The 71,217-nt window shown below is 45.5% G+C and overlaps 4 protein-coding genes across 9 annotated transcripts in view; all 4 read right to left on the bottom strand.

Annotated features, from left to right (window-relative positions):
* Positions 1-1,347, bottom strand: part of IVD (isovaleryl-CoA dehydrogenase) — a 7,567-nt gene extending 6,220 nt beyond the window's left edge. The window contains exons 1-2 of the mRNA XM_075613085.1: positions 1,146-1,347; positions 752-841 (exon numbers count right to left, since the gene is read on the bottom strand). Coding sequence (XP_075469200.1) covers positions 752-841; positions 1,146-1,295 — 240 coding nt within the window. The 5' untranslated portion in view covers positions 1,296-1,347. The remainder of the gene's footprint in view (positions 1-751; positions 842-1,145) is intronic.
* Positions 1,348-6,450: 5,103 nt separating this feature from the next.
* On the bottom strand, positions 6,451-21,461 carry KNSTRN (kinetochore localized astrin (SPAG5) binding protein). Of its 6 annotated transcripts, none has more exons than XM_075613398.1 (10): positions 21,278-21,461; positions 15,612-15,705; positions 15,068-15,197; positions 14,883-14,927; positions 13,395-13,494; positions 12,634-12,748; positions 11,991-12,052; positions 7,706-7,780; positions 7,422-7,589; positions 6,451-6,740 (listed from the first exon to the last, which is right to left on the bottom strand). In XM_075613398.1, the coding sequence occupies exons 1-9, from the start codon at positions 21,431-21,433 to the stop codon at positions 7,458-7,460; spliced, it is 909 nt and encodes a 302-aa protein (XP_075469513.1). In that variant the 5' UTR covers positions 21,434-21,461; the 3' UTR covers positions 6,451-6,740; positions 7,422-7,457. The 6 variants fall into 6 exon arrangements, with proteins under 6 accessions (XP_075469513.1, XP_075469514.1, XP_075469512.1 ...); XM_075613399.1 differs by having other exon boundaries at positions 7,433-7,589; XM_075613397.1 differs by having other exon boundaries at positions 6,451-7,589.
* Positions 21,462-23,456: 1,995 nt separating this feature from the next.
* On the bottom strand, positions 23,457-46,397 carry DISP2 (dispatched RND transporter family member 2). Its single transcript, XM_075613396.1, has 8 exons — positions 46,152-46,397; positions 38,126-38,566; positions 37,878-37,907; positions 36,826-36,949; positions 36,146-36,261; positions 34,696-34,817; positions 33,557-33,654; positions 23,457-31,956 (listed from the first exon to the last, which is right to left on the bottom strand). Exons 1-8 carry the CDS (start codon positions 46,223-46,225, stop codon positions 28,549-28,551), a joined length of 4,413 nt encoding a protein of 1,470 aa, XP_075469511.1. The 5' UTR covers positions 46,226-46,397; the 3' UTR covers positions 23,457-28,548.
* An 8,536-nt stretch (positions 46,398-54,933) lies between these two features.
* LOC142502425 (uncharacterized) lies at positions 54,934-61,893 on the bottom strand. Its single transcript, XM_075613395.1, has 5 exons — positions 61,843-61,893; positions 58,049-58,109; positions 57,888-57,904; positions 56,741-56,767; positions 54,934-56,066 (listed from the first exon to the last, which is right to left on the bottom strand). The coding sequence occupies exons 2-5, from the start codon at positions 58,056-58,058 to the stop codon at positions 55,056-55,058; spliced, it is 1,065 nt and encodes a 354-aa protein (XP_075469510.1). The 5' UTR covers positions 58,059-58,109; positions 61,843-61,893; the 3' UTR covers positions 54,934-55,055.
* Between the last annotated feature and the right edge of the window lie 9,324 nt (positions 61,894-71,217).

Raw genomic sequence — 71,217 nt, 5'->3', positions numbered from 1 at the left:
TCAATCAGCGCTTCCCCACGGCTGATTCCTTCCCCTGCATACTGTGGCGAATTTCCCAATAGGCCCAGTCCTACAGCGGCAAATTCCCCCCCCCCCCCCCCCCCTTAAATAAAAATAATTCGGCGCTGGTTATTTCACGTGTTGCGGGTGCCGGTTCTGCTGTTAGAGGCCCCGCTCTCTTCCCCACAACACTTAAACTGATTGCCGGAGGAGAGCGTGGGGCCTCTGTTAAAGGTCTCCTGCAGGGTTGCAGCGTCAAATGATGCTAAGTGGCGACGCATCGCCATGATAACTTGACATTGTGTCGTCATGGAAATGCGTCGGGTCACTGCAAGAGGAGGCGGCTCGACCGGAAAAAGGGCATCTATGGGGGCAGCAAAAATGTAAATCCGCCACTGCCTACATAATACATTTAGCCCTACATTCCTATTATAAGGTTACTGCCATGTCCCTATACAGAACTAGCTTTCTTTTGCACCAATTCGTAAAAAGAAAGGAGTTTTTAATACATAATTTTTGGCTTCTGTGGCAATTACCGGCACCCATTTTATTCTCTCAGAAACGCTCTATCTAGGCTTGTTATCTCATGAAGGGAAATAGCACAGAAATCATGGATCAGGACAGTAGGAGTGGCGATTTAAAAGGGCAACTGAAATAATATTGAGCCGAGTAATGTGGGTCGCTGTATCCCTCCCGGGTGAATTGGACACACGTGGTACCTTACCATGGGACACTCAAGTCAGATACTCACCCTCAAGTCCTTGAACTCATTTTGCTGATCTATCTCCTGTGCTTTAGGGGCAAGGTGCTCCTGGCAAAACTTGTGCAGAGTGTGCCGGAGCTAAATGAGGGGAGAGGAACATCTCTGTAATAGTGTGCGTGTGGTATATATGTATACACACATACACACGTGACATATGTACAATGTAATACACCATATAGTAGTATATAAATCATTAAATACAATATACAGTACAGATATATATTGTACCATCTTGCACATTATCCATACACTTTAAAGTTGCAGAATTGATCGTTACAATGTAGCAATGCTGTACATATTGTACATATACAGGTCACACCGCCAGGACTATATGGAGGTGAAAGTTCTGTGTATGTCCCTGGCGGGGGGGGAGGGGCTGCACCTGCTTCTGCTCATCGGTCAGTCCGTTCACCGTGTCATCCACCGGGACACCCCCGCTCCAGCACCCCCTGCTGCTGTGAGCCAGCACCGGCCACCTGCCGCGGCGGCGGCAGCCACCGATCACTCTGCGGAGCACCGCGGCCATGATCATCACAGACAGCCGGAGAGAGCCTGACCAATCAGCGCCCAGCTTGCACCACTCACAGGCTCAGTTGGTGGCATCTGGCCAATGAACTGCTTGGAAACAGGGGGTGGGACTGCGCGAGCCAATGTAAATCCTGCAACAGTCCCATAGCTCCCGCGTAGATGACGTAACAACCTCCAACCCCTTTTCTGCATGTACTTAAGTCACATGTGGTTCTCACCTTGAAGCTGTCCTGTGTTATTCATTAAGTTCTGTGTGAGTTGGACTGCTCTTGCTACAAAGGTTAATTAACGCTAATTTCAACTAGTGTGATAAACTGAATGACAATAATAATTGGCTATTTATCAGGTATTTAAACAATTAAGTGTTTTAACAACTTAAACCATGGAGCTTTCAATGATCTGGTCTGTCTCTCTGCCGCTCACACACAAAGCCTATTCTTTCCCCCCCCCCCTCTCCATTCTCGTTCCACTCTTCCCATTCTGTCTCTTCTCCCCCCCCCCCCCCCCCCTGCTGGCTGTGTCTCTCTTCTCCCCCCCCCCCCCTGTGTTGTCTGTCTCTTCTCCCCCTCCCCCTGCTGGCTGTGTCTCTCCACCCCCCATTCTGTGTGTTGTCTGTCTCTTCTCCCCCCCCCTCCCCCTGCTGGCTGTCTCTCTTTCCCTATGCTGTCTCCCCTCCCAATGCCTTGCGTGTCTCCCTATGAGGGCTGGTAGCAGACACCAGAGGTTCAGGCGGTGGTCCCAGTCATCACTGTGACACGCGCGCCCGGCAGGGGGGGCGGCGCGTGCACAGCGCTAAGGGGGCGGCCCCAGTCACTTCTACAGCGCACAGCTCGGCGTGCGCTGTGCTATCAAGCCCCGCCCCCCCAGTCCGGCCGGTCCCAGTCCCTACCTTGTCGCGCACCTTTCCCCAGCGGTGCGCGACAGGTTTTCAGGGAGGCGGGGGAATTTGAAATTAGAATCCGCGACGCCTCCGCCGGCGGTTCAGCCAATAAGGACGAACCAGCCGCGGGATGTCATGGCCACGCCCCCGCAAACCCACAGCCACGCCCCCTCCTGTCGTAAACCTTCCCTCAGACCGCCTATCGCGGTGCAGCGCTGTGCACTCGCCCCCCCCCCCCCCCCCCCCGCCGGGCGCGCGTGCCACAGTGAAGACTGGGGACTCAGCCAAACCGCGATCTTTCAGGAGAGGGAGCTTGAAGGGAGGCGGCGCGGTCAGGGATTTGCATGGGCGTGGCCATCACGTCACGCAGCTGGTTCGCCCTCATTGGGTGAGCTGCCGGCGGGGGCGTGTCCACACCTCCGTCGCAAGATCTAAACTCAATTTCATTCAGTTTAAAAAAAAAACCCTTGCAGTAAGGCGCAGCTGCACCTTCAGCGGGAAGGCGAGTACTGGGCCCAGCCCCATTGAGGGGCGGTACTTATACGCACAGCACATGCCGAGGCAGTTACTGGGACCGCAGCCTCAGTGCTGGGGCTCCGCTAACACTAACCCCGCCCCCACCCCCTGCAGCTCAGACCCGGCCTCCACTCTCCTCCTGCATTCTCGCTCTCTGCTGCCCCCCCTTCTCTGATGGCCAAAACCGGAACAGCCACAAAAAAAACAAAAAAAAAACGGCATCTTTTTTACTATATATTTCTGAAAGTGTCCTATGTTTCTGTGTCTGTATGTGTCTCCCTGTGTCCCTAGCGGCAATCTCATTGGACCTTGGGCCAGGCCAATGAGATTGCTCCCTTGGCCCGCCCGCCCCCGCACACCTCTCATTGGCCTGAGGCGGAGTGAGACACACACACACACACACCATCCCCAATGCTTCACTCACCTTGCCCCCCCTCCCCGATGCTCCACTCACCTCCCCCCCTCCCCGATGCTCCACTCACTTCCCCCCCTCCCTCCCCGATGCTCCACTCACCTCCCCCCCCCTCCCCGATGCTCCACTCACCTTCCCCCCCTCCCTCCCCGATGCTCCACTCACCTTCCCCCCCCTCCCCGATGCTCCACTCACCTTCCCCCCCCTCCCTCCCCGATGCTCCACTCACCTTCCCCCCTCCCTCCCCGATGCTCCACTCACCTTACCCCCTCCCCGATGCTCCACTCACCACCCCCCCCTCCCCGATGCTCCACTCACCTCCCCCCGATGCTGCACTCAACTCCCCCCCGATGCTCCACTCACCTTCCCCCCCTCCCTCCCCGATGCTCCACTCACCTTCCCCCCCCTCCCCGATGCTCCACTCACCTTCCCCCTCCCTCCCCGATGCTCCACTCACCTTCCCCCTCCCTCCCCGATGCTCCACTCACCTTCCCCCCCCTCCCCGATGCTCCACTCACCTTCCCCCTCCCTCCCCGATGCTCCACTCACCTCCCCCCGATGCTGCACTCACCTCCCCCCGATGCTCCACTCACCTTCCCCCCCTCCCTCCCCGATGCTCCACTCACCTTCCCCCCCCTCCCCGATGCTCCACTCACCTTCCCCCTCCCTCCCCGATGCTCCACTCACCTCCCCCCCTCCCTCCCCGATGCTCCACTCACCTCCCCCCCTCCCTCCCCGATGCTCCACTCACCTCCCCCCCCCCCTCCCCGATGCTCCACTCACCTTCCCACCCTCCCTCCCCGATGCTCCACTCACTTTCCCCCCCCCTCCCCGATGCTCCACTCACCTTCCCCTCCCTCCCTCCCCGATGCTCCACTCACCTTCCCCCCTCCCTCCCCGATGCTCCACTCACCTTCCCCCCTCCCCGATGCTCCACTCACCTTCCCCCCTCCCCGATGCTCCACTCACCACCCCCCCCTCCCCGATGCTCCACTCACCACCCCCCCCCTCCCCGATGCTCCACTCACCTCCCCCCGATGCTGCACTCACCTCCCCCCGATGCTCCACTCACCTTCCCCCCCTCCCTCCCCGATGCTCCACTCACCTTCCCCCCCTCCCTCCCCGATGCTCCACTCACCTTCCCCCCCCCCTCCCTCCCCGATGCTCCACTCACCCCCCCCCCAATGCTGCACTCACCCCCCCCTCCCTCCCCGATGCTCCACTCACCTTTCCCCCCCTCCCCGATGCTCCACTCACCTCCCCCCCGATGCTGCACTCACCCCCCCTCCATCCCCGATGCTCCATTCACCTTCCCCCCCCCTTCCTGGTGCTCCACTCACCTTCCCCCCTCCCTCCTCGATGCTCCACTCACCTTTCCCCCCCTCCCCGATGCTCCACTCACCTCCCCCCCGATGCTGCACTCACCCCCCCCCCTCCCTCCCCGATGCTCCACTCACCTTCCCCCCCCCTTCCTGGTGCTCCACTCACCTTCCCCCCCCTCCCTCCCCGATGCTCCACTCACCTTTCCCCCCCTCCCCGATGCTCCACTCACCTCCCCCCCGATGCTGCACTCACCCCCCCCCCTCCCTCCCCGATGCTCCACTCACCTTCCCCCCCCCTTCCCGGTGCTCCACTCACCTTCCCCCCCTCCCTCCCCGATGCTCCACTCACCTTTCCCCCCCCTCCCTCCCCGATGCGCCACTCACCTTCCCCCCCCGATGCTCCACTCACCTTCCCCCCCTCCCCGATGCTCCACTCACCTTCCCCCTCCCTCCCCGATGCTCCACTCACCTTCCCCCCCTCCCTCCCCGATGCTCCACTCACCTTCCCCCCCCCTCCCTCCCCGATGCTCCTCACCCCCTCCCTCCCCGATGCTCCTCACCTTCCCCCCTCCCCGATGCTCCACTCACCTTCCCACCCCCCCTCCCTCCCCGATGCTCCACTCACCTCCCTCCCCCGATGCTCCACTCACCTCCCCCCCCTCCCTCCCCGATGCTCCACTCACCTCCCCACCCCCCGATGCTCCACTCACCTCCCCCCCGGCGAGGTGACAGGCAGCGGACACGTGGCACCTAAGATGGCGGCGCACAGAAGGACCCCCTTCCTCCCTCGCGGAGTAACTAAGATGGCGGCGGCCGGAACGAGAGGTGACGTGTGTGACACTGTGTGTGTGAGACAGTGTGTGTGTGTGTGTGTCAGGCACTGTAGGGTGGGGACCGGAGCTACGGGGGGGTCAGGAGCATAGAGAGAGGGGGGAGCGGAGAAACATACAGGGGGAGTGGAGAGGAGGGACCCGGAAATTTTAAGCAACCCACCCCCCCTCCTGTCCACTGTCGTCCCTGTCCCCTCCCCCCTCCCTGTCCACTGTCGTCCCCGTCCCCTCCCTGTCGTCCCCGTCCCCTCCCTGTCCACTGTCGTCCCCGTCCCCTCCCTGTCCACTGTCGTCCCCGTCCCCTCCCTGTCCACTGTCGTCCCCGTCCCCTCCCTGTCGTCCCCGTCCCCTCCCTGTCCACTGTCGTCCCCGTCCCCTCCCTGTCCACTGTCGTCCCCGTCCCCTCCCTGTCCACTGTCGTCCCCGTCCCCTCCCTGTCGTCCCCGTCCCCTCCCTGTCCACTGTCGTCCCCGTCCCCTCCCTGTCCACTGTCGTCCCGTCCCCTCCCTGTCCACTGTCGTCCCGTCCCCTCCTGTCCACTGTCGTCCCGTCCCCTCCTGTCCACTGTCGTCCCGTCCCCTCCTGTCCACTGTCGTCCCGTCCCCTCCTGTCCACTGTCGTCCCGTCCCCTCCTGTCCACTGTCGTCCCGTCCCCTCCTGTCCACTGTCGTCCCGTCCCCTCCTGTCCACTGTCGTCCCGTCCCCTCCTGTCCACTGTCGTCCCGTCCCCTCCTGTCCACTGTCGTCCCGTCCCCTCCTGTCCACTGTCGTCCCGTCCCCTCCTGTCCACTGTCGTCCCGTCCCCTCCTGTCCACTGTCGTCCCGTCCCCTCCTGTCCACTGTCGTCCCGTCCCCTCCTGTCCACCGTCCCCTCCTGTCCACCGTCCCCTCCTGTCCACCGTCCCCTCCTGTCCACCGTCTCCGTCCCCTCCTGTCCACCGTCTCCTCCTGTCCACCGTCTCCGTCCCCTCCTGTCCACCGTTTCCTCCCCCTCCTGTCCACCGTTTCCTCCCCCTCCTGTCCACCGTCTCCTCCTTGTTCCTAGTAGTCATGCCACAGACAGTTTCTGGTGAAATATTTTATAAATAAGATTGATGGAACTATTTGGCGTTTCCCCAAGTTTGGGGCCAACTGACCTAGAACTGGGTTTAAGAAATACATTTTTTTCAAGTCGGTATCAAAAAAAGGAGATACAGTGCTTCTAAAGAAGTTAAGCAAATTCATTTATTCACAAATAGACACTTACAATTTCCAAATGTAAAGACAGAAATTATTAAGACAAAACAAATTTAATTTTATTAGACAATGCTAAAAAGACACGTGAAGGAGAAAATCAGTGTGCGCCAGGGGAAAGCAGACCGCTGGGTCTCCTAAAAGTAGGGCAGTTTCCAATAACAAGAGAGCAGCGAGAATAATGTCACCCCATCATGCAGCAGTGCAACCTTTCTGTACTGGAACGCTTCCAAACTTCCACAAACAATAAATAAAGCTGCAAAAAAAAAAAATTTAAATAAAAAAAACTATTGGCAAATACATACTTCCAGTCCTTACGGCCCTAAACCCCCACCACACCCGGGGTGGCCAACTCTAGTTCTCAAGGGCCACCAACAGGTCAGGTTATCCTTGCTTCAGCACAGGTGGTGCAGTCAAAGACAGCCACCTGTGCTGAAGCAGGGATATCCTGAAAACCTGACCTGTTAGTGGCCCTTGAGGACTGGAGTTTGCTACACCCTTTCCGTACCACGGGGCCCAGCAATACACCTGACAAGGTTTTTTTGTCTTATTAACTCCCTTAAGGATTATGAAGCTTGCCATTTGTCAATACTATACATACAGCTGTCATGTAGCCTGCTCCCCCCCCCCAATCTTTAACATGGGCGGGTGTTCGCGGATGCCTGGCGTGCACCCTAGATTCTCACTCTCCCTGCACATGAATCAGAGGACGTGTTACTGTTTTACGTTACTCATAACCTCAGCTGCTGAATGTTCGCTGCCAGAGCCGCACACGCATTACAAGCGCCTCCGGCAGTGAAAGGGTTAGGTTTTCTTTGGAGAAAAAGCTTTGGCGTTGTTATAAGTGTACAGAGATACTTGCACCCTAGAAAATACAGCATGTTAATTTCCAGCAGTACTTTCCCCACTGGGTATGAAACGCGTTGCAATCATCCACCTCAGCACTACCCAGTGTTTGCCCGCTGTTTCTTATTCACAAGTCCAGCAGCTGCTCTGCCCGGCAGAGGGACGCTCTGAACTGTTCTAGTTCACTCTCAAACGCTTGCTGCTCTTCCACAAAAGCATTCCTTCCATCCTCAGCCTCCTTCCACTTGGACATGACCGTCTACAAACAAAGTGTTGAGAATGTAAAGTATTATAGAGGGACACCCCTCAAGCTGAAGGAGCGACCGTATTATTAGCCCAAACCCCATAACAAGAACTCACTTGATATACACATACCTGAATTATTTCTTTTTGCTCACTGGCTGTCTGGCTAAAAATCTTCAGTTCTCTGAACAGATTCCCTGTGAGAAGCTTTTATATATATTAAAAAAAAAAAGTAGGCATGTTAAAATTTACATAGTAAATGAGGTTGAAAAAAAAGACGTACGTCCAAGTTCAACCTATGCTAAATTTAGACAACAGATACTTTATCCTATATCTATACTTACTTATTGATCCAGAGCAAGGCAAACAAAACCCCAGTGTTACTGTATATCATCCAATGATATCTCATAAGGGGGGGAAATAAATTCCTTCCCGACTCCAAGAATTGGCAATCGGATTAATCCCTGGATCAACATCCTTCCCATGTATACTTATTTGGTATATCCCTATATACCTTTCCCAACTAAAAAGATGTCCAACCTTTAACAAATCCATTGTATCTGCCATCACAGTCTCCATGAGTAATGAATTCCACATTTTAACTGCCCTTACTGTAAAGAACCCTTTCCTTTGTTGCTGGTGAAATCTCCTTTCCTCCAACCTAAAGGGATGGCCCCGAGTCCTTTGTTCTGCCCTTGGGATGAAAAGTTCTTTTGAAAGCACCCTGTACTGTCCCCAACTATATTTGTATTTAGTTATCATATCTCCTCTTTGATGCCTCTTTTCTAATGTAAATAAATCTAATTTAGCTAGCCTCTCCTTGTAAGTTAGATTGTCCATCCCCTTTATTAATTTGGTGGCTCTTCTCTGCACTCTCTCTAGTTCCAAAATGTATTTTCTAAGGAGTGGTGCCCCAAATTGTACTCCATATTCAAGGTGTGGTCTTACTAATGTTTTGTAAAGGGGCATAATTATGTTTACTTCCCTTCCATCCATTGCCCGTTTAATGCAAGATAAGATCATGTTTGCCTTTACAACTACTGCATGACTTTGGGCACTATTACTAGATGCAGCGACCATTATTTTAACAAATCACGCGGTGTATACCTCGGAATACCCATGTCATGGCGCAGGATTGTTTCCAACCGTACCGCCTTAAGACGGGAGTGCATCCGAGTGCATAAAATGGCATTTTAGTGTTCTGGCTTTTAAACACCTGAAATTGACATAGTAGCACAGTACTGTACACATTACAAGTCATTCATTTCATTGCATTTAATCGCACACAATCCATGAAATTCAAACAAAGCAACCGCGATAAACACGTGTGCCTGGGGCAATTGGCCGCGATCATGCTGCGTAGAGTACAGCAGCGCACACGAAAACGGCTCCGTGATTGCTTAAAATAATGGCCGCTGCATCTGTAAGCCTGCGGTCTGCAAGCACTTCTAAATCCTTCTCCATCAAGGATTCTCCCAATTTATCCCCATTTAATTTGTAAGTCGCCTGTTTATTCTTGCTTCCCAAATGCATAACCTTACATTTATCTGTATTAAATCTCATCTGCCATTTACCTGCCCATGTTTCCAGTCTCTCCAAGTCCTAATGGAGAGAAATTACATCCTGCTCTGATTCTACTACCTTACACAATTTAGTGTCATCAGCAAAGATGGAGACTTTGCTCTCGATACCAACCTTAAGGTCATTAATAAACAAGTTAAATAGCAGGGGTCCCAGTATCGATCCCTGAGCCCAACTCACGACTTTAGCCCAACCTGAAAAAGTTCCATTTATGACAACCCTCGGTTGTCTGTCCATCAACCAGTTTTCAACCCAGGTGCATATATTTTGGCTGAATCCAAATTTGCTTTACTTTGTACACCAACCGTGTGTTGAACCGTATCAAAAAGCCTTTGTAAAATCTAAGTAGACCACATCAACTGCATTACCCTGGTCTAAATTCCTACTTACCTAAAGAAACAAATACGGTTAGTTTGGCATGATCTATCCTTCATAAATCCATGCCGACTTACTAATAATTTTGTTTTGCATTAGGTATTCCTGAATATTATCCCGTATTAAACCTTCAAGTAGTTTCCCCACTATTTATGTCAGGCTTACATAACTGTAATTCCCTGGTTTTGATCTAGCGCCCTTTTTAAATATAGGCACCACATCTGCTTTACGCCAATCTTGTGGTACGGAGCCTGTGGAAATGGAGTCCTTGAATATTAAATGTAATGGTTTCGCTGTTACTGAGCTTAACTCCTTGAGAACTCTTGGATGTATGCCATCGGGGCCAGGTGCCTTATTTATTTTAAATTTTTCAAGCTTCTATGAACTTCCTCAGTTAACCAATTGTTCATTAATATGGAGGTTGTGGCTTCCTCCTGCAGAACTACAATTGAAATTGATTCTTCCCTGGTAAACACATAGATTTGTTTAACACCTCTGCTTTTTTCTTATCTCCAATAATCTGCCTGCCCATCTCACACTGAAAAAGGTCCTGTATTTTCTTTCCTCATTTTTTTTTTGTTATTAAGGTACTTAAAGAATTTTTTAGGGTTGACCTTACTTTCTATTGCAATCCTTATTTCATTATCCATTTTTGCTAATTTGATTGCCCTTTTGCAATTTTTGTTACATTCCTTATAATTCTGATACGATGTCTCCGTCCCTTCTGACTTAAAGAATCTAAACGCTTTCCTCTTCTTGTCCATTTCCTCCCCTACCTGTTTATTTAGCCACATTGGTTTTGACTTATTTCTTTTATACTTATTACCCAAGGGTATACACTGATAAGTGAGCTTTTCTAATAATCTTTTAAAGACTGCCCATTTGTCTTCTACATTTTCCCTGCAAAAGCATCATCCCAATGTATTACATGTAGATTAGACCTCAGTTTATTAAAATCTGCCTGCCTTTCTAAAGTTTAAGGTCCTTTTTGAACCCAAGTAAATCTGTTTTTTTTATCAATTATTTGAAATGAGACCATGATTTGATCACTGTTACCCAAATGTTCCAGGACTTTAATATTTTCTATTACTTCTACATTGTTTGATATTACAAAGTCCAGTATTAACCCTCCTGGTTGGTGCCTCAATAATTTGGGTCATATAATTGTCTTTAAGCACCCCCAAAAACCTGTTTACTTTTGTTGTAACGCTAATCTCATTGCCCCAGTCAATGTCTGGATAATTAAAATCACCCATTATGCAAACATGACCTAGTTATTATGCCTTCTCCATTTGCAAAAGTATTTTAGCTTCCTCAATCTCACTGATATTTGGTGGTTTATAGCATATCCCTACAAACATTTTCTTTATACTTTTACCTCCACTGCTAATTTATATACACAAGGTCTCTACATTTTCATAATTCCTTTCATAAACATCCTTTATTATAGGTTTTAGATCCGGTTTAACATATAAATATACTCCACCGCTTCTATTTGCTCGATCTTTCTGAAAAAGGGAATAACCCTCTAAATTAACTGCCCAGTCATGAGTTTCATCCCACCATGTTTCAGTAATGCCTATATCATACTGCTCCCTTGTAGCTATTAATTCAAGCTCCCCCATTTTATCTGTCAGGCTTCTTGCATTAGCAAGCATGCATTTAATTTTTTTCCAGCCTGTACTATTATCTTATCGTCTCCTTCTGCGCCAACTTTGTTTAGTCTTTAGAAGTTTTCTAGTATTATCTGTACTTACTATGGGTATCTCACTGCTTGTCAAACTCGCACTTGCCCCCATTCTACCTCCATAGCCCCTTGTATCCTCCTCTATTCTATTTAGTTTGTTATCTGTTTCATTCCCCTTCCCCCTCCATCCTAGTTTAAAATCTCCTCCAACCTTTTTAAACATTCTTCCCCCTAGCACAGAACATCCCTCTTCATTTGTATTTAGCACTGCAAGATGGAGCGCGAACAGCTGACAATATGTCTGGTAAAAAAGGTTCAGAGAGTGACTTCTGGAACGTGTCACAAGTGGGATTTTGAAACAGAGTTTACAGTGATATTTTATCCTCTCCTGCCAGGGGACTAGCACTGCAATGCAGGTGTCACAAGTGGAGGAGGTTTAATCACATCTATCAGTCTCTGCACAAAAGGAGCTTACAATACAGTATATTCAGAATTGCCCAGTTACACTGCCCTAGCAAATGTTTAAACATTGATCTCCCACTTCAGGAGGCCAGTTCCTGAAACACCAGGCAGTCCCTCCCACGTAACCCCTTTGCTGACAGTGGAGGGGTTACTGCCCTTGTTACGCAGTAATATGGAACAAGGCTTTATTTCCCATGAAACATTTTCAGTGCAGGGGTAACAGCTCTGCACTAGGACAGCCATTGAATTGAATAATACCACAGACTGCTCCTTCTGACGAGGCATACAAAGCAGGTCACACTTGCTCCTCACCTTTGTCTCTTCTCTTGACTTTCTGGTCTCTTCTGCGCACGCCAGGATACTTTCTCCTGAAACTAAGTGCAAAATGCATTCATTCCTTCAACCCGAGAGACAATATTTGTACATAATCCTTTTAATGGTGCTGGACACCATCACGAATAGAACTAGCCAGGGAACTCGTTACCCCCGCATAGCCAGTAGAACACCTCAGATAGGAAATTCAAGTTTTTTGCCAACATCCCGCAGAAAATACCCCCAAACTACGTGCTTTCCGGCTGCACATGCCCGTTAACATCAGCCAAGCAATCAACATCTTTAGTTACTTGAGTCGACATTACCCAGAAAAATTAAATTGTAACAATAAAAAAAGCCAAATTGGTCATTTGAACTATATTTAAATTTGGAAAATATGTGATGTGGAAACAATATCCGCCAAGAACCCAAAGCTGTTCTAGTGACTCCATTAAACCCTTGGCTGAGCAATGTGTTGTAGCCTCAGTGGCTGCCAAGGGGGTTAACATGTCAATGGCAATGGCGTTATCTGGTATTGAAGGGATTAAGATGGAAAAAGTGCCTAATCTGCTCATGTGTCTCTACAGACATCTTCCAAGGCCACAGCAACCCTTCCATGTAGAGAAGAGGAAGATAACATTACTTGGGTCAATGTTTCTGTTCTCCAGAATAATCATGTTTTTTTCCAAACGTTTATTTAGCTCTTTGACCTCTTCTTCCAGTGCCCCCTGTTGTCCGGTCATCTCTTGGATTATATCCTGTGAACAACAGATTGGTGAAAATCCCAACCAGAATTGGGCATGGTTTTACAGCTTCAAGTGAAATGAAAAAAGTATGTTTCCATGTTTGTGAAGGGATTTCCCAGTCCCAAGGACACCTGCCAGCATCATCACACCAACAGGCAGGAAACCGTGTCCTACGGTGCAGAAGATGCTGAAAGCAAACTAGGCACATTTTTATTCTGTTTTAATTGAATTATGTAGACAAGTCTCTAAAGGTTCTCTTTAGCTGCCAGGTGGACAAATTGAATAATCGCACCAGAAATAGCGCTACAAATTAATTATTTGAACTAATTTTGTAAACCTAAACAAGGCTCATCTGTCTGTGGCATTAAAAGGGGTAACTTATGTAGTGCCAAAAACTCTACATTTCAAAGCAACCTGTTGGTCACTCAGGTTGAGTGTACAATGATCTAGAGTCACATATATGGAAATATTTGTGGAGACTTGTAAGGTTATAAACGTGCTACTTCTATAAAGATTCTATTACAATGTGTCATACGGTCATCTTGTGTTTACTCCATCATCCACTGCCAACTTATATGTTGGGGAAACCCTGTCATTCAGCCTCATTTATTGTACATTCTCAATGAAGGGTGCATCGATGGAACAGGCTCCTTTCTACCTGTGCGGTGGTCAGGTTGCTACGCAGGCCGATATTGGCTGCCTCCAGAAGCAGGTTCTTGTCTCTCAGTCCTGCCTCCATTCTGAACTTGTTGGCTGCACTGCGCACACACACACACAAAAAAAAAATTACTTCGCACATACAGTGTAAACAAAGAAAACCAACAAACTTGCTAAAGCTGATCACATCACTACAAAATAAGAGCCAGATAATATGAACGGATGATGGTTTAAAACACCATATGCATGGAAAGAAATGGCCTGATCTTTTTAAGCACAAGTTCCTAAGGGAATGACAACAACTAGCACCTATCTCCCACCACGACATGGGGGGACATTTGGGAAGCCACAGCGTCGGTCTCCATGAATACTGTAATTAAAGAAAACAGTTACAAGCTACTGTATCCGTGTTGTTTGACCCCATCCAAACTGAACAAAATATATAGGCAGGTATCTCCACTATGCTTCAGAGGATGTGGTCAGGAAGGTATATTTTTTACATACCTGGTGGACCTGTACACAGGTAAAGAAACTAGGGAGGCAGATTTCAATTACAGTTCTAAAAAGATGATCTGGGAATTCCAGCGACACTGGACCCCTGTGTGCCCTATTAAATAACCCTATTTATGGTATACCTAATAGAGTGCATAGCCTGTCGGCTGCGCATTGCAGCATAGCAGCCACATGGAAAAAACCTGCCCCAAGAGGTGAGAGAATGTGGCGGACCGTATGCTATTAAAAAATGACAGCGCCCCTTAAAGGCTCCCTAGATTCATGGCAGTATGAGAACCATGGATGTTTACGATAAGAGCAACAGGGATAGATATGAGACATTGTACTATATAGTAAATGTAAAAATAAAGGCATTGTGCAGCTGCAATGATATTGCAATAATGTGTCATAGCATGTGATGTAAATAAAGCTATTGGTCCTCCTCCCTTTATCCCCATACCCTTCCCTTTGAATTATTTCTGTATCCACCTAACCTCCCCATCACACCCCCTTCTTACACCCTACAAATGTGAACAAAATAAAAATGTTAAAATTTTTTACAAAAATTAAAAAATAAAAAAAAAACCCTAGTTTCCGCTCGCCAACACTTCTGCCCATGTTATCCGTCTGGTTAGCAATCCTCCAGAAGACGAATAGTTTCATCTTTTTAATGCTGGAAGGACCGAACCTATTAAATGTTTCTGCTACACAAAAGCAGGAATGACTGCGGCAGAACATTTTCATAAACTGCGCCGTTAATCACAGCTAAGCTTACAGAGCGCTATGCAAGGCATTATGGGGCACATCTTCAGGAAGCAGATCGGTGATTAACAACTCTGCTTCTGAAAAGGTTCTGCAGCAGCCGCAGTCTCAGCACTGCACCCGCCCTTTCATAGCCGTCGCAGTTTATCACACTTGTGGGCTAAATCTGTATAACCCCATTTAGCTTGAGTGGGGGGTTTCGGTTGACAAATTCAGACAAGATAGAATTACTCACCCACGTGTGGGAGCAGCGGCTTTCTTGGGGACCACAGCTTTTTTACTAGGTGTAAAAAAGGACAGAGAAAGACTATGGCTAAAAATATAGAACTTCTGTGACCATACCGGCAAAAGGGACTGGTCCAGCTCCTTCACAGCAAATCAAACTGCTTAAATAGTCAGAGTTTCAGAGAGAGCACTCACCTGCTATTTGTGGCTTTGAAAATGCCCATGTCAGGAGCCTTGACTGAGAAAACAATGTTAGGATCTTTGCTGAAAAGGGGAATCACTGGATTTTGGGGGCGTGTTCTCTTGGGACAGGGAACACTGGCATCTGCAAGGCATGAATAAAAATAATAATAATAATAATAATAAATCTCAGAACTAAATTGGGTAGCGAAATCAAAACATTAACACTGGGGGACAGGTGGGTGTCACCGCAGAAAATATTAGCAACAACAGTTGGCAACTACGGTTCTATGAAAAAGGCAATTAAACGCTGCAACCCTAAGCAACAGCCCTGGTATTATAATTAACAAATGATATGGGTTATATTTCGTGATTATTTTATTTTATTTCTGCTTGAATGATAGTTTGTCATTTTGTTTTAAAACACAATTTTTCGATGCTATATGTTTTTATTCCACATTAAACAAACTTGTTTTTTGCTTTTTAGGTTGATTTAGTTTTCCTCTTTGTTCAGGGAAGTCCCTCATTTACAAGGCATCTACATATTTCAAGTACTGACCTGCACCTATGGTGATATTGCTTTTATACAAAGGGATTTTTGATTTCTCCATCTCTGCAAGTTTGTTACCTTCCTGATTCAAATGGGTTTCAACCTAGAACATGTAAACAAAACAGTCATTATGGTTACCGGAAAAGGTTAGACATCTTTTTGGAAAGGTGGACAGGGATATATGGCTAATAAGTTACAACATTGGATGACCGTCAATAAAAAGGAGAAACCCAATTACCATTAGGGGTAAGGAAGCAATTCATATCCCCCTTATCGACATAGGTTATTCATTAAAGTCATAGTACCGATTGTGCAACTCCTAGTGACTTGAACGGGATTTTTCACATGGTAGTGTCTGATTAGCACTATTGCAGTTTAATAACCCCCATAGTTGGCAAGTATGCCATTGGGGTTGTTGGTTTCCTCTCAAACTACAGTGCATAACAAGAATGTCATGCCAGATCCCTATTGCTGCACTCAATGTACATATAAAGGAGACTTAAGTCTAAAGTATTCCAATATCCTAAGGCAGCAATTGTACAACCATATGGCCACCCCTCAGGGAACCAGAGTATACACTCCACTAATACAGTATATGAAAAACAATACCATTTTGATATATAATCTAGAAACCACCACAAGTGATATTATATACAGCGTAAATATTAAAATAATAATCCCTGTGAATGATATATCGACCACTGATGTGATTTATGCCTGGATCCACCTATACACACACACCTACCTACCTGCATTGATTCACTGACACATGTAGGATATATATGAGGTAGATGCTATTTGGTACACATATATAGGGGTAGCCTTCTATCCTCCCAGCACCATATGAATGTGCATATATGACAATCTGCTGTGAACACCCATAGGATTATCCGACTACTTGGATGTCTTAATACTACTGATGGACACATGAGAGCCTTGTATCCACACTGGGCTTCATCACTCTGATCTAGCAAGGAATAACCTTTGGCCATACATACCCTATAACATGCAACAGTTATACCATTACTCAAAAACAACAAGCTTGACCCTATCCGTCTTTCTAACTACGACCTGTCTCCCTCCTGCCTCTAAACTCCTTGAACGTCTTGTATTCTCTCAACACCTATTCTCTCCTAGACCCTCTACAATCTGGCTTCCGTACTGCTCACTCCACTGAAACAGCCCTCACTAAAATAACTAGTGACATCCATGATGCCAAAACCAGAGATCATTACACTCTGCTCATTAAACTGCCTCTCAGCAGCATTTGAAACTGTGGACCACCATCTTCTCCTTTACATTCTCCATACTCTTGGCATTCATAACAAAGCTCTATCCTGAATCTCCTCTTACCTTTCCCATCGTTCTTTCAGTGTCTCTTTTGCCAACACCTCCTCCTCCGAACTCTCTGTGGGGGTACCCCAGGGCTCTGTACTGGGACTCCTCTTTACACACTTTAGGTAAGCTAATCACATCTCTTGGGTTCAAATATCACCTCTATGCTGAACACACACACACACACACACACACACACACACTTCTACCCGACCTTACACCTGCTTTACAGACTAAAGTTTCTGACTGTCTCTCGGCTATATCATCATAGATGGCCCTCCGCCGACAAACTTAATATGGCAAAAACAGAGCTCCTCATACTTCCTCCCAAACTTGGCCCTACTACCTCCTTCCACAGTTACTGTTGCAAGTACGATAATTCATCCAGTAGCACAAGCACGCTGCCTAAGGTTCAAACTCTACTCCTCTCACACATTCAAAAGGTAGCAAAAAACGGTCATTTTCCCCTCCACATTACCAAGATACGCCCTTTCCTCGACTGCAAAAACTCTGACACAGACCCTCATGCTCTCCCGTCTTGACTACTGTAACCTCCTGCTGTCTGGCCTTCCTGCCTCACCTGTCTCCCCCACAATCTATCCTAAATGCTGCTGCCAGAATCACTCTACTCTTTCCAAAATCTGTCTCAAGGTCTCCCCTGCTCAAATCACTCTCCTGGCTTCCTATCAAATCCTGTATCACACTCTATTCTCCTCCTCACTTTTAAAGCTTTACACTCTTCTGCTCCTCCTTATATCTCAGCCCTAATTTCTCGCTATACACCATCCAGACTCTTGCGTTCTGCTCAAGGAGGTCTTCTCTCTACCCCTTTTGTATCTAGAGTCCTCTCCCGCCTTAAAACCCTCACTGACTGCCCCACACCTCTTGAATGCCCTTCCCCTCAATACCCAACTAGCACCCTCTCTATCTACATTTAACCACCACCTCAAAAAACAACTGCTTTAAGCATATGAGTAGCTCCATGGCTGATAAATTACACCTCATACATAAACCTTGGCCCCTTGCAGACACACTTACCAGAACACCCTCCTACTGTCTGTACGTTATTCTTACCTACCAATTAGATTGTAAGCTCTTCGGAGCAGGGACGCCTTTTCCTAAATGTTACCTATGTCGAAAGCACTTCTCCCCTTTGTATGTTATTTTTTTGTATTGTTATTTATACGATTGTCGCGTATATTACTGTAGAGAAGCACTATGTACATTAATGGCGCTATATAAAGACATACAGTACATAAACACAGTGCTACCTGTATTCCTATGATTATCTGTTGTGACGTATATGTTCATTGCTCTAATCAGAGAGAGGAGTGTCTCTGTAATGCCTGATTTTTAAAAGGAAAATTGTGAGTGGATTACCTTTTCACTAGAAAGAAGGATTTGAGACTGTATTACACTATGTTGCCTTTATTTTTCTTTTGCATATAATCACGTGAACCTTGGCGCTCCCCTGAATCTTTGAGGAATTCTGCAATCAGAAGACTAAGAGAACAGTCTTTACAAGGGTTTTGAGTAGCTTTTCTATTAGCACCTTTCACACTGGGTGGTGGATTTATCACATGATTAACTAATAGATCACAGTTCACGTTGTAATTTATTTATAGATATTATTTCTGTTATTTGCTTTAAGACACATTGTTAAACACAGTTCACTTTTTTAGGACATTGTTATAAGTAAGCGCCGTTGCAATCATTTTTTTTCAGTACAGGCGCATCGCAAATACTTGTGACTATATTGACTTCTAGTGTACCTCTCTATCCAGTGGATACCCTATATATTCACTTTTCCTAGGAGACAAGGTATGGTGAGACATATTGTGCAATTAGAGGGCTAATGCCCTTTGTAGCTACATTTGTCTGATGCTTGGGCAACCTCATTCACGGTCCTGCTTTAGCCTCTGAAGCAGGGATATTCTCAAAACCTGACCTGTTGAACGACTGGAGTTGAGCACCCCTGCCTTAATTGACAGCAGTCTGTTAGTACTGGAGAATCAATGACTAACAGTCTATTGGTACTGGTGAATCATTAAATTATCCCCTCGGTGATAAGGAAAATGTAGCCGTTACCTTTTAAAAGGGCAAGCGCTGAAGGGACACGAAAGGTAACGAGGCTAATACAGCAGTGTGATCCTACCTGTTGCCAAGTATCTCTCTCCTCAGTGATAGTATTGCTGCTTATGTAGCAAATATTCAGAAGGAAATCCTCATTGTAGAAATGTAATCCCTGCTCTCTTCCTTGAGCATAGTGAAGGGAATTGGGATATTGGAGGATTTAGGGGGAAAGGATGTATGACAGATCTAGTACAGGTATTAATTATATCGATAAATCAAGCTAGCCTGATCCTCATCTACCTCATATTTAGTTATAAAATAGCAAAATCACTCTTGCGGCTTTAAGCATCTTAACCGAGCCGCAAAACGTGAAATCTTCTATATTTTAAAAATAAATAAGCTCTGTAGTATTAAATAGTGATTTGTTTATTTCAACTCTATGCTATTTGTAATGTTTTAAAGCATCCTGTGATTTCTATAGCAGGTATTAACCCACCTCCCCAGTAGTGCAAGATTTTTGCAACATTTTCCTGTTTGTAATAATTTGTTTAAAATGTTCCCAGTAGTTTGAGCTGTACTTTATAATAATAGAAGGATACATTGTAGCTGACTGAAGCAGCCATTATGTTAGGCACACAATCAGGATTTTGACAGACTTACAGTGTAATAGGAGCACCAAACAATTGCCAGTTGAGGTATGACTAGAATTATACATGGTCACAGCTTTACATATATATTAAAAAAAAAATTAAAAAAAAATCAAAGTGGAAAGTAGTATTGCTGCTTTAATACATTCAGTGTCCAGCACTCAGCACTGCAATGATATAAACACTGCAGTAGTACCAGTGCTTCATTGGCACATTGTGCCCGCTGCCTTGCTCAGCTGCTGTGACAGTGTGCGCTCATCTGTGGGGCAAGAGAGGACAGGCTGGCACCCCCAACATGTGTTTCCCTGGGAGGCGCGCTCTCAAGGGTGCAAGTATAAGAATAACTTTCTCAATAACTTTTTATCCAGGGCCAAATGATGCGCGGGGTCACGCGACATCCCCCCGCGGCGTCATTTGACGCCACGTTGCCATAGCGACGCAGAGGAAAGGTAGGTGAAGTCGCCCCTAGGGGGCGCGCTCCCCACTTTGCGCACCCCTGATGGTCACGTGTATTACGGCTGTGAAGCGCTATGTACATTAATGGCACTATATAAAGACATACATACATCCTTTGACACAAGTTTGACAGCTATGCCTTCTTGTCAGTTGCATCTTACGTGCAATACAGCTAGTCTTCCAATGCCAGGACCACAGCTTAATACCAGGACATTTCTAACCACATCATGGTCCCCCATCTCAATGCGAGACCCATAATACATAAAGATACTGAGTGGGCGCAGGGCCTCCATGGCTGGAACATCAGCAGGTGTGTGAGAGGTCTGCCCATCACCACAGATGCCAACCCTCCAGTACACATGCCAAAGAAGTGGGGGTTCTGCACCAGAAAGTGGCAGATCAGTGGAAACGTCCTGCTGTCCATCAGCAAGACACCGACGGGAAGACCCGCAACACCAAATCAGAGATATGGCAGCTGTCACTTATTTTGGGTCTCTGAAAATAGTCAGTGTTAACCCTTTCTGGCAGCTAAAGGCATTAGGCTGCGCTTATAGTGCCGGCGAAGTCAAGTCAAAACAAATGCATTGCCGACGTCGCGTGCGCTTATAGTAAGCGCAACGCGGCGGCTTGGTCACGATCGCTGGAAGTCATCCCAATTTGATTTTTCCAGCGACCGCAGCCAGACGCCGCTGTCGGCACTATAAGCGCGGCCTTAAGGAGATGTGGTCTCTGTGAAAGGAAGATCAACATGAAGCTGGGGGGGGGGGGGGGGGGCGCCAGCACGGGGTGTCACGTGACATGGAGGGGGCAGGCAGACATGTCAACCTACAAAAAAAACAGTGACAGTTGACATGTTTGCAACTCAACAGGTGCAGGGGCCAAACCCCAAGTGCAGCCACAGCCCACCCCTCACTGCGGTGGGGTCACCGTCTATCCCATCAATTACATATACGATAGATATATAGAGAGAGACAGAGATATATACACACATACATACGGTACACTCGCTGTATAGACTGTAATAGAACCCTGCAGCGCTATGGGTGATCCACAGCGCATTGCTCTGTGCGTTATATTTGCTTTACCCAGCGTTGAAGTCCCCTCCGCCACTGAATAGCGCTCCTAAACCAGACGTTAACGGAAGCAAACAATATACTCCCTCACCTCCCTCACCTCCGCTATCTCCTCTGCGTCCCGCCGCGCAGCTTTTTCAAAAATCACCAACGTCACTTCCGGATCTGCGCAGGTGGCGGTGACGTCATCGATCTCTCTCCCCACGAGCCGGGAAGATTCTGCGGGAGAGAAGAGGAGGGCCGCCATGTTTGTGCGGTTAATCCTCAATCTCCTCACAGACGCCTTTTCCAAATGAATTATTTAATTGGTTTTAACCTTTTGCTAGATGCTAATTTTCCCGTGCTGTGCACAATATACTGACGTTCATTTTAATCCCTGTGATACAAGAAATACAATCGTATCTTAAATGTCTTATCACTGTGTACAAAGGAATATATTTAATTCACTTTATTTTCTGCGTACTTAAATTCTGATCACACTAATTTGCCTTTATATTGTGTACAAAGAAACCGTTCATTTCAATAAATGTTTCCAGAGTAATACAAAAAATATAAAATGCTAGTGCAAAGGATTCTGGGTAATGGTATTTAAGTGGTCAAGTGATTATTCAATTTACAGACCAAATGTGGGTTAATTTTAGAAACATAAGTACAACACACTTCATAATATCAGATAAAATTGTATTTACAAAAGAAGGCAGGAATTACAGTCTAGGAAACGATCACAAAATACAGTACTGTAAAGAACGATTGCATATCTAGGCAGATATTCTAGAAAACATACAGATGACTGCTGAGAACCAGGTTAAAAATGTATTAGTCTTTAAAACACGAGGGGGCTCTATTTATCAAGCTTCAAAAATGCCGCCTTGGCATTACATGCATGTCACGTCATTTAAGTCGCCTTAAATGTAAGTCTCCTTGCACACCTGTCTCAGGCTCAGTACAGTATATCAAGGTACTCTGCTCCAATGGTCATCTGTGTGAGTGAGCAATCTAGATTGTGGCAATATGGAACTATAGCAGTGGTGGGTAACTCCAGTAACTCCAGTCCTCAAGGGCCACCAACAGGCCATGCAGTCGGCGCTCGCGTCCGCGCATGGTCAACCTAGTCTACGGGGAAACACTGCTTAGTAAATATGGCTCTTTTTTGACCCGTTGCAAATGAAAGGTGTCTTATGGAGTAGCAGTTTCTTAGTAAATATAACCCATCATCTCTTCCATTTTAACATGCAGAAGACCTGACAACGCATTTCAGACGCCTACGGTGCAGAATGTTATATATTACGTATATAGGAATTTTAAAAACCCAAATCTTTGTTCTGCACAAGCAGAGTATTTGTGATGGTGCTAATATGACCCCAGTAAAGTCCCGTCACACTTCCCACAATCCCCATTATATGGTAATAGCACACATCATGCTGAATTAACCCTTTTGCTGCCAGTCATCCATTTTCCCCCCGCGTGGCCAGATCACGTGTGGAGCGCAGAACCCGACCTCCCCTGGAAAACGAGCAGTAAAAGGCCAAGACGTTGCTCCTACCTGTACATAAGGGGCGGCCAACCCCAGTCCTCAAGGGCCACCAACAGGTAAGGTTTTCAGGATATCCCTGCTTCAGCACAGGTGGTGCAGTCTTTGACAGTGCCACTAATTGAGCCACCTGTCCTGAAGCAGGGATACGCACACATTCCCAGCTAGCTCAAACTACACCCACCACAGCATGAATATATATTTATGCCAAAATGAGTACAACTGAGCGTGGCAAATGTATACAACAGAAGACACGGGTGCCCAATGCTACATCAGATTGACAAAACATATATGGTAATAAGTATAAAGTTTAAATACTTCAATAATAATAGTAATTACTTGTTTCTGGTAACAGTTAAATGGAGGTAGGTGGCACCGCCCCCCAGAGCTCGCCCCTCCCCACCTTTTTAACTTGGGAGGTTCTGGCATTTTGCTGAATGGACAAGACTTACTGCAGTTGCTTCCCCTCATACAGAGGTAACAGGAAGGGTTCGCAGTTTTAGTGTTAGGACCTGCATTTTTGGTTATACCTTGACGTTTGGTATGCAGGCTTACGAGGCTTTGGCCAAAGGGTTTAACTAAATAACCAAGTTATTACTATTATTATTGAAGTATTTAAACTTTATACTTATTACCATACAGGCATACCCCGCATTAACGTACGCAATGGGACCGGAGCATGTATGTAAAGCGAAAATGTACTTAAAGTGAAGCACTACCTTTTCCCCACTTATTGATGCATGTACTGTACTGCAATCGTCATAACTGATGTAAAACACGCATTTGTAACTGGCTCTATAGTCTCCCCACTTGCGCACAGCTTCGGTACAGGTAGGGAGCCGGTATTGCTGTTCAGGACGTGCTGACAGGCGCATGCGTGAGCTGCCGTTTGCCTATTGGGCAGTATGTACTTACTCGCGAGTGTACTTAAAGTGAGTGTACTTAAAGCGGGGTATGCCTGTATATGTTTTGTCAATTTGATGCAGCATTGGGCACCCCTGTCTTCTGTTGTCTGAAGCAGGGATATCCTGAACACTTGACCTTTTGGTGGCCCTTGAGTACTGGAGTTGGCCACCCCCTCCCCTATATCATTGGGCCCTTGAAGTTCCAGACCCCATGACATAGTTGCTACGTCGTACGGCACCCAAAGGGTTAACGTTTAAAAGAATGTCAATCTCATATTATTTTCTTGCATCTATTACTGCTGGAAAGGGCCATGTACATGGATGGCACTATAGAAATAAAGATATACATACATAGAGATGTGACAAAAGTTTCATGAACTAATTTATATGCAAATATGGGGTTATACATCATGGTTTGGAATATGTTTTTATACCTGAAGAACAAAACAGTTACATCTTTTGGCATTTAACTCTAAGGCCGTGCGTATAGTGCCCGCAACGATTGATGTCACCCGTCGCCGCTAGCGAAAGTTGTATTTCGCTTTGCGACGGCGTCGCGGGTGACCAGGCCATTGATTGGTTCAGGGGCTGTCACATGAAGCGACAGCCCCATAAAAATCAAATATTCCCGGCTGCAAAAAAATCACGTCGCCGTCGCGCTTACTATAAGCGCACGCGGCGGCGACAATGTATTTGTATGTCTTTATATAGCGCCATTAATGTACATAGCGCTTCACAGTAGTAATACATGTGGTAATCAAATAAATAACAGATAATATAAATAACAGATCATGGGAATAAGTGCTTTAGACATTAAAGTAACATTAAGGAAGAGGAGTCCCTGTTCCGAGGAGCTTACAGTCTAATTGGTAGGTAGGGAGAACGTACAGAGACCGTAGGAGGGAGTTCTGGTAAGTGCGTCTGCAGGGGGCCAAGCTATATGTATCATGTGTTCAGAATATCTACAGTGCTATTCATATGCTTCTTTAAGCAAGTGTGTCTTAAGGTAGGTCTTAAAGGTGGATAGAGAGGGTGCTAGTCGGGTATTGAGGGGAAGGGCATTCCAGAGGTGTGGGGCAGTCAGTGAAAAAGGTTTAAGGCGGGAGAGGGCTTTAGATAAAAAGGGGGTAGAAAGAAGACATCCTTGAGCAGAACGCAAGAGTCGGGATGGTGCATAGCGAGAAATTAGGTCTGAGATGTAAGGAGGGGCAGAAGAATGTAAAGCTTTAAAAGTGAGGAGAAGAATGGAGTGTGAGATGCGGGATTTGATCGGAAGCCAGGAGAGGGATTTCATGAGGGGAGATGCTGAGACAGATCTAGGAAAGAGTAGAGTGATTCTGGCAACAGCATTTAGGATAGATTGTAGGGGAGACAGGTGAGAGGCAGGAAGGCCGGACAGCAGGAGGTTACAGTAATCAAGGCGGGAGCGAATGAGGGCCTGAGTCAGAGTTTAGCAGTTGAGCAACAGAGGAAAGGGCGTATCTTTGTTATATTGCGGAGGAAAAAGCGACAAGTTTTAGAAATGTTTTGAATGTGAGGGGCGAATGTAAGAGAGGAGTCGAGTGTGACCCCTAGGCAGCGTGCTTGGGCTACTGGGTGAATGATCGTAGTTCCAACAGTAATGTGGAAGGAGGTAGTAGGGCCAGGTTTGGGAGGAAGTACGAGGAGCTCTGTTTTAGCCATGTTGAGTTTAAGGCGGCGGAGGGCAATCCAGGATGGTATAGCAGAGAGACATTCAGAAACTTTGGTTTGTACAGCATGTGTAAGGTCGGGTGTTGAAAAGTATATTTGTGTGTCGTCAGCATAGAGGTGATATTTAAACCCAAAAGATGTTATTAGGTCACCTAGAGAGAGTGTGTACAGAGAAAAGAGAAGAGGTCCCAGGACAGACCCCTGGGGTACTCCCACGGAGAGATCAATAGAGGAGGAGGAGGTGTTAGCAGAAGAGACACTGAAAGTACGATGGGAGTGGTAGGATTAGATCCAGGATAGAGCTTTGTTCCGAATACCAAGAGTATGGAGAAATGAAGGAGAAGAGGGTTGTCCATGGTGTCAAATGCTGCAGAGAGGTCGAGTAATATGAGCAGAGTGTAATGACCTCTGTCTTTGGCAGCATGGAGGTCATCAGTTATTTTAGTGAGGGCTGTTTCCGTGGAGTGAGCAGTGCGGAAGCCAGATTGTAGAGGGTCTAGGAGAGAATAGGTGTTGAGAAAATGGAGCAAGCGAGAGAATACAAGACGTTCAAGGATTTTAGAGGCAAAAGGCAGGAGGGAGACAGGTCGATAGTTAGAAAGACAGGTAGGGTCAAGCTTGCTGTTTTTGAGTAATGGTATGAATGTTGCATGTTTGAAGGAGGATGGAAAGGTTCCAGAGCAGAGGGAGGAGTTAAAAATGTGTGTGAGCGTAGGGATTATAGTAGGAGCAAGAGGTTTTAGGAGATGGGAGGGAATGGGGTCAAGAGGGCAAGTGGTAGAGGGAGAAGAGGCGATCAACAGCGACAAATCCTCCTCTGAGACAGTGGAAAAAGAGTCAAGGAAGGCAGGAGGAGAGTTAGGAAGAGGTGTAGGATGGGAGGAAGAAACAGAGGGGATGTTCTGACGTATGGATTCCACCTTTTCCTTAAAATAGTCAGCAAAGTCCTGAGCGGAGATGGAGGAAGGAGAGGCAGCTGAGGGTGGTTTGAGTAGAGTATCAAAGACAGAGAACAGTCGGCGTGGGTTAGACGCGCATGTTGATTAGTGCAGAAAAGTAGGCTTGTTTAGCTTGCGAGAGGGCAGAGTTGAAACAGGATAGCATAAATTTGTAGTGAAGGAAGTCTGCGAGAGTGTGAGACTTCCTCCAGAGGCGTTCAGAGGAACGAATGGAGGAACGCAGCATGCGCGTGTGGGAATTTAGCCAGGGTCTAGGGCTAGAAGGGCGAGGGCGGCAGAGAGAAAGCGGTGCATGTAGATCAAGAGACGAGGACAAGACAGAGTTGTAGTTCCTGACCAGGTTGTCAGGGTCTGTAGCAGAGCTGAGAGAGGAGAGGGAGGAGCGTAAAGTAGACTCAAAGTCAGGCAAGTGAATAGAGCGCAGGTTTCTGCAGAACCGGGGGGTAGATGGAGAACGAGAAGGGGAGAAGCGAGATAGAGAGAATGAGATGAGGTGATGGTCAGAGAGAGGAAAAGGGAAAATTGAGAAATCGGAGAGAGAGAAGTTTTTAGTGAAAACCAGGTCTAAGTGGTGGCCATCCTTGTGGGTGCTGGCTGCAGTCCACTGTTGAAGGCCAAAAGAAGAGGTTAGAGAAAGAAAGCGGGAAGCCGACGGGAGAGAGGGGTCATCGATGTGGCAGTTGAAGTCCCCAAGGAGAAGAACAGGGGAGTCTGAGGAGAGAAAGAAAGAGAGCCAGGATTCAAAGTGAGAGAGAAAGGCAGAAGGGGGATGAGTAGAGGTAGGTGGGCGATAGATGACTGCCACATGGACAGGGAGAGGAGAGAAGATCTGGACAGTGTGAACCTCAAAGGAGGGAAAAGCAAGAGATGGAGGAATAGGAAGGGTTCGGTAACGGCAGAGAGAGGAGAGCAGGAGCCCCACGCCTCCACCCCTGCCATCCGTGAGCGGAGTGTGGGAGAAGGAAAGGCCACCATAGGAGAGGGCAGCTTCCAGAGCAGTGTCAGACTGAGTGAGCCAGGTCTCAGTTATAGCAAATAGGAGCAGAGAGTGAGAGAAAAAAGAGTCATGTACAGAGAGGCACTTGTTAGAAAGGGAGCGAGCATTCCAAAGGGCACAGGAGAAAGGGAGAGAGGAGGGAGGGTGGCAGGGGATGGGTATGAGGTTGGAGGGGTTGACACCAGAAGGAGTAGAGGTTGCAATTGGCAGGCGAGGACGAGCGCATGTAGAAATAAGGCAAGGATTGGGAGAGATATCCCCAGAAGCAAGTAGGAGAAGCATGGATAGAAAGAAGATGTGTGAGGATGATTTGTAAGGATGTTTTTTAGTTCAGGGGATATAGCTGTGTGGTGTCAGAGGACGCAGGTAAGAAAGGAGTTCATGTGACCTGAGAAGTGGTACATTTGTTTTCGGGCGACGTCGCATCGCCGGCACTATAAGCGCGGCCTTAGAGCCATAATGTACACGTGGAACTGTTGTGGATAAAAGGGAATGACATGAAAAGAGTTTATTACATAGCGGCAGTATTCAATATCTGGAAAACAAATCAAATCTTGTCATAACTCATGTGCACAAACATAATGGCATAGTCCAGGGGTGGCCAACTGCAATCCCCAAGGGACACCAATTGGTCAGGTTTTCAGGATATCCCTGCTTCAGCACAGGTGGCTCAATCAGTGGCTCAGTCTAAAACTGACATAAGGGATTTCAAATCACTATGCAGACCTTACAGAGATTTAATATATTTTAACCTTTTCCTGCCACGCCTGTCTAAATACCAGCCTCTCCCAGTATTTGCATGCAAAAGTATTGATACAAATTAGTTTTCCATGTAAAAAGTGATTGGTGATTGGATTCTGTAATGCTTTTTTTTTTTTTCAGTTATTGAACTTTGCTATGTACCTATGCAGTATCTGTTAGGTATAACATGCCATTAGCCTTTTTCGGAAGCAGATGAAAATCGCCCTCATCAGTTTGTTGCATACAGGGATATTGGTTTTCTAACCACAGGCCTGACATTATCACCCTAGCCACAAAGGGGTTAAATAGATTTACAATGGGATATGGCTGCACTACTTTCAGACATACTTCTAATTATGAAGGGGGGTATAAGATGCATAATGCTTCATTTATAAAGGTGATACTATTGTTATTCTGCATTGCTAATCCCCGTTCACTTAATGACACAGTGACATTGGGGAAAATCCGACACTGTAGTTATCTGTTCTCTGTTTTTGTCTTCTAAAAGTGTGGTTGTGGTATTTCTGTGTCTCGTGTTCAGCTGATGTAGCCAGAATTTAGTTCGCTAGATCTCTTTATCCAAACATCGGGCATATCTGGTTTGCTGTTTGGTAGAACAACAGGGTTTTCGTGGCCTTGGGTTGACTGGTTTTTCCATGATGTGCTGTTCTGTTTTGAAGAATGCGGGGAATCAAACACTGTTTCTCTCAAAGATAGTCTCAGTGTGTCTCTTTTACCATTCAAATGACCCCTCTCAGCTTGGCAGGGGGACTCAGCAGCATCAATGAAATCAGGAGAACAGCTTGTCGATTCAGCTAACTTAGAGCTCTGGTCAAAATCACTAAGACATGTTTCATTTGAGTCAAGGGCATCAAGGGAGCTACCCATGGAACAAAGACACCTAGAATATTCATACATGTGAATGCTTTTATTTGCAGAATAGAGCATTGTTTGACCTTGACTGGTATTTTCAGGATCCTGCAAGCTGTTGGGCTGAATATCGCACGCTGTGTTGTGTACATGGGCACTATCCACCACAGAACCATTCCAGGTCTTGGCGTTCATTTTCTGGCACAGGCAGCGTCCGCATAATTCGTTCTGCGCTTCTGCCTCAGTCCCAAAGCTAGTTTGTCTGTAGGGTGAAGAGGTTTGCAAAGCAGGGCACTGACTAAAAACAGTTTGGTCACCGATTGCATTAGCCTGCAAATCTTGAGAATTTGTTTTCTGGGCGTATTGGATTTCCACCCTGGGGCACTTGTTCTCTGTGAGCTGCATATCTTCAGACAGGATCGAAGGGCGTTTGGAAAGTTTACTAGTGGAAGTGCTATTGTCAAAACTGTCACTGAGGTTCCTAGCCAAAGGCTGAAGTTCATACTGTTCATTCTCTGTGTTGGACTCCTGGACCTTCCTTAACCTGCTCTGCTTCTCATTCCCCCCACAAGTGAATGTGCCATTTGGCCTGGGGTCATCAGGATACGCTTTTGAGACATTGACACAAGGCCAAAGTATCTGCCCGCAGTTCTTCTCTGGGCCAAAGAAGCAGCACAACGACTGGAAAAAGAAACTGGCAAATCCACAGCTGATGCATTGGATCATCATGATAAATATGCCCAGTTTTCTATAAGCCAGAACCGTAGCTGGCAGCATTATTACCCCAGCAGAAAACATTGTGGAGGCTCCCATGGCCGTGGCACAGCTAATCTGCTTTAAGGAGAATGCCACACGGCTCAGACGATCAGAATGCGGGCACAGGTGGTACGAGATGCAGTAACTCACTGTAAAGTCAACAGAGAGACCCACGGCTGCTGAAATGAATAGGGATTCCACCACGTTCAGCTGCCATTCCAAAAGGACCAAAAGACCAACTGTGACCAGGACGGAGCCTCCGATGGCAGTGATGGCAAATAAGCTGAGCAGCACATTCCATGTGGTGAGCAGCAGAACCACAAATGAGATCGCAATGGACAGGCTAGTTACTACCATAATCTCAGTGCTCAGACTTTGCTGCAGGTTAAATAGAGATAAATTACTTGTGAACCACCCATTCTGAAGCCCGGCTGGTGCATTCTTTATTTCATTCACTAGCCACTGGTTTAAGGCGTCATAGAATTGCCTGGCTTTGCTGTAATTGAAGCTGTAGTGATACACGGTCTGAAATTCCAGGACCAGGGCTGCTAGATTCCCTTCCGCATCAAATCTGGGGCCAATATCATAAGCCTCAGGCCCGTCACCCCCTTGCTCTCTAACCATCATTTTTATGCAGTGGAGAAGCAGGTCACTCTTATAAGGGAATGAAAAGTGGTTACAACAAAGGTTGAGGTTGTGGTCGGTTTGTGAGCACTGTCGACTATCCATCCACCGGTAAAACTCTTCCATGAAGCAGATGTTTGGCTTCTTATCTTGGTCGGAATAGTAAAAGCTTTGGTTTCTCACCCTCTGACACAGTTCAAGAAGCCATTTTTGATCATCAGCATTTCGTATGGTAAATGTAGCATCGGTTACTAGTGTCCCGTTTGTCTTTGGATTGAGATGGTCACTGTTATCCGTGGGAACAATGCCCCAAACCAGTGTGATTGGCATAAGCTGCCCTTCCCCATGTTCCATCCGTTCGAACATAAACTGATGGCAATATTCGGCATCATACCTCTCAAAGGGATGGCTCTGCCGAAACACTTGAGCAGATGACACTTCTGAAGAGGGCAGCTTCAGTTTCGGACTTATACATACAATGTAAGCACCCCCTGCCGCAAGTGCTGCAAACCAGCAAATCCAGATGTATCTAAATTTGATTACCCCACAAGGAAGGAGCTTCTCAAACAGGAGTTTTGAGGTTTCAGACAAGGTGCTCTGAACACTCCCAAATCTGTGGTAGAGGGAGAGAAAGAACCTTTTGTGACCGCCACTGTTCCAGTAGTCTTCTGATTTGTAACTGCAGTTGACAGCTATGTAGCGTTCGTAAAGGACAACAGATGCAGGAAGCCAGGTTATCATGAATGTCATATTGACTAATAAAGAGGTGCCCATGTAGATGGCAAAGCAACGGACGGAAGTAATGCTACTCATGTAGCTAGCATAGAATGCAGCGCCAGTTGTAAAGCAGGACACCAACATGAGATAGCCAAAGTGGTGCATGGTTTGGCTCACCCACTGCAGCATCCCGGCGGCAGAGTCCTGCGCCTTACTGAGGTTCCACAAGTCAAAGAAAACAAAGGTGTGATTGGCACAGATGCTGCTGAGGATAATAACCGCTATCAGGTTAACAAAGGGGAAGAAAGTCAGTCTGAAGGCCAGCTTGTACAAGAAGAAAGAAGTTACCAGCGAGCCGACGACAGACATCAGGACCATGAAGGTAATAAAAAAGGAACGCAGGTAAAAAGACATACTTAGAAAAATAACCAGTATCGCCAGAACAGGATACACAGTATCCAAAACAAGGTAGTGCAGGAAAAGTTTGTGCTTTAGCCCCAAGTCCATTCCAGTGATTGCTGTGTAGTTATCAAAGAGGTCCCACGACTCCAAGTTGTCCAGGTAGATGTTCATCATGGATGACCCTTTTTTAGCGGGTAAAAACAGCAGGCTGTACTTTAGAGATGGGACTTGATAATCAGTAGTCTGTGGACTAAGAAAGTCTCTGTCAACCAGAAAATGAAGCATCAGATAAACGGCACTGGATCGTGTGCACTTTTCGGGCACCTTGGCACACTGGGAATGCTTTTCCCTCTCTGACCTTGTGCCTACGCAGGAAGGGGTGAGAGCGCCTCTGTGGTAGTCTGGAGCACAGGATCGAAGGAGCGCCAGCGTATGAGAGATATCAGTCTGGGTGATCTCCAGGCATGAAGTCCGGTTGTAAAGGACAGCTATGTAGTTTCCAAGCGACCAGCTGGGGCAGCATTCCTTTGTATCGCTGCGTTCACAGAGATCAGCGAAGCTGGGATGGGAACGGATCTGAAATGAGCAAACGGAAACGTCACTGACAGGAAACACACAGAGCGTAAATTCCCAACAGACTGACGCACTCCTGTCACTTAAATATATAGACGAATAAATAGTAAATCTGTCTCACTGAATTAATGAAAAACGATTTAAATCTCATAAATTAGTCATCGTTAGCTAAAGGTTCTCTTCTGTAACTAACAGAACAGAGGGGAAACAATATAACTCTTGTAGGCACCAGAGACAAAACAAAACCTGAAACCCAAAGAAAAGTCACTTACTGTAATATATTTATAAAAATGTTTAATTGAAGCTGGATATCTTCTAATAAAGTCTTACACCAGACATTATAACATAACAAAGTGGTTTATTTGCAGGTTTGCAAACACACAACGTTTCAGGGATCTCCCATGCTCAGGTGAAAGACTTTATTAGAACGGCGCGGCAAGAAGATATCCAGCTTCAAGTTTAACCAGGTGGCAGAAGTGGGATCCGAGCCGCTCTTCAACTGCCCGCACCTTACAAAGAAAACGGACACCCACTACAATTATCTATAAGAAGTGCGGTAAGATCCAAAACCTTTATCCTGACTGGCTGCGGGGGGCGCGGGGTTTACAGAGGCCCCGCGTGCGCTTCCCGAAGGCATTTAAATGAATGCTGGGGGAGCTGCAGGGCCTCTGTAAACCTTACTTACCTTGATTCAGATGCTCCTGGTGACACGTCGCCATGGCAACACAGAGTCAAATGACGCTGTGGGGCCATGTGATGTCACGTTGCCATGACAATGTGACGTCATGCCGCTGTGACGTCTGAATCTAGGCAAGATGGGGGGGGGGGGGCGGAGGGGAGGGCGTGAGGACAGGGGGAACGCCAGCAGGGGAGCGCAGAGGAAAAAGATTGTGCTCCCCTGGTATAGACCAATGGTGCTCAACTCCAGTCCTCAAGACGCGACAACAAGTCAGGTTTTAAGGATATCCTAGCTTCAACACAGGTGACTCAATCGAAGACTGAGCCACTGATTGAGTCACCTGTGCTGAAGCTGGGATATCCTCACAACCTGACCTGTTGAGGTGGTCTTGAGAACTGGAGTTGAGCGCTACTGGTATAGACAATTAAATGTTCACTCATGTCTTCTTTACTCTGGTAAACAACTCCTCAGTATCATACCTGAAGATATAGGCCCATATTTACTAAATGGAGCTATCCCCTTAGAAACCTTCTAGCGCTGGCAGACACCTTGCAGGCGATTGGCTTGAATGGGTTGTAAGGTGTCTTCCTTTGCCAGAAATGTCTTATGGTAGAGCACTGCTTAATAATAAATATGGCTCATAATGGTTCTAAATATATTGATGTATTCCCAATGCTTTTTGTTCATTCCTTTTCCTCCCAGTAGAACCTGAAACGTGTTGTAGTTCGTTAGAAAACTTACCTGCCCCCTTGTTTAATTAGAAAACTAGATTAAAAATAAATAACTATTAACCACATGCGGCATAGTTTTTTTAGCAGCAGATATGCAGAGAGCACATGCAAGGCCTGGTTCCATTAGGAACAGTTTCTGAAAACTTATTAAACAAACCAAAGGAGTGCAGCTCGCTGAAAGTGCATTACTGACCTTTTCCTTTTCCATGCGGCACATAGACTGGATTGCCTGCAGATTCCACAGGCTCCCAGCTGTTTTGGACATGAACACAAGCTGTGCGTAGCTCTTGGCTGTAAAACAGACAGAACATTTGGATGCAACAGGAAGCAAGTTTTAAAGCGGAGGTGCCCAGCTACAAGTCCACCTTATAGCAGACTGTCCAGAGGCTAGAACAGGGGTGGCCAACTCCACTCAAGGGCCACCAACAGGTCAGGTTTTAAGGATATCCCTGCTTTAGCACAGGCGGCTCAATCAGTCCCTGCTTCAGCACATGTGCCTCAATCAGAGCTCTGATTGAGCCGCCTGTGCTAAAGCTGGGATATCCTGAAACCCTGACCTGTTGGTGGGGGGTGGGGGTGCGCTTGAGAACTGGAGTTGAGCACCCCTGGTTTATTCTACCATTTAATGCACAGCCTTTTTTTCCCTTTCATCAAAAAATAAATTCCAGTCGAAAGGTGTACAGCTGTTTTCAGGTACCACCTGGCCCGTGAGACGTACCATGAGCGCCTCCCATAGTCTTACCAACATCTATCTGCAAGAGAAGTCTCTTGAATTCCCAATAACTCAATTCTGCCCTAACTTTAGTGAGTAACCCGATAATCCTCAGAACCCCTAACATGGCTCAAAAGTAATACTTTGTTCTGTATAATCAGACAGGCCGCAAGACTTACTAGAAAATATGGTGCCTGTAATTGTATCTGCACATGTCGGAGTATTCCTCCCAGTTGTATGTACCTTTAAAGAGTCTTTAACCAAAGTATTACCATAACGCAGATGTAGCAGGTGTCATTGTTTCTTGCGGTGGGATATATTATGCGTTACTCTGTACCGACATTGCCATTGAGTCCTATGGAAATACTATGATATTCTGTTCTTTATCGTGAAATGTGCTATCTGGGGTAACAATTTGGCACACAAAGGCGCAGATCCACAAAAGGGGGCTAAGCTTTAGCACACTTTCACTCCCATTCATACGAATGTGAGCTGAGACATGCTAAAGCTTAGCCCCATATTGTGGCTATGGCCCTAGGTCTGTGTGTAGCTGCGTGCTACAATGTATTCTGCACCGCCATCTCAATTTGGGCGTTTACTTCATTTGAATCTCCACTCACCAGGAGAACCACAGAAAAAGCTGTCTACGCCATCTTCTTGTTCGACCATTCTGCGGGATCGGGTCTCGGCTCTGCTGTGGAATGACCGTTCATTTCTGCTGCTTAGATCCATATCGTCCAAACTGATAAGAAATGATTCACATCCAGTGACACACTAGTTGATTATAGTGAGGGAAGTCAGTCTGATCTTTAGAACTAAGACCAAAGACTTGAGAAAAAAAAAAACAATCTGAACCACAAAACAAACACATCGGGAGAAAGAACCCTGAAAACACGTTATGATTTTCTTGTAATTAGAAATGTAGATGATCCAGGCATTGTGTATAGGAACCACTAGTCTAAGCAAGGTTAGATCTCTGGCAGTATTGCTATGTTGGGAGATGGGGTGGGTTGGATATATTCTATTTTCAAGTAGATGTTAATCTGAGGAAAGGCATGTACTGTAGCCACAAAAAGCATAGGAGGTTGATAACACAAGTTGTATGTAGTTCATTTTATTACGTGATATTAAAGGTTAGGTTTTACTTACACTAATTGCTATAGATTGAGCCCTGTTTCTATGTTCTTAGTGTAATTGCCGATTTACAGTCAAGACCTTTATATAAACTCACCGAGGTGGAGCACCTCTTTCATGTACAATATATGGGTTGAGGTACCTTCAGTTTAGGCGGTGTAAAGCTTTGTGTTGTTACTAGTGTACTAGGGAGAAGGAGCAGCTCAGGGAGTCAAGACTAACTCTGTAAACAATGACACTGAGTGTAAAGTAGGGGAACCTGGTTCAATTCCCGGTGTCGGCTCCTTGTGACCTTGGGCAAGTCACTTTATCTCCCTGTGCCTCAGGCACCAAAAACAGATTGTAAGCTCATCTGGGCAGAGACTTTGTAACAATCCTATGTGCTGCGTACCGCGCCCTATACTGTCATTGTGACGTGCTGTGTGTCCCATTGGGAGAAACGCTATATGAAATAAAGCTATTATTATAATTACTTGGCATGAATGGAGGATAAAACATTTAATCAGCCATAGCAGCGGCATGGAAACAGGTCAACACTCCCGCCAGAATCACAGCGGTCAGGAGAATAAACGCTGTCATGACCATGGAGAAGCTCACAGCCATGCTCCATAAGAGAATGCCTCAGTTTTGCAAGGGTCTAGGTCAGGCAGCTGTCGCTGAACCATGAAGTCGGAGAACTTGGAGGAAGCGGCTTACGCTCCCATCCTCCCCCCGCCTTCCCAACCCCCCCATGTCTGTCTGTCTCTTTCTGCCCCCCCCCCCTCTCCTCTCTCTATCCCTTCTCTACATTGGTACGCATTTTGAAATAACCAGTCATGTGCCCATGACTCTGTGTAATCTGTACCTAGATGTTTCCAATAAAAAACTTTGGAATAAAAAAAAACCATTTAATCAGCTGGATCACTGTGAAATATCCATAAAGCAAACACGTTATACCTGTTCTTCTCGCCGTAGGGATAAACAGACAGAGTTTTCTTATAGCCTGTGTTGCTTTGCATGTTTTTCCAGGTTATTAACTTTCTCCCAATATCCGTATCCCTGGGCTCGAACCCCTGTAATGAGACACACACCCCTTTATTATCAGTGTTACGTAGGGTCCATTTTCTCATGAACAAAATGAAATTCCATCAGTGAAGGAAAGACCTGCCACCCAAGTGCCTCAAATATGTCTTCCCTTTTTTGGCAGAAACAAACAATCTCTTGGACTTTGCAAACATTTCTCTGTAGCTGGTATAGTCAGCAAACCCTGTAAAAAGTTCTGCTCCATTTGCCTTGCTGAATTCTCCCGTCTAGGGCCTCCATAATATTGTTTGTTACTGTATATCATGGCCATACAGTATGTGTGTCTTGTGCCTGAGTCCATTACATCAGGGGTTCTCAACTCCTGTCCTCAAGACCCCTCAACAGGTCAGGTTTTCAGGGTATCCCCGCTTCAGCACAGGTGGCTCAATCAGTGGCTCAGTCTTGAGGACTGGAGTTGAGAACCGTTGCATTAGGGAGCGTCTTGGTGTCTTTCCTAATTATTCTTTCATGTCTGTATATTGGCAGTTCCATCCTCAGCCTGGTTTGCCTCGCACGTATCATGTATGTAGGTGATTCTGTTGTGGAAAACTCACCATCAAAGGCTCAGAAAAGTCTGGCATTTGTCCAACCAGCATCCCGGCCAGAGTACACATGAGCATGAGAAGCAAACAAATCAGCAGGATAGGCAGCGGCCAGTCAGTTATCAGCTGAGAATAACTAGAAAGAAAGCAAAATACTGTACGCATCTTAGGGTATTCATTAAATGATGACAGCGCCGATAAGGGCACTATTGCATGGACACTCTCATTGTCTCATCTCAATGAGCGTTGATGTAAATGGGCACTATCGCAGTTTAATGAAGAACCACTGTTTGTATCCTGTACCCATTAGTTAAAGCTCAGACCCTTAGCGTTATAGAGCAGCTGGGCTGAAGATGACAAAGCGAAAAGTCGATCTGATTAATGTGTTTCCCAATGTCTTACAAAAACTATGGGAGGCTTTAAATTGCTTGGAAGCTCCTCTTTCCCGTTCTGTAGGAGGAACTAAAGTGCACCTGTTTTTTGATGCCGTGTATGGGAAGGTCTGATTTCATTGCAATGTCTATGAGATTTGTTTTTAGGTTTAGTCACTATCAAGTTAACACCTTGTTATGGGCTTGTTGGTCAAACGAGTTGTTAACTTCTTGCATGTGATTTCGGGAGCTAAACCTTCAAGCTGCAGACCTGGCAATATCCTACACGTGTGGTTTTTTTTTTAATAAATCTGTTCTGTACTATGAGAAAATACTTGTTGCATGTTTTTTAAAACAAATCTGAATGACATTTTTAATGTATTATAATGTAACAACCCTTTTTTTGTTTCTATAGCAGCAATTTACAAAGTCACAGATACTGAGTCAATACTCCTCTACAGTCATTTAGTGAACCCCCCCCGAGCCGAATCTTCGCTGATCGATCACAAAAGAACGGACCGATCGGCAACTTAGTTAATTACTTATCATTGTGTGGATTGTATTGATGCACATATTAAAGGGGAATAAAATAGACTAAAAAAAAACCGTCAGCTTGGACCGCTGCTTTAAGCTTTGACATTAGCCAAACTGGATCACTGTGAATTTAAAGCTGCCAGGGAATCTTGACCGTACCTTTTTGGCATCCTGAATGCTTTATCGTGCCTTGCAGAAAAAAAAGAGACGGCAGTTAATATATGTTTTTTGATGGGCACTTTGAGAACAGATGCAAAAAGAGCATTCAGGGCCAGCCATGTAAGAACATTTTCCTGATGTTTACACCTTTACCAAACCAGTAACCACCAAGTGTATGAAGGTACAATATGCAATAGATAAGAAGCATGTTACCAGCAACAACAAAAATATTGTTAGAAGATGGTTACCTCACTGTCACAACATGATGTTGCATTGGCTGTGCTGTCCTCTGGTCATTTGCCCATTGTTTCAAGAGGCATTCTGTGGTTTGATGGGATGCTTCTGATGATGGGTTCCCACTGGACTGGTGAGAGCACAGTGTTCCCCTATCTTCATGACCTGGCAGCTGAGGTATGGTGTAGCTTGCTTTGCGCTCTTGGTGGCTACAATGGCAACACTTTGGATGCTGGTGAGTGTCCCCTAAACGAGGTGGCACCTGTCCATTGGATCTGCTCATGGTAGGTGACTGGCAATGGCTGGATGTAGGCAGACGGTCTCTCACAAAACTAGGTGACTCCTTCAGTAAGCAGTGATGGACCTCCCGCGCAACTCCAGAACCTTGTGCATCAAATCCCCGGGCCCGTGGCTTATTGTCACAGTCCTGGAAGGTTTCCCCCTCCATGATCATCCTGTAAGAAGTGATGGGAATATGGGGGAAAAAATGAATGTCACGGAAAATAACATTTCGTCCAGATGATGCATATTTAGGTTAATATCTACTTAAACCCCGTCACTACCAGGGCAGCCAGCAACACTTTGCTTTTCCCATTTGGTAGCAAGGGGGTTAAAGGAAGCTTTTCATGTTCCAACACCATAGCACCGGATTTGCCAAAGAAAAGGAATTAATATGATTTTGCCCTAGTTTTGTATCCAGTGAATTTTGATAAACAACCCTTTACTATTTGTCCACTGGATTTTAAGCCTGAATACTCATTTTAAGATGAATGTTAGTACTGTATTCCCTATTATAATTCATGTTTCTCTGCATGCAGTAGCCTTTTATCATGGGAGAACAAAGACTGCCCTCTATGTAGCACATAGCTTCAATTTCTCTTGCTAATCCACAGGCTTCATGGCATTGTATCACTTTCCAAGAGGTAGCTCAATGCTCAGAATTCGGTAACTCTCTGTTAATGAACTGTATAAATAGATTTAGAAAGATTTGGAAGAAAGCACACAACTGTAAATCCTCCCCCCTCCTCCGCCCTCCTACATCCAGCCTTAATATGACCGAAAGAATCTCTGAAGATTTAGAGACTCGTAATTATTAAGGCTAGACAGATTAACATATGCCCATGTCCACAAGACCCGTGTTTTAATGGGACCTTTGTTGGGGGGTTTTAATGTCAGGGAATCTATCCATAATGCAATGGTCTGTATATTGCATACAGAGATTGTTTTGATGAGTTTTTAGTTTGTCATCAGTTACATTATTTTATATTCTGCTTAACACACCTCCTGCCTGTTCCATGGCTTGTAGGTGGTGGCTTTGTATGTGCGTGGCATTCCCAGAATCCTTGTCTGCATGTAACCACTCTATAATATGTGACAATGTGGTGAGAGACGCAGGTTTGGGGACCCCCAGAAAACATGCAGATACATTGATGAGTCTATGCTGTCCATATCTTCTCTATTCACATATCACTCGCATATCCATAGCATGGAGCAAAACCTATGTCAGTGAATATTGACAAAGTCTTCTCAGTGCAGCTCTCCTCTGGGACAGAGATACAAAGTAGAGCTCTACTCACAAATTTATAATGCAAAGTCTCCATTTAATGTGACAGCCAAGAACAGTGGATAGACAATGTTTCAGGTTCCATATGGACCTTTCATCAGATGAAACGTCCATATGAGACCTGAGATGTTGTCTATGTTGTGTTGGCTGCACAGGCAGGACTCTCCTCGCCTGAAACGGTTTCCCCTCATTTTGGAACAGTGAATATTGACTCCATACTCCAATGTAAATAGGGGAAAATACAATATTCTCTGACTGAAACACAAATGGGGCTATGTACCAATGCAGGGAAGATTGGCTGTGACACGTTAGTCATTATTTGTCCACGGAAGAAGCAAATGGCAAGAAGCCCAAAAATATATATGTATACAGGTTCTAACACTAATTATGATATATCCCGTCCGTTGGGCCCCGGTGTATCCCTTTGATACGGTTGCACGAAACGTAAGAAACTTGGTAACCACATTTCTTATATCTGATTCTGATTGTTGTCCCGGGACGTTTTGTCCACTTCAGAGGAAAGATGGAAACTATTATGCACAGAGAGGTGAAAGTTATCATCCCATTATAATCCTGTGCATCGTATCTGTTCCCCAACTTCTCCTATTGACACGCCCCATATCACAAAATGACACCCACGGGGCAAATTGGAGCACAGTATTGTGATGCTTTGACACTAAGAGACATAGCATGACAATACCTCTCTCTTTTTATTTTACCGGTTGTGCTTCAAACACTTTCCTTGATACACAGAGCCCTCTGATTTGAACAAGTAGAAAGAAAGGTGGGAAATTGGCTATGCGCTCCGAAACAATAGCAGGACGTGGCCAGAGACATTGCAAAGTTTTTAATGAAAAATAATAATCGTGCTACAAGCAGGTGAAATCCTCTGACGCGTTTCGCACGCAAGCTACTTTATCATCGTTCCTTATTGCATGAGGTAAGTAGCACCAAGATTTTGGACAATACTTGATTTGAACAAGGGAAGGAGATATCACAAAATTCTTAGCATCGCCCCAATTTTTCCCTTATCCCAGAGGTGCTCAACTCAAGTCCTCAAGCCCCCCTCCCCCAACAGGTCAGGTTTCAGGATATCGCAGCTTCAGCACAGGTGGCTCAATCAGAGGCTCAGTCAAAGACTGAGCCTCTGATTGAGCCACCTGTGCTGAAGCAGGGACTGATTGAGCCACGTGTGCTGAAGCATAGACTGATTTAACCACCTGTGCTGAAGCTGTGATATCGTGAAAACCTGACCTGTTGGGGGCGGGGGGGCAGGAGGACTGGAGCTGAGCCTTACCCTGTACTTTGTAAGGGAGGGGGTTGTGCATGAATCTCATAACCACATCGATTTGGGTGGAGCAAACAAAACTAATAGTAAGCACCCCCTTATTTCAAGTCCCTGATTTAACATTGTCTGACAGAGAGGTTCACCACGCTATGCTAACCAATGCCGCGTAAATGAAAACGCGGGAACATTGTCCAACTATTAAAATACTTCTTGCCTGGTATTTTTTTTTAAAGCACCAATCATTAAAGTTTAAAGGAGCAGTTCCATGTGACAGTTCAACTAAAATATATATTCTTTCAATCCCCTTTAAAGTAACTCTGTTAATCATCTGTGTGGTGTGAAAAATGAAGGTGTTTCCCTTTTTTTCTGGGTCCGTTAAATTCATGCTTATCAGCTTTTTCTGTTTATCCGTTTGGCTGACTCCAAATTTCTTTGCAAGCAAAGAACAACACATTTTACCGGCTGGGATTATCGCTGCAATGATTTAAACCCCTTTTTGTTACTGTTATGAAAGGTCAAAGTTTCAAAATCAGTTCGATATTTTAGCCTTGGAGATTTAACTCGTTAATCGTTGGAACATTTATATATTTAGAAATGTTAAAACAACGCCAGGAATAATGAACAATAATGCGGATACCTGAGGTCCAAACAGTGAATGAAAAATTAAATATATATTGAAGAATAAATAGATAAATATGTGTATGAATAAAAACAAAGATAAATATATAAGTAGCTACATTTGTAAAAACAAGCTACAGAGAAAATGCAGATTCTTTTCAAAATTGCACACTGGAAAAATTGAACCTTACAATTCTGTCTAAACTGCCTGGCAACAATTCATTTGCCTGGCTCAATTATCAAGATATGCTGGAAAAGAACAATCAGATTATTCCCTTTGTACATGGATAAGAATAGCTGAGCAAAGAGGCTGAGTGCTGCATTTCCACAGTTTGGGGAAATAGCTCATTAATTACTAAGGAGCAGAACATTGTAAATGTCATTTCTTGGATCTGATTAATAGAAATTCAACCATGAACAGAATTTAGGGAGTTTGTTTAATCCCATACAGGGACCCATATAAACTCCTCTTTTGCTGATGTTTTCCTAACGGCAAAATACGTTTTGGGGGGTGGGAGGAGAGAGTCGCTTAGACGACTTTTTGCATCTCAAGAACTGCGACTGCAATGTACGATTTGGAAATTCTCCATCTACTTAAATGGGACGGAAGATGTCTTTCAGCGCCAGAAGGTGTCATACGGCCTAGTACTGCTTAGTAAATATGGGCCTGAATGCAGTGTCGAAAAAGAAAAGCACAGACGGAAAACACATATATTGTAATGACAGATACGGTGATCATGTTTAGATGATCCGTGTCTCCTTTGTTAACGCACGGCAGGTTCATGAGTTTTACTACAAAAGAGCTCCACTAAGATATCATGGGGTAGAAATGATAACACTTGTAGATATGAGATTGCATCAATGAAATGTTTCAATGCTGTACCAGGTATTGAATTATGTAGACACACAGATTCACTTTTCTGCTGCTGCAGGTTCCTGGAAAAGGACTGGTGTCAAATATATATACCAGGAGTGGCTAACTCCAGTCCTCAAGGGTCACCAACAGGTCAGTTCTTCAGGATATCCCTGCTTCAGCACAGGTGGTGCAGTCAAAGACTGAGCCACTGATTGAGCCACCTGCGCTGAAGCAAAGATTTCCTGAAAACCTGACCTGTTGGTGGCTCTTGAGGACTGGAGTTAGCCACCCCAGATATATATTGTACTGCTTAACCCCTTCGTTGACAGAGCAAAAGCGTTGCTGATCCCTTCAGCAATGTAAGCGTTAAGGTGCATTTATGTTCTGAGCTCCTGTAGGAGAATAATAGCCCTGCATCTCACGTGAGATATTAGCTGCTTTCATGTATGGTCTCTTGCCTGGCCAGGGAGTTGTGATGACAAATGGGCACCTCATTGCTCAGTGAAATGTGTAGTTTCATGCACATACCGTATATATATGCTAATGATTGATTGTGCAAGATTAATTAGAACATCCCATCTAAGGTGATACTGACATGACATCATGATAAGTCAAAGGGATCTATTTATCAAAGTCTCCAGGCTGTTGGATCAAATAACAGCAGAGTTATGAAAGAAAAATAGCCAATTTGTGCTGCATTTTTGCAAAAACGTTGCCCAATTTTTGCGTCTGAGACAAAGAAACGCAGATAAGATTTTTCAATGGAAAACAATTTTTACATTGAAAGTAATGGGATTGGTTTCTTCCTCTGCCTTTTTTTTTTTTTATAGCTGATGGTATTCGGTAGTATGTCATATTGTAACAAGCCAGCTGGCGCCATCGTAGAATATTATAGTGTTTAGAACATCATGGGCTGTAATACGTATCTTTTGTCAGCAATGGAGAGAGAGACTGAATTTTAAATTGTTTCTACTTCTTGACTATATATATATATAGCTCAACCCCCTTATAACGCGGTGCTTGGGGTACAAAGAATCACATCGCGATATAAGCGGATCACGTTAGAAATAATGTAACATTGTATGCATTGTACAATACAGTATTTAAGATACCAATAATCGTGTTGTAAAGTATTCATAAATACAAAAATTGGGAGCCACGCTTGCATCGCGTTATAAGCGGTATCGCGTTGTAATGGATCGCGCTATAATGGAGTTGAGCTGTATATATATATATATATATATATATATATATATATATATACATACATACAGTGGTCGACAAATCACCAGAAAATCTACTCGCCGAACAAAAAAATCTACTCGCCACCTAGTACCACGCTGCTTGGGCCAATAGGAGCTCGCCATGATGTTAAGTCCACTCGCCCGGGGCGTGCAAATGTATAGGTTTGTCGAACACTGTATGATATATATATATATATATATATATATATATATATATATATATATATATATATATATATATATATATATATATATATATATATATATATAAAATTAAGGTGGGCACTTTCACTGGTGTTTTGGTTTTGTATTCAAAACAGACAGGAAAATTTATTTTTGATACATTTAAAAAAAATGTTGTTCATGAACACAAACGTTTGCCCAGGTTATAAAAATAAAAACATTGAAGTTTGGATTCTGCAAACTGTGAACCTGCTCATCCTTATTGTTGAAAAAGGTGCCAGGGTTGCCCGAAATGTCGATTTCTGAATAAATCATCGGTTTATGCATTTTTACACAGCGTGCCGGTTCCTATTTTTGTATACAAAATGTTGTCTACCAAATAAGTAAAGGAGTAATCCGATTGCCAATTCTTGGAGTCAGGAAGGAATTTATTTTCCCCTTATGAGATATCATTGGATGATATAACACTGGGGTTTTTTGTTTGCCTTCCTCTGGATCAATAAGTAAGTATAGATAAAGGATAAAGTATCTGTTGTCTAAATATTGCATAGGTTGAACTTGATGGACGTATGTCTTTTTTCAACCTCTTCTACTATGTAACTATGTAACTATACACATCCTTTGATGTCCGTGCATCTTGCCTGTGATTTTATATGGGAGTATATCAATTAAGTACAAATAGCCATGTTAGTCCAGTTGTGATAGTGCAGAGTAAATGAGTACTTCAGTATTAGGTGATACCTTTTTATTTGGAGTAACAATAGATATTATAAGACAAGTTTACGCAAATGTTCTCTCTTCCTCAGGTCAGCACTTCTGCTTTACAGAGATTGCATGAGTTATACACAGATGCATACATCCTCTGCCTTAGATTGTTATCTGGGGTTTTTTTTTACATCTGGGTTAAGCTCATGGAATCTCTTTAAATCAGTGTCGTTGACCTGATGAAGAGAGAGAACTCTCCAAAGCTTGTCTTATAATATCAATTGTAAGTCCAAATAATAGAAGGTATCACCCAATACTGAAATACTCATTTATCGTGCACTGTAGGAGTATATGAGTGCTGACCGTCTGTTCCAGTATATGTATATATGTAGAATGTATGTATGTACATATACTCCTGTATAATGACTTTTGATTACTCAAGGTGAAAATGAGAAAAACAAGTGTTATAAACGTTTAAATTATTCCTATTGATGCCAGTAGCAAGTAAACCTTTCTTTAATTCCATTCATTGCTCTTGTGGGGTTGATCTGTAATTCTAAAGTTGTTTATATAGGAGCTCATGTGAATGACAGCAAAGAGCTAAATGTGTACAGCATCTATTTTTTTTATGCCCTCAATGCTGGGGGGCTAGTGTGAAATATACAAATCAATATTTGCTTTTTTAGATGAACTGTATCTTTTGACAAAAAAAATATCACTTAAAAAGTGTGGCTTTTTAGAGAAAGGCCGTTAGTAAAAAATTGAAATAAATTGTGAGTGTATCATATTAGCTGTATAATAAGATAATTTTTTTTGCAAATCTTTACTTATTTCTTCAAAAGCACAAATAATTACCATCTCTGAATTAAATGTGTTTTGAAGAGAGAGCAGAATGGGGTAATACTAAATCTGTATTAATATTGATCAAGTATCCTTTTATATCTTCTGCATGGATAAAAGCCTAAATAGAAGAAAGTCAGGGGAGGGGAGAGCAAATACAGTGGAAAATCAATAGTGAATTATCTCCTTGATCTACTGAATGGTAACAGAGAAGATGGAGACGATGCAGGTGATGTGAATGTTGGTTAAAGCAGGGGGGAGGCTCAACTCCAGTCCTCCAGCCCTTCCAACAGGTCAGGTTTTTAGGATATCCCTGATGCAGCACAGGTGGCTCAATCAGTCCCTGCTTCAGCGCAGGTGGCTCAATCAGAGGATTGAGCCACCTGTGCTGAAGCTGGGATATCCTGAAAACCTGATCTGTTGGGGAGGGGGGGGGGGGGGCGGGCTTGAGGCCTGGCGTTGCACCACTGGGTTAAAGCACAGAGAGGTCAGTTAGGAGAAGGATACAATGATTCCACATACAATATCAAGACACAGGCATGGTGGGAAGTGGAGTTGATGGATGGCAGCTGTTTATTGACAGGTACAATCCAGGAAAGGAGGGATGGGATGGGGATGGATGATCTTCCAGTGTACGGTGCTGCTATGGAGGAGAGATGGTTGGAGGTCAGACATGGTAATGCACACAGGTCACATCCTGCAGATGAATCATGCAGAATTTTGGGGGAGCTGTTCTTGCTACCTTGGTTCCTCCCTGTGGATCCCTCCTGCACAGCTGCCCCCAGCTTGTTCTCCCAGGCAATGGCGTCTGTCCATGGTGATCCCAAGCAGGCGGAGGCTGGAAATCAAGCTCTCTGCCCCCCTCAGCCTACCAGGGAACTCAGACCCCAGCGCAGGAGCCGGGAGCTGTCTAGCCTGTAGTGGTGCTGAAGCCCTGGAGTCCAGTGCGCGCGCGTAGTACTTGCAGCGTTGCCTGGGCTTATCCTAAACCAATAGATGGATCAGAGAGGGAGGAGAATGCAATTTAATGCGGGCAGTCGCCGTGGCAACCACTGACAGAGCCAGGGCTGTGCTGACCTATCAAAGAGCGAGCCTCATGCGAGCAAGGCCATTCCTCCAATCAAAGCAAGCAGTAGGAGGATGTTAGCCAATCACAGTGAGGTGGAGATACAATGTATCAGCCCAATGATAGGAACCCAGCAGTGTATACATGGAGGGATGGGGGGGAGGGATGAGTCCCAGGCTTCCAGCTGAATTAGCACTTTCTTTTTCCATTAGAATAGATACATTTAGTCAAAACTCTCTTCTCTCCCTATATTCTTATCTTTACATTCATTTAGAACGGTGTATTTAGAGACCGATTCCCCCTGCATCTGTATTTCTTCTTCTTTTTTCTTTTTCTTTTTTTTTTTAAAGATTTCTTCCCCATCCCTGATGAAGGTGCATATTGGCACATTGATTTTCCATGGATACAACCTTGACTTTTTATAGTCATTGAATTACCTTTTTTGTTATCTTTTGATTTTTTTTTCCTATTTTTGAAGTGAAACTTCCTTAGTGGCACCTCATTCGTGATGGGGCAAAAAAGAATTGTGGAGGCAGAAATGAAACGGATGTGACGTCAGTGCTGGCAGTTGAGGCCGGGCTGTGTTCTGGCTCAGCCCGACCCCAACACTGACATCACACCCGCTCCACAAATTATCGCCGCCGGCCGCTCCTAATGGCCCGCGCTCCCCCCACATGGCTGATAACATGCGGCGGCGGCGGCGATAGCCGCCGGCGCCGCTCCTAACGCCGCCATTCCCCCCGCACATCCGCTGCCAAGCCGCGCATGCTCAGTAATGATGGGGACTGGAGGAAAGCCACGCATGCGCAGAAGCGGTTGGCAGCGGTGCCGTTCCCCGCCCGCTGCCACGGCTGTTAACATGTGTCCCCGTCTGCTGCCCGGGACAGCAGAGACCGCCCGACCGGGACAGCCCCCCACCCACCCTTTCCTTACCCGAATGGGACCTCCCTCCCAGCCCACACATGGACCCGCCTAACTTCCACTACCGCTGCCATGCCGCGCATGCGCAGAAGCGGCTGGCAGCGGCGCCATTCAGCCCTCCAGTGACGCGGTGGTACAAAAACCCGGGCGCAACCCGCGCGGACCCCCTCCCGGACCCCCCACACACTGATGGACCCCCCCGGACCCCCCACACACTGACGGACCCCCCCACACACTGACTGACCCCCCCACACACTGACTGACCCCCCCGGACCCCCACACACACTGACAGACCCCCCCAGACCCCCACACACACTGACTGACCCCCCAGAGACCCACACACACTGACTGACCCCCCCAGACCCCCACACACACTGACTGACCCCCCCAGACCCCCACACATACTGACTGACCACCCCAGACCCCCACACACACTGACTGACCCCCCAGAGACCCACACACACTGACTGACCCCCCCAGACCCCCACACACACTGACTGACCCCCCCAGACCCCCACACACACTGACTGACCCTCCCAGACCCCCACACACACTGACTGACCACCCCAGACCCCCACACACACTGACTGAACCCCCCAGACCCCCACACACACTGACTGAATCCCCCAGACCCCCACACACACACTGACTGAACCCCCCAGACCCCCACACACACTGACAGACCCCCACACACACTGCCTGACCCCCCCAGACCCCCACACACACTGCCTGACCCCCCCAGACCCCTACACACACTGCCTGACCCCCCCAGACCCCCACACACACTGACCCCCCCAGAGCCCCACACACACTGACTGACCCCCCCCAGACCCTCACACACTCACAGTCACACGCACACTCAGTCACACACACTCAGTCACACTCACACGCACACTCACAGTCACACGTACACTCAGTCACACTCAGTCACACGCACACGCAGTCACACTCACAGTCAGACGCACACGCAGTCACACTCACAGTCAGACGCACATGCAGTCACACGCACACGCTCAGTCACACGCACACGCTCAGTCACACGCACACTCAGTCACGCGCACACTCAGTCACGCGCACACTCAGTCACGCGCACACTCAGTCACGCGCACACAGTCACGCGCACACTCTCAGTCACGCGCACACTCTCAGTCACGCGCACACTCTCAGTCACGCGCACACTCTCAGTCACGCGCACACTCTCAGTCACGCGCACACTCTCAGTCACGCGCACACTCTCAGTCACACGCACACTCTCAGTCACAAGCACACTCTCAGTCACAAGCACACTATCAGTCACACGCACACTATCAGTCACACGCACACTCTCAGTCACACGCACACTCTCAGTCACACGCACACTGTCACACGCGGAATTCACACTGCCTGACCCCCCCAGACCCCCACACACACTGACCCCCCCAGAGCCCCACACACTCTGACTGACCCCCCCAGACCCCCACACACTGACCCCCCCAGACCCCCACACACAGTCACACGCACACTCACACTCACACACACTCAGTCACACTCACACGCACACTCAGTCACACGTACACTCAGTCACACTCAGTCACACGCACACTCAGTCACACTCAGTCAGACGCACACTCAGTCACACTCACAGTCAGAGTCACACGCACACGCTCAGTCACACGCACGCTCAGTCACACGCACGCTCAGTCACACGCACGCTCAGTCACACGCACACACTCAGTCACACGCACACACTCAGTCACACGCACACACTCAGTCACACGCACACTCTCAGTCACACGCACACTCTCAGTCACACGCACACTCTCAGTCACACGCACACTCTCAGTCACACGCACACTCTCAGTCACACGCACACTCTCAGTCACACGCACACTGTCACACGCGGAATTCACACTTAGTGCAAATAGCTAATACAGGGGATGTGTGCCGAGCACGCGCATTCTAAGTCAAATTTATTTGCGTTTTGTCATTGAGATTGTATTTTGATTTTTAATTAAAACATCACCAACACCAACACAAATACAATTTCTGTGACAAAAGTCAAAGAAGTTTCACTTACTATGCGCGTGCACAGCACACACAGCTTTTTTTTTTTGGTGTACATGTCTCCCTTTTGCTTCCCCATACTGTACAAAACCGCCTGTTTTTAGTTTTTCCCTGCTCACTGATTCTTTTTTAATCTATAGATTTTACTACAAAAAATTAGTTTAAAGACTATAATAAAATGGCTTCTAAATCTCACCCACTCAGTGACATCGGTAAGTCCCACTCACTCAGTGACATCGGTAAGTCCCTCTCACTCGGTGACATCGGTAAGTCACACCCACTCAGTGACATTTGTAAGTCCCACTCACTCAGTGACATCGGTAAGTCCCACTCACTCAGTGACATCGGTAAGTCCCTCTTACTTAGTGACATCGGTAAGTCCCTCTCACTCAGTGACATCGGTAAGTCCCACCCACTCAGTGACATCGGTAAGTCCCTCTCACTCAGTGACATAGGTAAGTCTCTCTCACTCAGTGACATCGGTAAGTCCCTCTCAGTGACATCGGTAAGTCCCTCTCACTCAGTGACATCGGTACGTCCCACTCACTCAGTGACATCGGTAAGTCCCACTCATTCAGTGACATTGGTAAGTCCCTCTCACTCAGTGACATCGGTAAGTCCCTCTCACTCAGTGACATCGGTAAGTCCCTCTCAATCAGTGACATCAGTAAGTCCCTCTCACTCAGTGACATAGGTAAGTCCCTCTCGCTCAATGACATCGGTAAGTCCTACTCACTCAGTGACATCAGTAAGTCCCACTCACTCGGTGACATCAGTAAGTCCCACCCACTTGGTGACATCGGTAAGTCCCTCTCACTCGGTGACATCGGTAAGTCCCACTCACTCAGTGACATCGGTAAGTCCCTTTCACTGAGTGACATTGGTAAGTCCCACTCACTCACATCTAAGTCTGCGTTTATAGTAACAGCGATGGCGCGCATGATATCGCACGCTGCGAGAACAAATCTGTGGAAGTCAATGAGGGCGGCCATAATGTGCGTGTGCGGCAGCGATGCAGAATTTTCAAGTTACAAATGAATTAGTTTTTTTCACACGGCGGCCACATCACGGCCGCATCACGTGAGCGGTTCAGCCAATGAGGGCGAATCAGCCTTGTGACACGTCCGCCACGCCTCCGCCAAGCCTCTCCATCACCTCAGACCTCAGTGCAGGGATCGCTCGAGCGATAATCGCGCTCGCCTACTATAATCTCAGCCTAAGACATGTTTTTAATATTGCATTTTCAGTGGCAATGTACAATTCAATTTCAATAAATATTACAAAAAATAATACAGTGTATGCCACTACATAAAAATGTTTCTTCAATGTTAAATAATAAAATAAATACATTTTAGTGTTACTTTTTCTGTATTTTATTTCAACTTAAAGTCACATAGGGACTAGTTTATTTTATGTTCTACATGCTCTATTTACAGCAACTACTTCAGCGGTGCTCAACTCCAGTCCTCAACCAGTCGTCAACAAGTCAGGTTTTCAGGATATCCCTGCTTCAGCACAGGTAGCTCAATCAGAGGCTGTCGAAGATTGCACAACCTGGGCTGAAGCAGGGACTGATTGAGCCACCTGGGTTGAAGCAGGGATATCCTGAAAACCTGACCTGTTGGGGGGGGGGGGGCGGGATGAGGACTGAAGCGGAGCACCTTTGAACTACTTTATTTAACATTGGTGGAAGGACACAGTAACATTTCTCCGTGAGTATAGAACTTTCTCACCTAGCATTGAAATAAGCTTCTGAATCATTTGAAAAAGAAATGATATGCCCTGTTCTGTAGGGATTATTATTAGCTAAATAATCAGAACGTGCTCTCTGTAGCACCGGACTCTACTCAGCAGTCCTAATACACCAGGAGAATCAGAAGATGAGGTCACTGTCATAATAGAAGTTCAACAAGGGCAGCTTCATCTTCTAGGCCAAGGTGTGAGCGCAGGGAAGTTTCCTAGGCCTGGGTGTGAGTGCAGGGAAGTTCCTAGGCCTGGGTGTGAACGCAGGGAAGTTTCCTAGGCCAAGGTGTGAGCGCAGGGAAGTTTCCTAGGCCTGGGTGTGAGCGCAGGGAAGTTTCCTAGGCCTAGGTGTGAGCGCAGGGAAGTTTCCCAGGCCTGGGTGTGAGCGCAGGGAAGTTACCTAGGGCATAGTTTGAGTGCAGGGAAGTTTCCTAGGCCTAGGTGTGAGTGCAGGGAAGTTTCCTAGGCCTGGGTTTGAACGCAGGGAAGTTTCCTAGGCCGTAGTGTGAGTTCGGGGAAGTTCCCCAGGCCTGGGTGTGAGCGCAGGGAAGTTTCCTAGGCCGAAGTGTGAGTTCGGGGAAGTTCCCCAGGCCTGGGTGTGAGCGCAGGGAAGTTTCCTAGCCCGAAGTGTGAGTGCAGGGAAGTTCCTAGGCCAAGGTGTGAGTGCCAGGAAGGTTTGTAGGCCAAGGTGTGAGTGCCAAGAAGGTTTTTAGGCCAAGGTGTGAGTGCCAGGAAGGTTTGTAGGCCAAGGTGTGAGTGCCAGAAAGGTTTGTAGGCCAAGGTGTGAGTGCCAGGAAGGTTTGTAGGCCAAGGTGTGAGTGCCAGGAAGGTTTGTAGGCCAAGGTGTGAGTGCCAGGAAGGTTTGTAGGCCAAGGTGTGAGTGCCAGGAAGGTTTGTAGGCCAAGGTGTAAGTGCCAGGAAGGTTTGTAGGCCAAGGTGTGAGTGCCAGGAAGGTTTGTAGGCCAAGGTGTGAGTGCCAGGAAGGTTTGTAGGCCTGGGTGTGAGTGCCAGGAAGGTTTGTAGGCCTGGGTGTGAGTTCGGGGAAGTTTCCACATGATACCCCAGGGGGCTGCCTGAGGGTGGTACCAAAGTGGGGGGCATGGAGAGCTTCCCTTTACAGCCCGTCATCCCAAGGGACCCGAGGAAGTGCTTGAGGGTAGTTGTGCTGAAGTGGGGGACATCAAAGGTTTCCCATTACAGCCCATCACCCTGAATCCGACAGGTTATTAAGGAACGTGGGAATAGGGACAGGTCAGCACCGGCTCTGACTGCTGAGGGAGAGACAAAGACAGAGAGATGCAGTCAGAGAAAGAAAGACAGGGAAAAAGAGACATCCAGTAAGGCAGAGAGACAGCCAGCAAAAGGAAGAGAGAGAGAGGCTGAGACAGAGAGAGATAGAATAGTGAGAGGGAAAAAGGCAGAGAGACAGCCAGCCAAAGAAAGAGAGAGAGGCTGAGAGTGGGAGAAGCAATACAGTGAGAGGGATTGTCAGAGCAAGAGAGCAGGCACAATAGACAGCCAGAGAGAACAAGAGCGACAGTAAGAAAAAAAGCAAGGCCGTCAGAGAGAGAAAACGTAAGAGAGAGCCAGAGAAAGAGGCAGCAATAAAAAGAGCAGTAGCAACAGCGAGATCTCCAGAGGGCAAGAGAGAGCTCAAGAGGCTGCCAGAAACAGATCTAGACACAGCTAGAAAGAGACAGCCAGTAGTGATGGGGACCCCTGATTGGGATGCTATGTTCATCATGCCAACGTGAGTGCGGTATCCATGTGGGCACAGAGAGTGGCTTGCGAGACAGTCAATTTTGCTCCCTTCAAGGGGGGGGGGGGGGTGTAATTGAAATAGCAGAAAGTATTAAGTATTTTAATCAATCTGGCACACGAGAGGTTAATGTTGACTTGCAAATTGTGTTAAAAATACAAGAATTATTTTTCATGCCAGTCAAACCCCGGGCGAGGCTTAGTTGTACGTGTTTTATGGGTCTAAGGCTATCTGGAGTCAACACCTGGATTTGCAAGTGGGGGGGATTGAAATATGGCTGTCCTGACGGAAACCATTTAAAGGGAACTTGAAAAAGATGCCTGTGTGTTGTGTAGAATATCAGGGGGGCGGGGCTTGCATGACAGAATATCAGGGGGCGGGGCTTGCATGACAGAATATCAGGGGGCGGGGCTTGCATGACAGAATATCAGGGGGCGGGACTTGCAGGACATTTCCTAAAGTGTGTCTGATGTCAACCAGATACGGGAATTCCCAACTTCCAATCCATGACCTCTTTGGAAAAGATCTGATCAATGTGATGCGATCAAGTAAGTTAGATTCTGTTTATTTTATCTTTTAATTTTAAGGAACTGTCTGCATTTTATACTGTATATTTCTTGTTGTAAACTTTTTTTGTAACCTAAGCACAATACTTTCTGTATATTAAATCTAAACTTTAATAAGTAATGCTTTGGGCTCTGATTGGACTGTTGCACCCTAAGGAGAGAGTATTTACATTTTCGGACACATTTTGCTACAACAGATTTTTATGTGTTACGTGCATAGTTTTCATAATAAACAGAGACCAGAGGCTCTGTATGTACATCGTCTAACCCTTTGATGGTGGCAGCGGATTAAAGAGATATTGTAATTATCCCATATACTAGTCACGTGCTCACAGATGTGCTGGGCGTGACAAAAGGGTATGCACTCTTGTATACATACACAGACTTATACATGCATGCACTCATAGACACGTATTAATAAACATATATACACATAGTGATACACACATACACTAGCAGACTGCACTCTCACTGCCATGGCAGATTCAGTCAGTCTCCTGGTAATTCCAGGAGAGCTGGCCAATTTAGACCTGAAAGGCCCACCTCATGCCGGGATTTCCCGGTACCCATCGGACCGAGCCTGGTGTGCGTCACCGAGCCTGTGACGTACATTGCACATTTGGAACTTTTATCCCTTCCTCCAATCTAGATGTTGGTTAGAAACTGACGAGGAAACGAGCTAACAAGATGCTGGTTTTAGCGTTTAATCACGTGACATCGGTATCGTTCAAGGCATGCCACACACAGCGCATCTGCACGGACAGAAACACTGCCCGTGTGTTATAGAAAACAGAGCAAACTGAAACTCTGAGTTACTGTTCACATTGTTAAACATTAGTATATCATTCTTTTGACTAATTATTCTCTTTCAATATTTGTTTAAGTATTATTCTTCAGTGTTCTATGTATTATTCTTTTAAATGTTCATTTGTTCCATTCAGCACTTGTAGGTTATAATAATAGCATGTTCTTGTATAGCGCTGCTAGTTGTACGTAGCGCTTTACAGAGACATTTTGCAAGCACAGGTCCCTTCCCCGTGGAGCTTACAATCGTTGTTTTTGGTGCCTGAGGCACAGGGAGATAAAGTGACTTGCCCAAGGTCACAAGGAGCCGACACCGGGAATTGAACCAGGCTCCCCTGCTTCACACTCAGTGCCAGTCAGTGTCTTTACTCACTGGGCCGCTCCTTCTCCCATCTGTAAGTCTGAATAGTGTTATTTTTTTGCACAGCCAAATGGTGTCATTGCTATTTCTGTGAGTCTTTTCATTATGTCACACGCTGTGGCCATTGTTGATGGTGTCACATGTCAGGCACGATTCTAAATAGCCTGAAAATGACAATATTTTGGACAATGGATAAGAACAATAAGAACCACAAGCACGAGGGCTCAAGTTGAGTAAAAACACACACCCAAAAGCAGCCACTGCGGGAAAGGTAACATGATTTTATTAGAATGCTTTTCAACTAGTTCTACATAGAGTGAAGTTATATGGCGCCTTGTATTACATTAAGCTGAATATAGAGACCGGGATGTAAATAGACAGGTCTATTGCTTGTCTTTTCCCTGCTTAAAGCAAGAGGAGGAACCTTGCCCATGTTCCTGCCCCTGTCCTGCCCCACGTTCTTGCCCATGCTTTCCATGATCTTGCCTCTGTCCCTGTTGCCCACTACCTTGCTGCACGCTCCCTTGGCTCTGCTGCCCACTGCCCTGTACTTGCTGGTAACCACCAGCTTGCTGCCCACTCCCTTGGCTCTGCTGCCCACTCCCTTGGCTCTGTTGCCCACTCCCTTGGCTCTGTTGCCCACTCCCTTGGCTTTGCTGCACGCTCCCTTGGCTTTGCTGCACGCTCCCTTGGCTCTGTTGCCCACTGCCCTGTACTTGCTGGTAACCACCGGCTTGCTGCACACTCCCTTGGCTTTGTTGCACACTCCCTTGGCTCTGTTGCCCGCTCACTTGACTACTGCCTTGTCCCTGTTGCCCACTCCCTTGGCACACTTGCCCACTGCCTGACACCTGTTGCCCACTCCCTTGGCTCACTTGCCCACTGCCTGCCACCTGTTGCCCACTCCCTTGGCTCACTTGCCCACTTCCTGACACCTGTTGCCCACTCCCTTGGCTCACTTGCCCACTGCCTGCCACCTGTTGCCCACTCCCTTGGCTCACTTGCCCACTGCCTGACACTTGTTGCTCACTCCCTTGGCTCTGTTGCCCACTCCCTTGGCTCACTTGCCCACTCCCTTGGCTCACTTGCCCACTCCCTTGGCCCTGTGCTAGCTGCTGGTACCCACTACCTTGCTTCTCACTCACTTGGCTCTCTTTGCCATTGCCTCTTCCCTGTTGACCCTGTCCTTGCTGTTGGTACCCACTACCTTGTTGCCCACTGCCTTGGCTCTGTTGCCCACTACCTTGCTGCAGCCCACACCCTTGCCCTTGTCCCTGTTGCTGGCACAAACTCCCTTGCCCCTGCACATGTTGCTGCCCGTGATCTTGTCCTTGTTGCTGCTTCCCACACACTTTGCCCTGGACACTTCCTTGGCTTCCTTTGTCCAATGCAGTCTATAAAAAACAAAAAATATATATATTAACACCATATTTACACCAGTATCAACCCATCAGGACCCGCCGCTGGAAGGATTTTCTCAGCGTTGCTGCATGGTAAATACCAGCCTCCAAAGAGGCGCCTACGGCTTCACATATGTTAGAAAACATTGTTTTAACGCTGTGGGTCCTGAGCCCGCACACAAGTCCCAGCCTCACAGGATAGAACAGGATAGGGCTGGCACATTGGGAAACCCTTCAGCGTAACTCGAGAGAGAAAGATGGATGTTGGAAGGAAGATTGACGCAAATAAATAAAGGAAGACTTTAAGGGAGGATGGTCCTGTCCATCTGTACTAAGAAACACTATAGATATCCCAACAGATCAGTACATAAGAGCTGCACAGAGTAGATCCCTATAGTAAAGTTTTATTTTGCAACAATTTACATTGCTTGTGCTCTGGTCCTTTAATATACTATATACCGGTATATATTATATTATGGTCCATTACTACACATGTTTACCTGGCAGTGCATGAGAAGCATTGACAAGCACTACATGAATACATATAGCTATGTTAACTTACTACAAGTGTTACTTAGGGTAATTCCCATTGTGGTGTTTCCATTGTGGATTGTTGTCATTTAATTTTGGTATAGTAAGTTATTTCACTTTATTGGCTTTATACTTACCAAAGTGCTTTGCTTATTATCAGAAGGCTGCAAAAAAAACGAAACAACCAAAAACAGTATAAATGTACAGTTAGATACCAGCAGCGCTGTTCATTACTTTGTCCATTATAGAGGACAAAGCACACTCATTTTCATCGCCCTACCCTCTTACACACACAATACGCTTCAGTGGGATTCCTCTCTTACAAACACTATACACTTTAATGGGATTAGCATGTACACACTATATATATAGTTCAATGGGAATGCCTCTTAAACTATACACTTCAATGGGATTCTCCTCTAACAAACACCATACACTTCAATGGGATTCTCCTCTAACAAACACCATACACTTCAATGGGATCACTTATTTATACACTATTCAGTTCAACAGGACCGCCCCTTACACACGACATACACTTCCGTGGCATCACCCACTTGCACACGCCAAGCTCTCTGGTGGGATCACCTTTGTAAAACTAGGATCTCCCTCTTAGAGGATCATAAGCCCTAATAAACTTTAATGGCATCTCTACCGTTTGGAAATATCCGGTCGCCCATAGATTTCAGTTGTATCTCTCTGCAAATCCCACTTATCTCTGAACCAATAGGGCTAGAGCCACGTGTGGATAACGAGCTGCTTTTAGTGTTTTCTGATTGCACACAAAATTATTTTGCCAGCTACCACAGCTGATGTACATATATTATATATATTTTATTATTTGTATTTTCTTTCTGTGAAAATTACACAAAATGCATGTTTTCCCATACAGTATGTTTTTGCAGAGCAGAAAAACAGCCCTCTATTAGATTAAAAACAAAAAACAAAACACAAAACACAAAACAAAAATGCCCAAAGCTACTTCCAATGTGACAAAAATACACAGTGCAATACCTATATATCTCCAAAGAGATATAGGAAAGATCTCCAAAGAGATATATAGGTATTGCACTGTGTATTTCTGTCACATTGGAAGTAGCTTTGGGCATTTTAGTTTTTTGTTGTATACATTTAGCCACGCCCACTAGCACTCCTTTTGACACTTATATGCATATACAGTATATATTATGTGGTAATGGTTGGGGTTTGTCAGAGCTCTTTGGGAATCTGTGTATTAATTTTTTTCACTATTACATGAAGTATTTATTTGAGATATCAGCTTACCTTAGATTGCTTTGAAGCTGCAAATGAAAAAAAAATAATATATATGTGAGCAAATATTAATGGAAAACGCCGTGTTTTATCTGAAGATCGACACCCCAAACAAAAGATAGTATAGAATATCCGAAGCCCAGAAGCAGGCACAGTTATCTAAAGCTTCCTACCTCTGTCCATGGCTGTGGCTGGTTTAGATTTTTCTTTCCGGCAGAGAACTGGAGAAAAGACCTGCGAACGGCAAAACATTTTGTTTGCTGTCATTATAAGGGGAGAAGCAGCACCAAATATTTAAAGGTTAGAAGACACGGGCAGAAGAAAAGTGATCGAAAGCAAGCAGTGCCTCTACCTCATTTAGCTTTGGATAATAGCTGGGCTCTCCAATCATGGCGGGTGACTTGTTTGGAAGTAATGCTGTGTGTAATGGGCACCTGCCATTTTTAATAATGATATTTGTTCTTGCATAGCGCTTACAAGTTCCTAATTTTGGAATTTGAGACAAGGGTAAAGTAGATCAGGGGTGCTCAACTCAAATCCTCAAGATCCCCCCCCCTCCCAACAGGTCAGGTTTTAAGGATATATATATGCTTCAGCACAGGTGGCTCAATCAGTCCCTGCTTCAGCACAGGTGGCTCAATCAGTCGCTGCTTCAGCACAGGTGGTTCTTCGGCTGAGCCTCTGATTGAGCCACCTGTGCTGAAGCTGGGATATCCTTAAAACCTGACCTGTTGTGTGGTCTTGAGGACTGATGTAGAGCCCCCCTGCAGCAGATTACATGATGTGCCCAAGGTCACCAGAATAGTCGACACTAGGATCCAACCCAAGGCAGCGCTCCTACATCAAAAATGCTCCTTTAGTCCATGTTAAAATTGAATGAATTCAGGGCACGTCTGTTTTAAACAGGCACCTGGCTTTCTAAGCAGTACACATAATATTACTATCATAGTCGCAACACAAATAAAACGTTGCGGTCCCCTGCCTGATTGTAGGAAATGAGAAAGTCATCCAGTAAAAACCTCTTTACACCTCGTTATCTTCCATGTTAAAGTTATACATGTAGCACAGGAGCACAAGCAGAGAATACATTTCCCAAACAGATCTTTTTTTAAATGGAAAACGAGTCATCGTTTCTAATTTAAAAAAGTAACAATGCTCAGTCATATTTCCATCACTGGCAGTGTAACATTCATTCACTGACATCCTATTCATAGGAATACACAGCAATACTGCACCAAGCTGGCCTTGTATGCCTCCTGCACTGAAGGAGTTAAAACAGGACTGAACAAGCCCCTTCTGCTAATTATTTGGCGTGTCACCTCATTTTATTATGGGCGGCTGGCTTCCCATACTGTCACTAAATACTTTTTTATATAATTAATGAGCCAATCATATCATTAGATGTAATTTCAGATTGCTGTAGTCTGCTCTTCCTTTGGATGTCAGGTTTTGACAGTGTTTCCAAACGAGTTTTAATCCCATGTTTATTCATCGCCTTTCTCTTTTAACAGTGCAAATATAAATCCATGTTTTTCTCGTTTACAAATTGCTTTTACGTTCTCATCTTACCCTAATTACAGACTTCATTGTCCAGCAATCCAGCAGTTATGAATCCCTTATATATATATTACCATGTTATATTATATTATGACACACATTTTTTGAGTCCTCTTACGCCCCACAAATTTTCTATTAAGTGACTTGCACCTCATCTGATCTCACATCTGGCCCCTAATGAAAGCAGCATGCATTTTATATCCCATGCAATCAGTCTTTGTGCTTCTTGAGTCATTGAGACTATTGGGCTTATTGTATATTTGCCGAAGGGGCCGATCGGGCCCTTTTCGGACCGAATTCCCCATTACACATCAATAGGGATTTTCTACCCCAAACGTTCCTGAACGGACAATCTAGAATAAGTTCCTATGTAGCTTACTCAGTAAAGTGCAAGAATGGTGGTTTCTGTGCACAAATGGGCGATATCACGCAAAACACATCTCGCCGTATTTATTAAACACATCAAGCCATATTTATTAAACAGTCCTCGCATGCCCAAACCGTGTGAAAAGAATCATTAGTACATCGACTTCCTCATTCTGACTGAGCCACCGATTGACCCATCTGTGCTGAAGCAGGGATATCCTGAAAACCTGTTGGTGGCCCCCGGAGGACTGAAGTTGGCAACCCCTGTAATAGCACTTGGTACCCCTAAGCCCTATAAGAAATCAACCACTGATTTCATATACAATCCCCTTTCCCCCTGATCTTTTTACAGTTTCCGCCATACAATGCATGATATTAACAACCAGTGAAAATCTACAGTAGCAGCAATGGGGGTCTATGCATCAATGTCATTTTGGAGCAAAACAGGGGCTTTTTCACCCTGCACCTAGATATCAAAGCATTTTGCATAGTCTGCACCAACATGCACTTGGAGAGAATCATACTATCATAGTTACATAGTAGATGAGGTTGAAAAAAGACGTATGTCCATCAAGTTCAACCTATGCTAAATTTAGACGACAGATACTCGATTTTATATCCCCACTTACAGTACATTGGTGCAGAGGAAGGCAAACAAAAACCCCCAGTGAAATATCATCCAATGATATCTCATAAGGAGGAAAATAAATTCCTTCTTGACTCCAAGAATTGGCAATCGGATTAATCCCTGGAACAACATCCTCCCCATGTTTACTTATTTGGTATATCCCTATATACCTTTCCTTTCTAAACAGATGTCCAAACTTTTATTGAACAGATCTATTGTATCTGCCATCACCGTCTCCATGGGCAATTAATTCCACATTTTAACTGCCCTTACTGTAAATAACTCTTCCCTTTGTTGCTGGTGAAATCCCCTTTCCCCCAAACTCAAGGGATGACCCTGTGTCCTTTGTACTGCCCTTTGGATGAATAATTCTTTTGAAAGCTCTTTGTACTGTCCCCAAATATATTTGTATATAGTTATGTAAACAAATCTAATTTAGCTAGCCTCTCCTCGTACATCTGCTTATCCATACCCTTTATTAATTTGGTGTCTCTTCTCTGCAATTTCTCTAGTTCCATAATGTCTTTTCTTTGGACTGGTGCCCACAATTGTACTCCATATTTCAGTTGTGGTCTTATTAATGCGTTATAAAGGGGCATAATTGTGTTTACTTCCCTTCCATCCATTGCCTGTTTATTGCAAGATAAGATCATGTTTGCCTTTGCAGCTACTGCATGACTTTGGGCACTATTGCCAAGCCTGCTGTCTACAAACACTCCTAAATCCTTGTCCATCAAGGAGGAGTGGGGAGGAAGTTACATGGTGCACAGATAATAATGAGATGTATCACATTCTGCATCTCTCTGCCTCAGCTTTCACCTTGGGGAGAGTCAGTAGGAGGACTGGGAAGGAGATACATGGTGCCCAGATTATAATGAGAAATCTCACATTCTGTGTCTTTCTGCGCCATTATTTTGCCTTTTATTTCGCCCATAAAAATGATCCATATCTTAGGTGGAATACGTCTAAAATTCTGCATCAGATGTAAGAAACTGTTCTTATACGCCCCAGCTCTGCTCCAAAACACGACTCCCTCTGTCTAAAGTTTTCTTTCAGAATTTTTTTTTCAAAAGTAACGCAAGATCGGCGCTAATATGCAAATAGAACTCCGCCCTGACTCCTCTCCCTTGCGCCATAAATCGCTCCTCGAAGGCAGAAGCACACATGCCGGAAATGGCACAAACCTTAACACATAGACGCTGCCTGCCACATGTATATTTCAGCACGAGTTGCGCCAAAATATGGACTGTGTCGGAATTTGCCCTTTGAACATGGAGCCCAGTGACCTCAAATGCGTTAAGAATCTTGTTTTCTCCCTGTTGTAGACGCATCTTTCAGACGCTTGGTAAACAGCCCACGTATGGCTGAATTCCACCTGCAAAGTCATATGAACAAACAGCGCGAAATCAGACTTACCTTAGTGAGCAGGCAGCAGACTCTGAGTTTAAAGAGTGCCAATAGCTGTATATTTATACTGCCCAAAGTGGGTGTTGTACACAGTGCCTAAACACTAAGGTATTTAACCCAGCATAGGTGTGTCTTCAGTGGGTTCGGTGTAGTGGGACGTGTTGAAAATATAATAGGTCAGCAAAAAATAGGGAACAGTAAAAAAAAAAAATTAAAATGCCCCAGGTTAATAACAGTAATTTTCCCAGTTAAATAATTACTGTGATTAAGATAATTTTGTGGGATGTTCTATAAAATAAAGTGATATAACATTTTAATAATGTGCCCTGACACATGCTAGAAACTATAGTGCATGTGATGCGGTCAGAGAAAAAGATAGAACATGTAAAATCCTCCATTATATAAGCTATTGCGGGATGCAGTCAGTAAGCTGGTGCTAATGCTGCTTTATTCTCTAGCTGTACATATTACCGCGCTCCTCCCTATAGAAGTTTGCTGCTGGTTAAAAGATAGGCCTTGCGTATAGAAAACCAAAACGGACGATTCCTGCGCTCCTACCAACTAGGCTAAAATAAAATAGTGATCTCATGAATAAAGGTTATTTTGTTTAACCCTTTGGCCAATGCGTTATAAGCCTGCAAGCCACGGCAAGGCATAACCACATTTTGCAAGTACCTACACTGAATATATGTAATGTCATAGGGGTAGGTTTAGTGGCTCATCTGCTTTACATAGCTTTACATAGCTTTACATAGCAGTTACAGAGCCCCTACCAATTTTCCAATTAGTGCAGGTATAATACACCGCAGTGTCAGTCTGCACATCACCCTCCATAGAAGAGTAGGTGAATGTATCAGACTGACAGAAATAAATATGTGCAAGTTTTATTATATTCACCCCAGGGAATTTGTGCACCCACAGTTTATCTCTATAGTAAGGTAATTATGATACTGGCTTTGGCCAGCTTTTAATTGCACTACTCACAAAAGCATATGCTTTATTTAACCCCTTCAGGGCTTTCTCATATTTTTCACTAGTCCATGGGACAATAATGACATATATTCAGTGTAGGTACCTGAAAAATATGGTTATGCCTTGACTTGGCTTCAAGCTTATAACGCTTTGGCCAAAGGGTTTAACAAAATAACCCTTATTCATGAGATTTATTTATTTTCAGATTACTATTTTATTTTAGCCTAATTGGTAGGAGTGCAGGAATCATTATTTTTGTTATTCTCTTGCTGCAATTATATTATTTTGATTGCCTTGTGTGTAAATGTACAGCGATGAGTTACTGGCTGGGTCAGCACTGAGAAGATGAACGTTTCCACCCATCGCAAATTTGCATTATTGCCCTTTAATTAACCCAGAAGCGTCGACTTCTTATAATTGAAAATCAGTGAGATTTGGGATCAAAATGTATGTATATCTTTATTTATATAGCACCATTAATGTACATAGCGCGTCACAGCAGTAATACACGTGATAATCATATAAATAACAGATAATACAAATAACACATAATGGGAATAAGTGCTTCAGACATAAACGTGACATTTAGGAAAAGAAGTCCCTGCTCCGAAGAGCTTACAATCTAATTGGTAAGTAAGAAGAACGTACAGAGACAGTAGGAGGGCGTTCTGGTAAGTGCGTCTGCAGGGGACCAAGGTTTATGTATGAGGCGTAAAGTATCAGTCACAGAGCAACTCATATGCTTCATTAAGCAAGTGTGTTTTAAGGTGGGTGGTAAAGGTGGATAGAGAGGGTGCTAGTCGGGTATTGAGGGGAAGAGCATTCCAGAGGTGTGGGGCAGTCAGTGAGAAAGGTTTAAGACGGGAGAGGGCTTTAGATACAAAGGGGGTAGAGAGAAGACATCCTTAAGCAGAACGCGAGAGTCGGGAGGGTGCATAGCGAGAAAATGGCAGCGAAACTCACAGAAAATCAGTACACGTCTGTTAGTTTGTCTCTTTTCCACCGAGACTAAAAAGCGAAATAAACCTATAAAGAGCAAAGTAGCAAAAAACACTTTTGCACTGGTAGAGGAGATTGAAAACAGGTTAAATAATTATTCGAAATACCCATTCATGTAGAATTGAGAATTGTTATTTTATTTCAAACTAGCTAAAGAGCTCGGCTTCGCATGGGTCTCCCTCCCTCTCCCCTTCCCGTTGACTGAGCCACCTGCGCTGAAGCAGGGATATCCTGAAAACCTGATCTGCAGGTGGCCCTTAAGGACTGGAGTTGAGAACCCCTGACAAGATTGAAATTTTTTTTTTTTTTACTAATTTCTCCCAGCTACAAAACTAGAGCAAAAGAAACGCCCCCAGATGTATCAATGGGGAAAAAACTCCAATTCCTTTCCATAAGATTCTTATTTTATATGAATATGTTGCTGAGTTTTTGGTTGAGCACTGGTTTTGCCCATTTTTTAACTCATGTTTCAGCACAGGTGGCTCAATCAGTGGCTCAGTCCTTGACTGAGCCACCTGTGCTGAAGCAGGGATATCCATAAAACCTGGCCTGTTGGCGGCCCTTGAGGACAGCGGTTGAGACCCCTGCCTTAAAGAGTAAAAAAGTGACGCAGAGTTGTACACATGTCATTCATTATATGTGCGTCTGGTAACTCCCGCGACCTCCTTTTGATATCATATGGTGATACCTACAGTAGATCAAAATAGGCAAAAAGTACCTTGATACGTTAACACTTAGAGACATATGTTTAGCCTCACATCCGTTTGTACACAGGCTGCTAGTGGAATTGCTGATCCAAAAGGGTGCCCTAGTTTAAGTTTTATGGCACAGGGGTTAGAGTTTGTAGGATAAGTCAGAAATAGTAATAGCATACTAATATAAAAAATATTGACGTTGCCAAGTAAATTAGATTATGGCTTTAATTAGACGGAGCCTCATACAGTAGGTAACGCAGGGTGGGGAATGCAGATTAGTTGAGGTTGGGCTAATTAGGAGTGACAGGGATGTATCAGGCTCATTCTACTTACCTGAAAATATCAATTACCAGTTAATTAAATGTATAGCACAAAAGGCACCTGTGAGTAAGCCATTGAGAAAATGAGATATAGCTGTGGAGAGGCGGCATAGCTAGATATATCCAAGGCTGGACTTGACCTCTCTCTAAGTTGGGAGCTCCAATATTTTGACCTCACATGTCTGACCTTTTCGATTTGGATCTCCTGATATGTGTGGATAAAGAACCACAGGGACATTTTCAGGGCCATTGGTCAGTGTAAAAGGCATCAAGAGACAGACATGTAGGGTACTGTAATATGTCACTATGACGAACATCGTAGAATAAAAGAATAGGATGGGGTCACAGCTGAGCATGATCAACATACAGATGTTGCAGGCTTCGTTATTCCCGCTAGTACAGGGGTGACCAACTCCAGTCGACGTGCCACCAATAGGTCGGATTTTCAGGATATCCCTGCTTCAGCACAAATGACAATCAGTGGCTCAGTCTTCGACTGTATCACCTGTGCTGAAGCAGGGATATCTCTTATACCGGGCTGTTGGTGGTCCTTGAGAATTGTAGTTGGCCACCCCTGCTCTATTGGGATATGTTGTGATATTTTGCACCAACATAATAATTGAATCCTATGGAAACGTTGGAATATTTTGAGCTATAATGGGGCAGGTTGTGTTATCTGAAGAAAAATGCCACATGCTACATTTATATGGGGAACAAGGGTATTGGGGCAGCCATATTAAAGGTTTTGCTAACCTTGTAAAAGTTAATTCCTCTATATTCCTGCAATTTCTTCCTAAACTTGGTTGGACCTTTCTAAGTGGAATATAGTCCCGTTCAAAATCCTTCCTGCCTGGGAGTAGAACATGGCAGGGAAAGTCAGATGAAGCTTTAATTCCAGTCTGATGAGGTCACTGCCCTCACTTGGAAGTGTGAAGCCGAGACACGAATGGAATTCTGGGAAAGGGAGCAGCAATTACTGAGTCTTCCTGATAAACTGGGAAAACTTAAAACTCAATAACTGTCTGTCACGCTGTGCCCACCACAAACTAGACGAGACCCTCGGTACTGAGGTGGGAGTAGGGATAACACCACAGACAGGCACGGGGGTCCGGTCTGGAGTGCGGATAGTTGATCTCGCCGGGTCAGGAAAGGGTAGAGTCGTCGTAATACTTGCCAGAGGTGTGGGTAGGAGAAGTCCGGAACGTAGGTGGTCCAATGGTAAGCCAAGGTCGGTACACGGGAGATCAAACAAGACAAGGCAGGATACTAGGAGACAGGAGAGGTAAGCACAGGAACAGGAAGCTTATGCTCAGCCGATGTGCCAATGGCACCGCTGAGCCTAAATAGGTGAAGCAGCCCAATCCAAGGAGGGGGCGGAACTGGGGAGTGCCAGTGCGGAGCCTGCCATAGGCTAAGGTAAGGAAGCCAGGTGGAGGTGATTGGGCAATCAGGCTCTGTTGCCACGGAGCTCGGGTGCGTTGCGTGCGCGTCACGCGCGTGCACCGCGCACAGAGGATGCGCGCCGTGATCCGAGGACGGGGACTCCCGCTGTGGCCTTTGCCTGCATGCGCCCGCGTGAGGGCGCTGTCCGGCGTGAGGAAGAGCCGTGCACAAGTGAAGAGGGGGTGGGAGCACCCCTCCTCTTTAAAAACTCCTATCGCTTTCCATGTGTCCCTCCTGAAACCAGTGGTGAGGAATCGCTTTTCTGAGGATCTTCCCCCTCCTAGTCTGGTAAATGTTGAGGGTCAAATTGAATACGAAGTGCAGCAGATACTTGACTCTCGTAACTCCAGAGGATCGATTCAATATCTGGTCGATTGGAAGGGGTATGGTCCTGAGGAAAGAAGCTGGGTGAAGTCTCAGGATCTTCATGCTCCAGCTTTAGTCAAGGCGTCCCATCGTCGTCGGCCAGAAAAACCAGGACCCGGTCGCCCCGGAATTTGAACCTGAAGGGGGGGGGATACTACTGTATAAGGGATCTGTTTGATCATCCAGGAAGTGACATCATCTGGTCTGAAGCTACCACGGCCATCCTGCTTTCTGGCAAATCCTGCCCTTACTCCCGACAGGAACAAATACACAAGAACAGGAAACCTACCACTGAAAATGATTTGTGAGGTAATTAAAAATAATTTTAATGTCATATAGGGTATTAAAATTAGAAGGGAGACAGTGGAAGAAACTGGGGCACTTCCCAAATGAATGTAAGGCAATATTGAAATATAAACGAAAGATGCCGTCAGACAAATAAAGATGTAACAAATAATGATTGATACTGGCCGGGATTGGTCTGGATGCAGCTCTACCCGGTAGAGAATCTCCTTGGGTCCTTGTAGTGAGTAGTACAACAGATGTTTTCGTTTTCAGTGTATCTTCCTCAATGTATATAGTGAGATCCAGAAAATTAATAGATTCACAACTGTACTCTGATGTAAATTTCAAATTCAGATTGTTGGTATTAATGTACTGTAAAAAACTATTCAGACCGACTTCGTCTCCTTCCCAGATGAAGATCACGTCATATATATATCGCCGCCATAGGACCAGGTTTGCGCCATATGGGTGGTTGTACCAGATGGAATCGGTCTCCCACATATCCATGAATAGATTCGCGTAACTAGGCGCAAACCTGGTCCCCATGGCGGTGCCGCATTTTTGTAAATAGTACATCCCATTGAACCAGAAAGTGTTATGGGTAAGGATGAATTCAATGCTGTCCAATATAAATGTAATCTGTTCGTTTTGTAATTCAGGATCCTTTCCTAATATTTTGTTAATGGCAGTCAAACCTCCAACGTGGTTGATAGCTGGAGAGGAATCCTAAGATATACTGTCTTTCACAGACTTTCACAGGGCCATGTAAGTTTATGTTTTAGCATCATTTATATTCCTCCCCCACCGTCCGTGCATATATTTGCATGTCTGCATTTTATTGGTTGTCAATTTATTCTTCACAGTATTACTATTGATATCTGTTCTGTTATTTTCTTTCTTATGGTTTGAGCTCCCCACATCTGTTATACCATTAAAATTAGAACAACATAATTTAGGGACTTAGATCAATATAGGAACACTATACGAGTGCTCTCGATCATGCACTAGTGTAGGTAGAAAGACTATTAGGTCTTAATATAAGTTTATAAAAATATATAGGATTGCCTTAGTCAGGCAAGGAGAATGGGATTAAATGTACATCTCTCTTGTGTCCTTTTTAAGGTTCTGTATTCCCGTTCTACTGTTGATAAGGAACAGATGGAAGAACTAGTAATGAAGTTCTCAGTGGCTACTGTTAAGCATTCTTGATCCACACTGATCTTGGTATTATGTCAGTGCAGATGTCGTTGAGGTATCCTAGTCAGAAAGTGGATTATAATCCACATAGAGCAGTAAACTGCTTTTGGTAATATATAGGCACTCTCAGCATAAATGTAACTGCATCGGAGAACATAAAAAACACCACCTCAAGAGGTACTTCAAGAGAAACTTCTAAAGGTGTCAGCAACAGACCATTACTGTGCCTGCGTGGGTCAAATAAATGCGATCACTGCCGACCGTGGTGCACAGACATGCATAGCTTACACAGCCTGAGTAAACAACCTGGATCAAAGTGAAGATCCAATTAAGGCTCTAATTGGTAGCACGCTCCTACATCAACGCTGACCATACACAATATATCAGCACCGATGTCCGTGGAGTAGTGCTCAGCTGTGATGGTGGTGTAGAATAAATAAACAAACTGTTTAGTCCTGAATCATACACCGATCATGGATGTTATATCGGTGTTGATTACTGCATGGACTGGCGTGATGATACTACAGTAGCTGAACAAATAATCAAGAGCTTGAACTTAATTGCACACTTCCTGCATCGGCACTAATCGTGAGATTATATCAGTGCCGATGACCGTGGAGAAGTGCTAGTATCAACATGGACAGCTGTGGAGAGATCCCCTGCTTCAATAGATCATGTTAGAGAGCTTCAGATGATATAACACTGGAACCTACAGGATCAGAGGAACGGTGGTCCCAAATAAAACAGAGTATCATGCTTCATCAGGGCATGTAAATCAAAGGGGGACGTCCCATAAGGTGAGTCTAGGTTTATATAGTCACTAAGGTTGTGGTTGTCAAGGTTAACCCGTGAAGTACCAGAGCATGGCAGACTGTTTAGCCCAACTATCATAGTTTACTTAAGTAGCCATGGACTTGATGCTTATGTTCCAGAGTAAAACATTGTCATGTCAGAGAGTGGGAGAGTGGGTATATGACCCCTAAACAACATAACAATCTGTAGTATCTACGGATAAAACTAGGGTTTAATAATATCACCTGCATAGTGATACTACTGATTTGGGGTTAAGACCTGTAAGGTATGTAATATTAATTCTGTGTATTTATAGTTGTTATAGTGATCAACTAATTGACATATAGAACAAAAGAAGCATATGGTCCATAGCCACTGTTTCTTGGGTGGGTACATGTAGCCCACTAATGGTGTAAAATAATCAGAATGCAGGATGAACTTAGAGCTAATAATGTAATTTAGCAGGAGATGGCAATTGCGAGAGGCACTGTGACAGAGTGAAGTCAACTCCTATCAGTTACGCCTGGGAGACATATGTCTGAGTGCTTCATCCAGCACTCATAAGGGTTAACTCAGGTGGAAGTTAGATAGTCAGGATGTAATCTGACACCTGAGAGCCAGCAAGGTAGAAAAGGATGTTGTTACTAGCAGTAGCTGGCTCTTTCAGACCAGAGCACATGGATAGATGTGCTGCTAGACAGACGGATACAGCACACTACTTACTGCAGCCAAAGTAAGATTTGTTTCATGACTGCTTAAAAGACTCTAAAGGTTTGGTTATGGTTTAGCCAGCCAGCCTGCTAGATAGGTCTGCTGTGCTAGTTAGTTTTTCTCCCAACATGGAGCAGGATTTATTTGTTTAAAGGGACAGTGTACCCGCATGTTATGTTGTAATGGAGAAATAAAGCCATTGAACGTTTTTCATTATCCTGAAACTACACGTGTGGACTGTTCCCTGACCTCGGCTACAGGCCGTCCTGCCACAAGTGGTGTCAGAAGTGGGAAGTCGGACGGCCCCTGTATCTAAAGGGCCACACAGAAAAAAAAATTAAAAAATGGAGACAATTTTTTCTCAGTTCCTTGAGCAACAGCTCCAGCTAGCAGAGAAGCAAGCTGAGCGACAAGCCCAGCAAGATGAGCAACAGGCCCGGCAAGAGGAAAAGCTACTCCAATTGCTGGCCGAAGGCCCAGCCCCAGGCAGACCAGGGATTCCAAATAACCCACCGGTGATGCTGCCTAAAATGAAGCCAACCGAAGACCCAGAGGCATTTCTCCTCACTTTTGAAAGGGTAGCCACGGCCCACGGCTGGACAGTTGATCGCTGGGTAACGACTCTGGCTCCACTCCTCATAGGGGAAGCTCAAGCAGCCTACCAGGCTCTTCCAGCGGACGAGGCCATGAACTATCAGAAACTAAAGGCTGCTATTCTGGATCGCCTAGGCCTCACGCCAGAGACCTACCGACAGCGGTTCCGGACAGTCAAATATACAAACAGAGACAGACCCCGGGTCGTAGCCCACCGCTTAGTAGACTTATGTACCAGGTGGATACAACCGGAGAAGCATACCAAGGCAGAAATCCTTGAACAGTTTGTGCTCGAACAGTTCATACAGATACTGCCCCCCTCCTCCCGCTCCTGGGTAAAAAGACACGCTGCATTTTCCCTGGAGTCAGCAGTCCGCTTGGTGGAAAACTTCCTGGGCGACGACACCCAACAGGATAGCTGGGAACGGCCGGTGCAAACACCAGTTGCTTCCGGTGATGCTAGAGGCAGGAGAGCAGACAATCGAGGGGTCTACAACCCACCAGCTCGGGAGATCCAGTCAACCCGATCGGAAGACCCTTTCCCATCTCGGAGGGTTCCTGGTACAAACTCCCGCAGAGATGCCCGTCCCGGGTCCGAGGCCACTGGATCACTCAAGGGAGGCCGCCACCCACAGTATTCCCCGAGAACCTGGACTCCTGTCACCCACCCGGTGGAGAGGATAACCCCACCAACCAGAAGGGAGGATCCCATCCAACAGCGGAGAGGTCCAAACACCGAGCCCTGTCGAGAGCTTCCGCTGACGACCGAGGTTGTGGACTCAGGAGATGATGAGATGGACTGTTCATATGGCAGAACCACTGCCACAGCTTGTCTCCGAGGGGACCACAATCCATGGTTAGTCCCAGCATCTCTGGAGGGGACAAAAGTAAACGCCATGCTGGACTCGGGCTCTGGAAAAACCCTGATCCTAGAGGGCCTAATTCCAAGCAATAGACTATTTTATGACTCTCCTTGGAATATCGAGTGTATCCATGGGGATACAAAGAGA

The sequence above is a fragment of the Ascaphus truei genome, chromosome 9 (genome assembly GCF_040206685.1).
Source record: "Ascaphus truei isolate aAscTru1 chromosome 9, aAscTru1.hap1, whole genome shotgun sequence".
Classification (NCBI taxonomy): domain Eukaryota; kingdom Metazoa; phylum Chordata; class Amphibia; order Anura; family Ascaphidae; genus Ascaphus; species Ascaphus truei.
This window is presented reverse-complemented; position numbering and strand designations above follow the sequence as displayed.

What these genes read in the sequence shown, in the direction of transcription:
- KNSTRN (XM_075613397.1), bottom strand. Translation starts at nt 21,433, where the DNA reads ATGGCGGCCCTCCTCTTCTCTCCCGCAGAATCTTCCCGGCTCGTGGGG. An exon ending in CAATATCACCATAGGTGCAG is followed by an intron (nt 15,198 to 15,611) that starts GTCAGTACTTGA and finishes CATGCCTTGCAG; the next exon opens with ATGCCAGTGTTCCCTGTCCC. An exon ending in GAACAGAAACATTGACCCAA is followed by an intron (nt 12,053 to 12,633) that starts GTAATGTTATCT and finishes TTTTGCACTTAG; the next exon opens with TTTCAGGAGAAAGTATCCTG.
- DISP2 (XM_075613396.1), bottom strand. Translation starts at nt 46,225, where the DNA reads ATGGACAGACGCCATTGCCTGGGAGAACAAGCTGGGGGCAGCTGTGCA. An exon ending in CATCATGTTGTGACAGTGAG is followed by an intron (nt 37,908 to 38,125) that starts GTAACCATCTTC and finishes TTTTTCTGCAAG; the next exon opens with GCACGATAAAGCATTCAGGA. An exon ending in GCATTCAGGATGCCAAAAAG is followed by an intron (nt 36,950 to 37,877) that starts GTACGGTCAAGA and finishes CTTTCTTTCTAG; the next exon opens with TTATTCTCAGCTGATAACTG.
- LOC142502425 (XM_075613395.1), bottom strand. An exon ending in ATAATAAGCAAAGCACTTTG is followed by an intron (nt 56,067 to 56,740) that starts GTAAGTATAAAG and finishes TGTTTTTTATAG; the next exon opens with ACTGCATTGGACAAAGGAAG.